The following is a 72,089-nucleotide window of genomic DNA, read 5'->3' on the forward strand; positions in this document are numbered from 1 at the left end:
GAGGGGCAGAGAGAGAAGGAGACCCAGAATTCGAAGTAGTGAAAGAACATACTCTTAAGCACAGATGTACTATGAAAATATAACTGGAATTAGCTGTTTATGAATTAAGAGTTCAAAAAACATCACCTTGTCCATTCACAATTCTGGGACCTGAAAGTCACTCAGCTATACCTCATTTACGCTTCTTTTCTCTTTCTGATCAGTGAGATAAAGAGCTCCCCCTAATAAGAGACCTTCTGGGGGGCCTTGGTGGCTCAGTTGGTTTAGCACCCGACTTCAGCTCAGGTTATGATCTCACCGGTTTGTGAGTTTGAGCCCCACATCAGGCTCTTTGCCGCTCGCTTGGAGCCTGGAGCCTGCTTCCGATTCTGTGTGTCTCTCTCTCTGTGCCCCTCCCCGACTCACACTTTGTCTCTCTCTCAAAAATAAATAAACATTAAAATTAAAAAAAAAAATAACAGACCCTCTAATATCAAATATATGATGATTATTTATTTATTTATGAAATATACAATGTTTGAAAAAACTTCCTACATTTCATTAAGACATGACTGCTGATATTGTATTGAAATAATGATTGATTTACACCAATACCTTTATAGTCTCTTGCTGTAATGCTATTTGGTTCAATAGTGAACATTTTCTAGGTCTTATTGTCAGTCATGGTCTAAAGTTCACATTCACAGAGTGTTAAGACATCAGATATTCTTAAAAATACATTACTGAGAATGTCTAGAAAATTCCAAATACACGTTAACTACCTAAAAATACCCCACTCCTGGTTGTGTTACTGTTTTTGTTTTTTGTTTATTTTTCTGCACAGGGAAGAAAACCAATTCCCAACTATTCTGTCCCCTCAGAATGTTAATTTCAAAAGATGGCATTAACTAAGGCTATTTTAAAAGTCTGTGTAGTCACTTAAATGTAGCTCCCTCTCCCCCCACCCCCACTCCAATACTGTGCATTCATGTGCAGTAATAAGCACTTCTCCTTTTAAGGCTTCCTCTCGAGTGCATAGCAGCACGTTTATGTAGTTATGTGGCTAGATAGTGATTCCTGGTCTGCAGGGACCACTGGGAGGGTTTGGGACCAAAATTTAGGCTCTGACCAATACTGAACTTCTGCTTTGGAGATTACCCTCAACTAGGTACCAATAAATGAATATTTGATTTTGCATTTGCCATTGTCTTTTTCATGTTTAGCTCATAGAGAAACTCAGCAGAGGTATAGCCACATAAGGGATTCAATATTTCTAGTTTTATTGGCTAAAATAATATTTTACAATATCAAGAAATCACCCTAAATCCTAATAGACAGTGTGTCTCTGTAAGGACAAAAATTACCAATTTTGTGTTAGTATTAAAACAGAAGGTCTTTAAGCCCCTTTCTATTCTTGAATTACTTTCAAAATCCTACTCCAAACAAATAGTTTTAAATGTGCTCTGAAATGTCTAATGGTCATATTTTTAAAACTATTTTCAAATATAAAAGAAATAAATATTTACAGATATAAATATTGAAGAAGAAGAAAACATGAAGGAGGTGATGAAAATTATTCAGATTAAAATTATCCAAAGCAAACAACAGTTAAGAGTTTGAATATTTTATTTTATTTTAATTTTATTTTAGAGAAAGCAGGGGAGAGGAGCAGAGGGTCAGAGAGAGAAAATCTCAAGCAGGCTCTGTGCTCAATGTGGAGCCCATGAACTTGGGATTGTGACCTGAGCTGAAACCAAGAGTCAGATGTTCAACCAACTGAGCCACCCAGGCACCCCACATTTTTTTTAATTTAATGGTTTTTATGCTATTAGAAAAATAAAATATATGTCATTTATACATATAATGAAATATATACATATAAAATATATGTATAATGAATATATATATGTATATAATGAAAAGTTTCTTATGCCATGAAAAAGTCTTCATAAATATCATTACGGGTTCTGTAATATTGTAACAAATAGGTAGCAATAATTCACTTAATAATTCTATTATGGACATTTAGCTGTTTTCCCTAAAGTTTCCATTAGAAATTATTTTCATCTGAATTTGTATCTATTTTCTCCACGATTACCCAAAATTAATCTACCAGAATCAAATACTGAAGGCTCTTTAAATATTGGCCAATAGCTAAATAAGCTGTCAGTAGTTATGTATGAAAGCATTCAATTTATCAAAAATTCATTTGGCATAAATTCTTATTGTAAAAATAGTAACTTAAGTCAGATGTTAAAAATTATTTGCATTGTTAACATTTTCTTAGTCCTATTGTTAGTTGCAAATTTATTGTCTTTATTTTAGATACTATTTTGATAAAACATTTATAAATATTTGTAAGTTAACATTGCTGTTATCAACACAAATCTTTCATTGCCATGTATATACTGGATAGTTATGGAATAATCCAAACACATAATAAGTATACAAATCAATTTGAGTGGTGTAGCTAATGTGAATTTTGACACCCACCATAGGTAGGTAGGAATAACATCACATTAATTTTACTTTTCTAAGTAAAATAGAGTCTGTTCTGAGATCTCATCCTAACCACTGGTAGAAATTCATTGGCAGTCGCTTTGGGGGTTCTTTTTCCCATCCAGAATTTTACATAAAGTACATGGATCATGCCTAGTTCAGAACTAAGATGCAAAAAGCATGATGGTTACTATTTACAGGGTTTGGCCTGACCCCTCGATTAGCAGAAAGTATTATAGAATTTTTCTCCCAGCTTCCTGAGTTCTTGCTGTTGCGGCATAAATAGAAACATGTCTGACCGAGCTTAACCCCTTAAGAATAAGCCTTCTCCATTTCTTAAACATAATGTGTCTCCTTTGACATTACTGCCAACTACATTTACCCCTTTATTAAAAGTAGCCTCTCTTGATAGATGTGGGTTACCACAAAGTGTCTATTTTTCCCTAAAGTAAGGAGAAAAAGGGGTATATAAACTTCCCTAAACTTCAAACTGCTGACTCCGAGATGTTCACATTGCTATGGGTCAGAGCTCCTCATCAAAATCAGTTTCATTGCATCAAACCTTTGAGTCTTAGCCATTTGTTAAGGTACCAAGATCTATTCAAGTAAGCAGTTGGCTTCTGAGGGGTTATAAATGCCTTCAGTCTCTAGCCTCTGTGACTAGTCTTCTATGAACTGTTTTCTGGTGACTCTGAAGTTGCCATGACTTCCCTTACTCAGAAAAAGTTGCTTTTTTTTGTTTTCAATTTTTATTTCCCCCCTTTGCCATCTTCAACAACTGGAAAAAAGCAGAAGATAGTCTTCTAATAAGGTGGACCTTGAAGAGGATTTCTGTGCTCAATATTACCCTAAGACACATGTTCTGTGTAGAATTAATATTCCTGCATCTAAAACTCCCAGGTCCAGTGTCCTTTGTAGTCTTTATATATTAAACATAATCACATTTTCTTCAGCTCTGATAAAATCTTAGGAAATTGAGATTTGCTGTGCTTTAAACAATTTGTTTTAAAGTTATTATTCAGTCACTTTTGCTGAATTCTTCTATGTTTTGAATACTTGTAGCCAGATTACAAATTTGAAGGCAATCGTTTTCTTTTTTTTTTTTTAACTTTTTCTAATGTTTATTCATTTTTGAGACAGAATGTGAGTGAAGGAGGGATAGAGAGAGAGGGAGATACAGAATCTGAAGCAGGCTCCAGGCTCCAAACTGTCAGCACAGATCCTGACCTGGGGCTCGAATTCAAGGCCCTTGAGGTCATGACCTGAGCCAAACTAGGACACTTAACCAACTGAGCCACCCAGGTGCCCAATATTTTTCTTTTTAAGTGTTAATTTATTTTTGATAGGGAGAACATGCAAGAAGTAGAGAGAGAGAGAGAGAAAGAGAGAGAGAGGGGGAGAGAGAGAGAGAGAGAGAGAGAGAGAGAGAGAATCCCAAGCAGGCTCCACACTGTCAGCATAGAGCCTGACGTGGAGCTCCATCCCAGGACTGTGAGATCATGACCTGAGCCGAAATCAAGAGTCGGACGCTTAACCAACTGAGCCACACAGACACCCCAAAATTTGAAGGTAGTCTTCTAAAGACATACCATTAGAGTGTCATCCCTTCCTCTTACACAAGGTCCACTTTGACAGAATAAGGAAACACTACTTTTTGGATATTTTCCTTAAAAAATTTTAAACTCCACTAAGCTGATTAAACATTCAATGTCCATCCTTAAGGGTACCTTCTCCCCAAGTATCGGCAGTCCCATGCTGTCAAGTGCATATCTTGGAAGCCCTTGTGTCACTGGTCTTTACCAGATGCCTCTGGTGTACCCATTTTCTAAATGTTCAGGTCTCCTTAATGTCAGGTGGCTCCTCTTCTTTGGGGTCAAACTTAAATATTTAGATCAAAAAGAAACTTTGTCAAATATCGATGCTCTAGATGCCTTAATTATACACAACCAGATTCTCTCTACATCCTTGGGGCACTGCAAGAAAGTGAATGATAGATCTGTTCTCAGATGGACATTCCCAGCCTTGGGAAAATCTCTAAAAACTGACCTCAACTAAACCCACTTCTGGACCTCTGACTTAAAGTTCTCATCTCCCTTTACCTCACTCTTCTGAAAGTATCCTATGTTTTCCTCACACATGCTAAAAGCTCATTAAAATTCAAGGAAGTTCTGTATTTTTGTACCAACATTGATTTTTTTCCCCTTTGCTTTATTTGATTATATTCTGTGCATATATCATAGTTCTATGATGAATTTTAACTATTTCTGAGATCAGTCAGATCTTGAATTGAAATTTGATTCCAATATTTATTTTCAAATAACTTCTCAGAATTTCACTTTGATTTCAGCTGTAAAATTAAAATGATTATAACATGATTATGGGGGCGCCTGGGTGGCGCAGTCGGTTAAGCATCCGACTTCCGCTCAGGTCACGATCTTGCGGTCTGTGAGTTCGAGCCCCGCGTGGGGCTCTGGGCTGATGGCTCAGAGCCTGGAGCCTGTTTCCGATTCTGTGTCTCCCTCTCTCTCTGCCCCTCCCCCGTTCATGCTCTGTCTCTCTCTGTCCCAAAAATAAATAAAAAACGTTGAAAAAAAAATTTAAAAAAAATAACATGATTATGAACATTGTATAGATGATGGGCATAAATTATATAGTTCAGGGCATGACACACAGTAAAAACAATACATACTAACGACACCTAAAATAATTTTGTCCTTTGGATTTTAATATGAAATAAAAGAGATTTATATTACATGTGAAAACTCTCTCCTAATTTTTCTCTTAAACCTAGATTTTTATTCTTTGATTTACTTGGTAATTTATTTGCCTGGTGTTCTATTCACTCCTTTAAACCAGGTTGAACATCCCAAATCAAGTTGAGAACTTAGTAACCTTTTATTGAATATCTGTATTTCACGAATAGTTATATGCTTTCAATAAGAGAAATCTGGACGGGGGTTGAAGATTGGAGGAAATTGTCTTCAATTTCTTCTTTCTGGTGTGAGCTACCACAGGACCTGGGGCAAGACAACACATGTGCATCTTTATCTTCTTGGGTTGTGTAAGGAAAAATACCTAGTGCCAGTAAACAGAACACAGCTTATTTTACTAAATTGTCCTGTCAAAACAATGAATATTTTCAAAAGCTGAAGAGCATGTCATCAAATAAATCAAAGCCCATGGGTTATTCATGGCAAAATTGACTTTGACATTATTTGGACTCCAGACATTTGGCATTCATGATTCTGGCTTCATCTACATCCAAATGTTGGAGAATGGATATGTAACTCTTGCCTCACTGTCATCCTCTGGCCACACTACTCTGTTTCCATGATCAAGCTGTGTCTATTCACAAACCCCTAAACGGTTTGAAAGTGAATATGTGTTTTAAATGGAAAAATAGTGCATTTGTTAACAATTAATGAAGTAAACCAGATTTTGATGTTTCGGCATCAACTGCTGGCATCACATAGCCATAATTCGGGACAGAGCTACAACTACAATGGAGGTGAGATTTGGTACCCAGATAGCACCTAGATATTCGGTTTTGACAATGAATACAGTAAGGTATGAAACCATTGGTGAGTGGTAAAAGGAACAGAAAAGACAACAGCAGCCTTGGGCTTGAAGCCCAAAGATGACAAAAAGTCTGTTCCTTCAGAATGTAAGAAATTATCTTTTTCTCGGTAAACTGGAAAGATGTGTGTGCACATACTGCATGGTATACTATACCATACTTTTGTTTTTCTGACTCATACTTCTTATAAAATTCCAATTATCACATATTTTAAGAAATTTACACTTTAAATGCTCCATAACTATGAGTGAGAGACCGTTTGGCAATCTTTTAATCTAAATAAAGTAAATTAAAAAATTATTTATTTTGAGACAGAGGGGGCAGGGACAGGCACAAGCGGGAGTGGGCAGAGGGAGAGAATATCTCAAGCAGGCTCTGCACTGCCAGCATGGAGCCTGATGCAGGGCTTGAACTCCTAACTGTGAGATCACGACCTGAGCCCAAATCAAGAGTTGGACACCTAACAGACTGAGCCACCTAGGTGCCCCCAAAGTAACTTTTCTTTGTGAGTCAAAAGACAGTCAAGTGATTCTAAGGATATTTTAAAAATAGATTTGGTAAATTTTTCTTAGAATGATATTTTTTAATACACAGATGCATGCAAATACTTTTGCAACAATCATAAAATTTGTTATAAAGACAGTATGGTATTTATAGTACCTGCATATATGAACAAAAATTTAAATGAAATTTAAAATGCTGAAAATTATAACTATCATTTATATAGACAATTAATTCATTTGCAAGTATTTTGTACAATGTGAAATTATAAAATTAGGACAGTATTTTTTCTATCCAGGAGAGTCACTGTCTTTTTAAAGCCATTATTATCATTCAACTAACCAAACACCTACACTTTCAGATAATGCAGGAATTCTGGTGACTTAAGATTATACTATTAGCATATATCGTTTCATGTATAATTTATGACTCTGAAAGTTTAACTTTTTTTTTCTTTCTTTTTGGACTGTAAGCATAGTGTTCAATTTAAACTAATCCTTTCATCTTCTTTCAATCTAGATTGTGAAGGTCGAGCTGAATATAATATTCCTTATAAAATCAGAACCAAGGTCAGCTTTTGAATTTTATGATCAAAATTTCCCACATGAGAGAAGACTAAGACCTGGGAATCAATCCAACCTCTGAAACTACCATGAGCTAATTACTGAATACTCTTCTCTGAAGGTCCTGGTTTAAAAAATAAAATAAATTCTGTGATAAAAATTTTATAGCTGCAAGTACAAGTTAAAAATAGTAACAACCAAATGGTTTCTTTAAGCTGTGATAATCTGATATAAGTAGTTTTGTGTAAAAATGACCACATTGTGTCGTCAGCAATTATTTGGTTCCTTTGCTCTGGACTCAATGCATTTGTCAGCCAATTCACACAGCATTTTCACATGTCCCGTCAAAATCCTCACTTATGCTTCTATGTCATTTTGTTTATACAAGTTCAGAATAGATTCTCTTCTTAATGGGTGTTTAAAAGAAAAATATTTTAATTTTATTCTTAAATGACCACATTTACTTATGTGTTCCAGTTTTATTGAGAAGCAATTGACATACATCATTGTATAAGTTTAAGGCATACAGTATGATGCTTTGATTTATTTACATTGGGAAATGCTTACTGCAGTAGGTTCAGCTAACATTCTCTTCTCATATAGATAAAAAAATAAAAAGAAAAGAGAAAACTTGGAAAAAAATCTCCTTATGATGAAAACTCTTCAGGATTTGCTGTACTAACTGCTTTCCTATATATCATACAGCAGCATTAGGTATAGTCATCATGTTGTTAATGGCATCCCTAGTACTTATTTGTCTTATAATTGAAAGTTTTTACTTTTTGACTAATTTCCTTCAATTCTCTCTTCCCTTACCCACTGACTCCAATAACCAATCTGATCTCCTTTGCTATTTGTGTTTGTTTGTATGGTTGTTTGGTTTTCGTTTTGTTTTTGGATCCCACATGTGAGATCATATAGGTTTGGTTTTTTTGTTTTGTTTTGTTTTTTTTGCTCTGTCTGACTTAGTTTAGTAAAATGCCTTCAGGGTCCATCAATGTTGCCACAAATGGTAGTTTTTCCTTGCTTTCTATTGCTGAATAATATTTCACTGCATATATATGAGAGCTCCTTTACCCATTCATCCCTCAGTGGACACTTAGGTTGTTACCATGTCTTAGCTGTTGTAAATAATGCTGCTATGAACATGGAGGTGCAGAAACCTTTTCAAGTTAGTGTTTTTATTCTTTTTTGGATATATTCCCAGAAGTAGAATTGCTGGATCATATGGTAGTTCTATTTCTAACTATGAGGATCCTTCATAGTGTTTTCCATAGTGGCTGTACCAATTTACAATCCCACCAATAGTGCAAAAAGAGTTCCCTTTTCTCCACATCAAGGCCAGCATTTGTCATCTCTTGTCTTTTGGTGATGGGCATTCTAACAGGCTTGAGGCAATATTTCAATGTGGTTTTAATTTACTTTTCTCCAATGACTACTGATGTTGAGCATCTCGTGTACCTGTTGGCCTTTTGTGTATCATCTTTAACAAAATGTCTATTCAGGACCTTTGCCCATTTTTAATTGGGATATTTGTTTATTGTTATTAATTTTTACTATTGAGTTGTTTGAGTTTTTATGTATTTTAGATATTAACCTCTTATCAGATACATGGTTTGCAATATTTTTTCCCATTCTGTAAGTTGCCTTTTCACTTTGTTGATGGTTTCTTTTGCTGTTCAGAAGCTTATTAGTTTGATGTAGTTCCACTTGTTTATTTTGATTTTGTTGCTTGTGCTTTAGTTTAGGTGTCATATCCAAAAAATTGTTGTTACCAAGACCCACGTCAAAAGAGCTTTATTCCCATGTTTACATCTAGGAGTTTTGTGGCTTCAGATCTTGTATTTAAGTCTTTAATTCTCAATAATTTTTGTGAGTGATGTAATTTATGGGTCTAGCTTCATTCTTTTACATGTGATATCCAATTTTACCAACACCATTTATTGAAGAAACTGCCATTTCTCCATTGAGTATTCTTGGCTCCCTTGTCAAATATTAATTGACTATAGATGCTTGGATTTATTTCTTGACTCTTGAATCTATTCCACTGGTCTTGTGAAAATAAATGAAGGAAACCTAATTTAAAATGGAGTTGGGAAGCCCTGAAGGGGGAGCTCTTACACCCTGCAACTTGCTATAAAAACCACACCTCCAGAAATTCCCCAACTGGAAGCTTACTTTACATGCCTCAGCAAGACAAAAGAATTTCTCCTTGCCCAGCAATAGCCAGCTAATGAGAACTCAGTGAAACAGCCTCACCCAGCTTTCTCCTTTTCCCTATAAAAGAAAGCCTTCTCCATTCTTCAAACATGCATGTATTTCACCATAGTTTGAACATCCCAAATTGTAATTTCTCTACTATTTCCAAATAAACTCATTTATTGGTAAAATAACTGGCCCTTTTGTTTTTTTAAGGTCTCCATTCGTCATTACATGGAGACCATAAAGGTACCCAAAGGAGATGAACCCTTGAGGAACTAACAACCACCAGAACCATGTGAGTTACCCATTTGTGGCCCCAGTGCTCTCTGCTTCTGTGAGTTCTCTTTTTCCTTTCCCTTTTCTTTCAGTCTCCTTTCAGATCCAAGTTCCCTTCTTTTGGTTGAGCTCTCCAACTTTATCAGGATCTGTTTTGTTTGTTTGATTTTAGGAAGGCCCTTCTTCAGGTTTCTAAACCTCTGGTTTTGAATAACGGGATCCCAATCTGCTAAATTCTCTCAAGAGGATCTTCTTTTTGGGACCCTATTGGGTTTTATGTTTAAAACTATGGTCCCTCCTCAAGTGCATTTTAATGTAATTGGACCAACTTAAGAAAAAAGAATCTAGAACTCCTATGGCCATTATAGGGAAATTTTTATCTCCCCAAATGTGCCCTTTTTTTTTTTACAAGCAAATTAGAAGACCATGGCTCTAAAATAAAATAAACTGAATAGGATACCTACTTCCATTGGTATCTTTAGGCTTCTGATTTTATTCAGGACTCTAAAATTGCCTCTTTTCAAAATACCATTTCTAAATTAACTGAGGCAAACAATTGAAAGAAGGTGAAAAAGCTTCTGAGGCCTCTTTCTTCTGTCCCCTTCCCCCCTGCTCTTGTCTCTATCCACACTTCTTATACCCTCTGCTTCCTGATTCAATTCTCTCACTTCTGAACTTCCCTTTTTCTCCAGACTTCTCCCTGCTCCCTCCTCCTCAGAACCCATTAGGACCTGCCTCTTTAATTAGACCCACTGAGGGGCGCCTGGGTGGCTCAGTCGGCTAAGCGTCTGACTTTTTCGGCTCAGGTCATGATCTCATGGTCCGTGAGTTCGAGCCCCATGTTGGGCTCTGTGCTGACTGCTCAGAGCCTGGAGCCTGTTTCAGATTCTGTGTCTCCCTCTCTCTCTGACCCTCCCCTGTTCATGCTCTGTTTCTCTCTGTCTCAAAAATAAATAAACGTTAAAAAATATTAAAAAAAATAATTAGACCCTCTGAGAACCCTAATGCAGAGCTCTCACACACTGCCACTACCTCACATTCTCCAACAGGAAGAAGTTTACTCCACATACCTTAGTAAGGGGAAAGAAGCAACAGCTCAGCCAGCCATTGAGAACTCAGCAAAACCCTGAACTTCCCAGTTTCCTCATTTCTCTTATAAAAGAAAGTCTTCTTTTCTATTCTTCAGTTGTGCCTATGGTTCACTGTAGTTTTCTTGTCATGAATTATAACATCTCTGTTATTCCCCAGTAACTCATTTTGCTAGTAAAAATAACTGTCTCTTTTGTTTTTTTAAGATCAATAGTCTGTCTGTTTTTTATACCATACTGTTTTGATGACTATAGCTTTATAGTATAGCTTGAAATAAGAAAGTGGAATGCCACTGGTTTTGTTCTTTCTTTGGATTTTTTTTTTTTTTTGCCTTTCAGGGACTTTGTGGTTCCATATACATTTTAGGAGTGGTTTTTTTTTCAATTTTTTCTTCATTATTATCACAAGAATAATACATAACTGTTTCTCTCTACCCCCCCACCCACTTGCCAGAAATAAGCACTATTAACAGCTTTTTGTAGTCTTTCCAAATGCTTAAAAACATATACACACATTATCCTATTAAAGCCTTACAAAAAGATGTTTCAAGAAGTATTTGATTTAAAAATGCATATTAAATTTACCTAAACAGGATAACAGATTCATAATCTGGATAATTTCTTCAATTTTTCTTAATTTACTCATAGAGCCACCACATTGTTTCTTAATCTGCAGATTATTTAAATATATAAAATATATGCGACACAATATATTTTTTTGCTTGCTTTCTTCTGTGATGAGTGTTTGAGTTATTCCAAATAGCTCTTTCTTACAAAATAGCAATAACATCATTGGACCTACATCTTATGCATATTCAAATGTAAACTAATTTTCTTTATTTTTTGAATCTCCAAGCAATGACCTTTTTTTAAAATCATAAAATATTCAAAGTAAACAAAAAGTGAAGAGAAAAATGTAACAGCAGCCATGTACTTAACATCTAGGTTTAACAACTGTTGGCATTAAGTCATATTTCTACAACTATTAAAATGTGTTAGACTTTCCCTTGAAATGCATTCCCTTCCCCCCCACCAAGGAAACCCTGACCATGAAGTCTAGGTTTACATGCTTTGCCAGTGTTTTATATTTCACTATAATATGTAGTAGATATCCCAAACTGTTATGATTTGGAATTTTTAACCTTTACATAAATTACAAAATACTCTATATATCACAAAAATTTTGTTCTTTTATTTTTTTCACACAGCAGCCATCCATGCATACATGCAGGGATCAAGTTCATAAGTGTTGTGTGATATTCAAATTTCAGAATATTCCTCATTGTATTTTTCCATTTCCCTACTGATAGTCATTTAGTTTATTGAAATTTTTATTATTAGAAAGAATTCTTCATTTATTTATCTTAGATATGTGTTTTATGTATATACTCAAGAATGATTTCAGTATATTTACTTGAAAGTAGCATTCAGTTTTATTATATAGTACTCTTAAGCTCTCCAAAGTGATAGAGCCAATTTATAATCCCTCTACAGAATGTGATAAATAATATTTCTCCATATTTTTATCAACAGTTTTTAACCCTTTATTAGAGTTTTATAAAATTTTAATTTAAGAAAATGTTATGGTTTTTAACTGGTGCTTAATAGTTTTAGTTGGTCTTTCTCAGATTACTAAAGAAGTTGGATAAATTCTGATATATTAGTAACCAATAAGATTTCTTATACTATATATATATATATATATATATATATGCATTTCTTTTGATGATTTGTAGAAGTTATTTATATAGAAATAAATACTTGATAGTAATTATTTATTCGTTTTATTTGTTGCAAATAACTTTTCATGGCTAGGATTATCTTTCAAGTTATTTTTGGTAATTTTTTCATTTTACAAAAGATAACTTAATGTAAACAAATGCCACTATTTATTTTTCTGGATTGTATTTAATGTTAGGAATTAAAATCACTAGCCTCCACACAACTTGATTATCAGGATTAAGAACCAAGATCATCTATGTCAACATGACAACTATTTGTTTCAGAAGATTCTTGCCCAGAAAGCTAAGGCTATAAAGGAATAAATGACTTTATTGTCAGAAAACCAATTTGTGTAACTGGAAAACTCTCTCCTATTAGAAGAATAGAAAGCTAAGCTAAGCAAACAATTCACTTACGAAATAATAATTTGCTAATCAAGATTTTCTTCACAATCCTCACTTCATTGTGCCCATCAATTTGACATGATTTTGTCACTGACTTGGCCTGATTATACTCAATTTCTCACCTTGAAACCTCTTAAACCACTTGAGAACAAACTCAGAGATGTGTTAATATCTTCCATGACCAACCAATTTCTTCTAAGAATTACTAAGACTGTCAAAATGGTGTCCTCTTTTTAAAAAAATAGAATAAACTTAATTTGCTTTAGTGATCACTTATGTTGTGTGGTTTTCTGAAGGAACCAAACAGCTAACAATCCTGGAATTCACACTGAGATCCAATCAAGACACTCTTACTCCTATACTTCAAAATCCCCAACTTGGAAACTATACTCCTCCAAGAGCCCGTTAGCTTCCTTTCAGAGGTGCATCCAAATGCTGATAGTGAATTAAGTGTTGCATTGTGTCTGACTCCAGTTCCTTTTGTCGAACTTGCAAATATTTTCCTAGGAAAGGCAGCACTTTTAGGAATCCTTGATTACCTGATAAGATATAAAAAACTCTTGTTCTGGGCAGAAACCAGCCTTATTAGTAATAATAGGACTGTCTATGCTTGCCATATTTCAGAGTGAGTCATTAAGAGGAATGTCACACAGAAGAGGATGTACCTAGGACCAATATGGCTATCTCTCAAGCTGGATATAAAATTTGATGAATTTAGATTTCAACAGAGCATTGTTCCTTACAAACAAATTTCCCCTTGCGATAAATCTCCCCAATCTCCTCTTGTTTGTCCCTAAGAGTCTGGACTGGAAGTGACCTCTTATCTAAAATTTTTGTCTGCCAGGAATTGAAAATTTGTCAGGTCTGCAGCAGAGGAAGCCAGCCATATTCAGTTAAGAGGCCTGAGAAATAAGGTACACCAACAACATAGACAATGAATAATTTCTAGACCCTCATAGGTGTGTCAGATTGCTGCCTTCTTTAAAATTTTTACTTATTTATTTATTTTAGCATTTCACTGAAAAGTTTTTGTTGGTCTTGGTCTTCTGGATGGAAATGGAAATTTATTTTTCAGGAAGGAGTATCCCATCATGCTTCATGCATCACCTGTAACCAAGTGCATGGCCTCCTTTTTGCTGATCCTGTTTTTGTATTTGGCCACAATGTAGCCTGCCCTGTGCTTCTTGTCTGCAATGCTGAAACTTGACTTAGAACCACATGGAAATCTAGGCTGTAGATACCAATGCTTGGATCATGTTTGATCCCCAGATTGATGTGTTCCTGAATCCCCAAACCAAGGATTCCAGTACTGGAGAAGTTAACTCATACTCCAGCACTTTTAGACCTTTCTCTAGGAATTCTTCTGCCTTGACCCCATGGAATGTGCAGTGGACAGCAATCTTTTCATTTCTCTTGATGCCAAAGGATCTGATGGTGTGTCTAGCTTTGGAGAACACAAAAGGTCTGGCCTGTCAACTGCCCCAGTATCTTAGCTGCCTGAGTCAGTCTGTCCATTCTCCTTCCACCCTACAGATACTGAGGCAGAGCTTGTAGATGGGAAGTGCCCACATGGAGTTCTCTTTTCTGCCTTGATCTGGTGCAATGATGGGGAACAGGAAGAGCCAGAGTACTGCTTGTTAAGTGTATTCAAACTATGGCTCTAATTCTCATACTTAATATTAAAAATGGCACAATATCACCCAGGATAACTGAGAATTAAATGGGCCCTTGGGAAACTTTCTAAAAAAATTTTTTTTTAACGTTTATTTATTTTTGAGACAGAGAGAGACAGAGCATGAATGGGGGGAGGGGCAGAGAGAGAGGGAGACACAGAATCGGAAGCAGGCTCCAGGCTCTGAGCTGTCAGCACAGAGCCTGACGCAGGGCTCAAACTCACAGACCGCGAGATCATGACCGGAGCCGAAGTTGGACGCTCAACCGACTGAGCCACCCAGGCGCCCCGGGAAACTTTCAATATGAGCAAAACATTCATTTGAGAAGTATCTATAAGAAAGGAGAAGGGGTATAAAATTCCATATATCCATGGTCTGACTGCATTTTTACATGAAAGTTCTTACATTCAGATTCCAGGTTGTTTTGATTAAATATTCCTTGGCCAGAAAAATTATAAGTATACAAAGTTTTATATCCCTCTGCATTACCCAGATCACCACTTGAACGTAATGACATTTATGTCAGTGGCTAACATTCCATAACCCTCCTTATAACCCATTTTCTTTCCATTTTCTCACACCAGAAATGTTCAGAGCCTAATTGCTTAAAATTAATCTTTTTGGGGGGCACCTGGATGGCTCAGTTGGTTAAGTGTCCAACTCTTCATTTTGGCTCAGGTCATGATCTCCTCTGTCAGCAAGGTGTCTGCTTGAGATTCTCCCTGTCTCTCTCTGTCCCTCCCCCACATTATATATAATAATATATATTATTATTATTAATATGTATTATACATATTATTATATGTAATATTATATTATTATATATATTATATATTACATATATAATACATATTATTATATGTAATATTAATATAATATTACATATAATATTATACATATATTATTATATATAATATATATATTATTATATATAATAACATATATATTTTCCCAGAGATTTACTTTATATAGAGTCATTTTCTAGAAACAGTTTTGATTATTTTGATCTCCTTCATGTAGTTATTTTGTTTTCCATGGTTACCCATATTTTCTTTTATACATACTTAACACTTTTTAGATTCATAAACATTTTACTCTGACTTAATGAATTAAATAAAGCATTAGGAATATGTTTAGAGAGAACTGTAAAAGCCATATAATAGTGTATTCAACTAAATAGGACTTTGTTTTTCCTTATTCTCAAAAAGACTGAAGATAGAGTAGGCACTATAACCAAGATGGCAACGTAGATTGTTTCCAACATCAGACTCACTCACAAACAGACCAACTAACAACTATTAATACACAAGATGCCATTTTGAAAGCCCCGGAACCCAGGTATAGGGCTGAAGCATCCCCCTAGACCATAATGCAGAGACGGGCTGCATTAGAAGGTTAAGAGGAGTAGAACAGCTACACTGGACCATATCACCCTTTCTCTACGCTGGCACAGCACTGCACTGAGAACCAACCACTCCCCGCCCCCCACCCCCAGCCTATGGTTTCTCCAGTGGGAGAAGAGAGTCCAAGGTGTATATCTAAGGTGCCCAGCAAATGGGACACTTCCCGGGAGGCCTATTTGGGTCTTGCCTCAATGAGGAATTCTGGGACTAGCCCACTGGATTGAGGTAGAGATGGAGAAGGTGGTGGGACTTACAGCAACCAGTGCCTAGACCTTGGAGGACCTAGCTCCTGCTTGTGGCTATGTCAAAGCAGAGACCCTAGCCAGAGGTTCCAGAAGTGGGATTGCTGGATCACATGATGGGTCTGTTTCTAATTTTTTGTGCAGTCTCCATACTGTTTTCCACAGCTGTTGTATCATTTTATATTTCTGCCAACAGTGTATAGGGTTCCAATTTCTCCACAACTTTGCCAACTCTTATTATCTTAAAAAATTATTATTAGGCCTATGCCATGAAATTTATTCCCCTTTGCCTTACCTAGACCAGTGGAAGGAAATACATATCTTCTTATGTATTTATTTATTTATTTATTTATTTCTGAAGGAGGGAAAGCCTTCCACTTAGAGGAATTGCCAGGTATGATTCCCCTTCCTAGAATTTGTATCTGAGAAGATTTCTTTTTGTGTCAAGACTTAGAAGAAGGAGGCCTTGGGCTTTCTGCCCTAACCTCTACCTATTATTTCAGTATTATATTACAGATTCCTGTCTCTTTCTTGGGGATGAGAGAGTCACCCTTAAGAACCAAAAAAAACGAATGGCTAGGCGCTCTCCTTTCTGTTTTAACTAATAAAATGCTAACCTGAAATGCTCGCATGTCTGGGAAGAATGGAATATTCAGTCAAAACAAGAAGAAAATACTGCCATGGCAGAGAAATACAAGTACTGTATGATTTCACTTACGTATGCAACATAAAAAAGCCGAACTTACACAAACAGAGAGTAAACTAGGCAATTGCCAGTGGTACAGGATAAAGTGGGAATAAATGGGTGAATGTGGTCAAAGGATATAAACTTTAGTTATAAAATAAATAAATTCTGAGATTGTAATGTACTGTATGGCCACTATAGTTAACAATACTGTATTGTATATTTAAAATTGCTAAGAAAATAGATCTTAAAAGTTCTTAACACACACACACACACACACACACACACACAAAGTAACTATATAGATGATGGATGTATTAACTAACTTAAGAATGGTAATCATTTCACAATACATACATGTACCAAATCATCATGTTATGTTCATATACACCGTATACATATACACAATTATATGTCAATTATATATACCAACAAGGGAAAACATTTAAATAATTGAAAAAAAAGACCAGAGAAGGTAATTTCAGTTGAATCCACAGTACTTCTTATTTATCTCCAATGTGCATGAATTCTATTCTCCAAATCATCCCATCATCCAAAATAGATGCTAATATGAGCTGTTTCATCAGTGATACAGGCAACAGAAAGGAAGGTAACAGAAGAAATTAAAGACACTTCCAAGGTTTGCAGAAAAATTTAAATCTCAGTGATGAAAGTCATATAACTTTGCTTAGTTATGGCCAACAAATAAAGGTTTTCAGATATAATATGTAGTCTTCATGTTTCTAAAGTGTTCAGTTGCTTGTGGTCAATCAACCATCACACTCATTTTAACTAAAGCATTTGGACAATGCAGCTCTTCAATTGATTATTTTTGTGTTTCAACTAAAAAAGATATCTGTGCTTTCACACATTTCTAATTTATGCTGAAGATCATATATCTAGCTAAATTTGGAAATTATATTACTGTGGAAGAGGCGAGAGACAGAATTGAATTGTCAGTCCTTTTTTTATATAATATCTGCATTTCAAGTTCATGTTCTGTGCTGAATTGTGTTGCCCACCATTATTTATATGTTGAAGTCCTAACTCCCCATACCTCAGAATGTAAATGTATTTGGAGATAAAATCTTTAAAGAGGTAATAAAGTCAAAAATCAAGTTGTTTTTTTTTTTTTAAGGTGAGCCTCTATCCTATCTGACTGATCCTTATAAGAAGCAAAAAAAAAAAAAAAAAGTTAAAAATCTAACATTTGTTGAATAATGATAAGAAAATGGTTTTGAATATTTCAGGCAAAGGGAAGACAAGGAGTAAAGGACTTGAGGAAGAAATGTGTTGGTAATGTGTGGGGAAGAGCAAGGAGACAAATGTCAAGCATTGAGCTTTTTATTTAAAATTTCAAAAGTAGGGGCACCTGGGTGGCTCAGTCGGTTGAGTGTCCGACTCATCTCAGGTCATGATCTCACAATTCGTGAGTTCGAGCCCCATGATGGGCTCTGTGCTGACAGCTCTGAGCCTGGAGCCTGCTTAGGATTTTGTGTCTCCCTCTCTTTATGCTCCTTCCCCCCTCACCCTGTCTCTCTCAAAAAAAAATGAACATAAAAAAATTTAAAAATAAAAAATTTTCAAAAGTATATATATATATATATACATATGTATTTCTTTTTTTACTGCTTTATTGAAACATAATTAACATAGAACATTGTGTAAGTTTGAGGTGGACAACATAGTGATTTTATATATGCATATATATGCAAAATGACTACCACAAAAAGATTAGTTAACACATCCATAATAGTAATATATATAGAATATTATATATGTACATATATATTATACATAATATGTATGTAATATATATGTATGTATTATATTATTATACTATACATATATGTGCATATTATATATATTATATGCATATGCATATATAATATATTATATTATATATGTACTTATATATGTATAATATATATTATATATGTACATATACATGCATATGTGTATTATACATTATATATATTATATATATGTAATAGTTGGTAATTGGTAATATATTACATATATATATATGTTATTGGTCAAAAGATATAAACTTTCAGTTATAATATCAAAAAAAAAAGTCTGGCAATGTAGTGTACAACATGATGACTATAGTTAACAGTACTGTATTGTATAGTTGAAAGTTTCTAAAGGAAGTAAATTAATTTTAAAAGTTCTTACCACACACACACAACTATATATATTTTAATTGAATTTCTGAGTAGAAGTCTTTGCTTTCCTTTAGACAATGTAAAATAAAAATAATATAGCCCCTTTCTTCATTAAGGAAAATATTTTTTAAAATGTGAATATTATTTTGAAATGAATATGCTTCTATTACAAAGAAGCTATAAAGCAAATCACTTTGGGCTAAAAATATTCAGGCACTATGTTAAAATCCATTCACTTTGATCATAAGGCAAGCTAAGAATACATAAGTTTGTGATACAGAAAATTAACTAAAGAACTTGCCCCTATTGAAATTGGGAGAGAAATTTATATATAAATTCATTTCAATCATGATTGAAAATTTTCTTATTTTGTTTTCACATGCAATTTAGTGTAAAAGTGTAAGGGCTCTCTTCTTACAGATTTATAAGACAACTACATCTTGAATTCAATTTTAAATCCACTGGCTTAAAGTATTTTCCTGGAGACAAGAAATATGTGTTTGTAAGAAACAAAAAATCCATAAAAATACATACCTATTGTCCATAAATAACAACATCATATTTTTTTCTTGTTTCTTTTTAAATCTTAAAATACATATAAGAAGTTACAGGAAGTTTTGGTTGTTGTAGATATCAATTATGATATCTTATACATCATTTGTTAAGTAGGTATTAAGACGAAATTATCAAAAGTGATTTTTTGAGTTTCTAAACATGGAATATGTTTTATACTTTTACATTAACTTCCATTATGACAATATTTTAAGGTTGCATACCATAATCATGAAAAATATTTTTCCATATTACCATTCAAAAAATGTATAGTCAGAACTCTTGTGCACTAGGTATCTCAAAAAAGAGAATAAAGCACACTGCTTACTCTCAAGAAGCTCACAGTCTAGCAGGGACGCCATTCTAATAAACAGAATACTGCATTCAGTATGAGAGGTGAAATGATCGTTGGATGCCTAGGGTGATATGATAGACAATAGACAATATGGGTGGGGCAATAAATTAATTCAACAGTCATTCAGCAAATATTTCTTAACCTTTCACTATGTGCCAGACATTATTTTAATTGCTGGGGACATGGTGGTGGACAAAACTACATTAAATGGTTTACATTTCATCATGGGAGACAGATAATAGGCAAAAAAACACAAGTGAGCATTACGTCATACAGTGGTAAGGGCTTCATGCCTCACGGGACTTCTGAATTTGAACTTGCCAATCATCCGAGTATAGGGAAGACTTGCTTAAGGTAACTTGACTGGGATCAGAAATCATGTCAGGTGTTATTCTCACTATCACAATGTGGAGAGAACAGAAGGTAAAAAGTCAATGAAAATAATTGTTCTAGCAGTGTTCTGTTTCCGGGTTTGTACACACATATGGAAAGCATGATCAAGAATGACTACAAAAGAATTCAAAGTGTGTTTGAATAAATGATATATGGTATGTGGTAAACACAGGCAAAGATTTGGCTATTGGGTAGCTCAAGTGAGTAGAAATAAGGTTTGGCATCAAAGGGTGAAATGAAGGGGAAAAATTTTAACCATTTTTAATTTTCCCCTCTCATCTTATATATATGGGGCATACTTTTTAACCTGTCCAGATACTGTGGGATGAGGTGGAATTAATGGATATGGAGGGAAACTTTTATATTTCTGTATGTGACACAAAGGAAAATGCAGCAACAACTTTGTGTGTGTGTGTGTGTATGCCGGGGGTGGAAATGGAAATTAAGAAAAAAGATAAAGGACAAATGTCCATTTAGAGAAAAATATTTAAGGTCTTACTTGGAGATAAGTATTATAACCCCAACTCTTGTTTCCTTGTGATATCTACATCTGCGTCATGATACCTACATCTACCTTACTGCATAAGACTTTTGTTAATGGGTCTATTGCTTTGTTGAAAAGGCTAAACCACAATTATTCAAGAAAAGTCAATATATGAAGTTTGGTATATAGTCAGTTTGACCCACAGGTACATATGAAATGTACATATGAAATATTTCTAAAATGGTTCTGTTACTGAATTTGGGCAGTATAGTAAAGCAGTCAGGACAAGTGTGCTGGCTATGGAGCCAAACAATTTGTGTTCACATCCTGCCTTCAGCCTTTACTGTGTGGCCTTGAGCATGATAATTGACCTCAGCGTGCCTCATTTTCTTCATCTGTAAAATAGAGAATATAAGTGTATTACATTATGATTGTTGTGAGGATTAAATAAAGTAACATGTAGTTTATCAGTACAAAGTCTTAATAAAGTTTAGTAATTTCTATCTTTAGTTATCTCAATAGAAAATACTTATAACTTCTTAAATCACTCTCTTATCTTGCCTCATTTGCAACATGAAAGAAAAAGGTAAATTATGTATAATATTACAACTATTATAAAACTATCAGAGAGTTAAAATAAAAAAATAATAGAAGATTAAGTAATTCAAATAATATAACTAGATTTTTATTTTTGGTAGAATAAAAAAGTTATGTGTCTAAATTGCAAGAGGAAGACTAGGACAACTGAGTCTATTTCAGTTTAGGACACTGAGTATCTGAAATTATGTGAGGATTTCAAAGGCAGTGTCAACCATTAAGTGTATATTGTTGTTTTTTAAAACTTTGTTTTTACAGTAAACCTTCATGGTAAAATAATGTTTTTTTGAACCTAATAATTAAAAAAATGTATTTGTAAGGTTATGTGTGCATTATTAGCTCCTGTTGTTAAATTTAAGCATCTTAATTAGTTAGAGATTGCATTTTTACTGCAAGTAAAAGGGAATATAACTAAAAAATGGCTTAAACAAAGTTTGCATTTTCTTTACATAAGAGAATTCCAGAAGCAAATACCCCAGGACAAATATAGCAGCTCTTTTTTGTTATAAAATGCCCACACCTTTCCTCATGCCCAGTCATCTTTATCATATGGTTTGTCACCTGATAGTTATGAACAGTTCTATATCCAGTATCAGGAGAGTGTTCCAAAAGAAGGATAGAACAAAGAAAGGGCAAAGAACAACTGCATGTTTCAATTATTGTTTAAAAGTGTTTTTTGAAAATCAGTATCAGTAATTCTCACTTATATCTATTTGGCCAGAACAATAAATAAAGTTCAAGTGCTAAGCTTTCTAAGAGAGAAGGGGAAAACTGATGTTTTGTGAGTAGTGTCTACCTGTCTAAATAAAAACAAATCCGGAGTCAAAGAATAGTGATTTTTATTTTATTATTTTTTATTTAAACATTAAATTTAAATGTTTATTTATTTGTTTATTTTTTATTTGTTTATTTATGTATTTATTTATTTAGAGCCAGAGAGAGCAAGAGCAGGAGAGAGGCAGAGAGAAAAGGAAAGAGACAACCCCAAGCAGGCTCCATTCCGTCAGTGCAGACCCAACGCTGGGCTCAGTCTCGCCAATCCTGAGATAATGAGCCGAAATCAAGAGTCAGATGCTTAACCAACTGAGCTACCCAAATGTCCTGCCATTTTTTATTTTAAGTAATTCTTTTTAAATTGCTGCTCTTTACACCAATTGCTTATTCTGAAAAAAACCAATAAATCAATGAGGTTTAACAATTTGAATATATAGAATAATTATATTTTAATAATAATAAGCAAATGTTTTCTTTAAATTTAATAGACTAAGAAAAACTCTTAAATGGTGATCTCATATATATATATATATATATACACCATGGGCTGTACAGAGTAGTTAAAATAAATATCTATAGGGATATTTGGAAATCCTTCAAAACATGTTATAGAGCTATTTCTTGATAGCCTTTGGGAATAAATAAATTTCAATTCCAGATAATTTTTAAATCTACCTTTCTATCTGGTTTCTCATGAACAGAATCAAGCAAAAATACGAAACACTTTAAGATCATCACAAAGGATGTGAAGCGTCATAAACCTGCCCAATGACCTTGAGATATTAAATACTTCATGCTGAATGCATGAATATATTTATTCAACACATATTTACTTTGAACCAATTAAGTATTACCCTATGCACAGTGCAATGGTAGTATTGAGATTCTATGATTCAACTTAACGTTTTGAAATGTTTTATATAATTAACTGTTTTGTGGATGATCAAAGGAAAAATAAGTTAAGTCCTTTTTTGAAAATATTTTTTCTTGTTTTATTAAAAAGCTGTCTTTGAACTGTCAACACTAAGCTTAGTATAATTATCTTGATGATGCGAGGAAGCCCAAGCTGGTTGTAAGTCACAAGAAATGGCACAAAGCTAAAAGGAAGATGAAATCAAGTGAGTGGATAAAATATTCTTCTTTCATAGGTGGGATCTAAGAAGGGATGTACTTCACAAATATTCCTTTCAGTTTGAGAGCAATTCAAAAAAGGAAAGAGTCAAGAGCACCATTGCTTCAAAAGCTGACCTAGAATAGCTTTTCAATGTAACAGAAAGTATTCTCACTGGGGAAAGCAAAGGCTGCAATAACTACATGATTTTAACCTAGATCTGGTTCATACAAGTGCCACCTCCTGGAATGGAGCTAGTTCAAGTGGTTACATCAAGTGAAAACGTGAAGATTGTATGCATCTTTCAGAATTCTGAGTTCAAACTTCATTTGGTTGAAATAAATTGTGCTTCATCTTAATTCTTGTTTCAAGCCAGGATGCACATGCTGATTGATTTATTGCCATCAAGTGATAAATTTTCTGAACAATAATATATTCCCCCCCCCACTTTAAAATAGCTTACAGGAAAAATGAACCAAGGAAAATTAATCCTATACAGAAGAATGCCATGATGAAAGTAATACAGAGAAATAAATTGTATTTCCAGATATTACACTTCTCACTCAAGATATAAGAATCCCCAAGAAGTTGGGAAAGAAGAAAATAATAGGCTCTTACTGGGTAATTAATATATTTTTTCTTTTTAAATTGTTATTATCAGTGTTATCAATGCTGCAATCACTCCCATGTTCAGTGAGTTTCTCTAGGGAGAACAAATAACTGATTTGATGTTATTTATCTGACCAGCTTGTATTGGTCTAACAAATGTAATGATTTAAAATTTCTTGATCAGCCACTAGGAAACTTTACCAAGCTATCTTTAAATATACATATAAATTTATTATTATATAAACATATTTTTCTTACAAATAATTTTAACTCTTCAGTCAATGTCAAATTCCACCCCCTACCTCTGGGAAAAAAAAAATCATGAAGAAACATATTTTTTGTTTGTGTGAATGATATGTTTGGTAAACTTATCAAACTATCATCATTCAAAACATAATCATGGGAGAGGGAAGATGGCGGCATAGGAGGACGCTGGGCTCACCGCGCGTCCTGCTGATCACTTAGATTCCACCTACACCTGCTTAAATAACCCAAAAAACTGCCAGAGGATTAGCAGAACAGAGTCTCCAGAGCCAAGGGCAGACGAAAGGCCCACGGAAGAGGGTAGGAAGGGCGGCGAGGCGGTGCACGCTCCACGGACTGGCGGGAGGGAGCTGGGGCGGAGGGGCGGCTCGCCGGCCAAGCAGAGCCCCCGAGTCGGGCTGGCAAAAGCGGAGGGGCCGGACAGACTGTGTTCCGACAGCAAGCGCGACTTAGCGTCTGGGAGGTCATAAGTTAACAGCTCTGCTCGGAAAGCGGGAAGGCTGGAGGACAAAGGGAGGGAGAGCTGCTGAGCCCCCGGACGGCAGAGCTCAGCTTGGCGGGGAACAAAGGCGCCAGCGCCATCTCCCCCGCCCAACCCCTAGCCAAAATCCCAAAGGGAACCAGTTCCTGCCAGGGAACTTGCTCCCGCAGCGCAAACACCCAACTCTGTGCTTCTGCGGAGCCAAACCTCCGGCGGCTGATCTGACTCCCTCCCGCTGCAACAGGGCCCCTCCTGAAGTGGATCACCTAAGGAGAAGCGAGCTAAGCCTGCCCCTCCAGCCCCCGTGCACCTTGCCTACCCACCCCAGCTAATACGCCAGATCCCCAGCACCACAAGCCTGGCAGTGTGCAAGTAGCCCAGACGGGCCACTCCACCCCACAGTGAATCCTGCCCCTAGGAGAGGGGAAGACAAGGCACACACCAGTCTGACTGTGGCCCCAGTGGTGGGCTGGGGGCAGACATCAGGTCGGACTGCGGCCCCGCCCACCAACTCCAGTTATACACCACAGCACAGGGGAAGTGCCCTGCAGGTCCTCACCACTCCAGGGACTATCCCAAATGACCAAACGGAAGAATTCCCCTCAGAAGAATCTCCAGGAAATAACAGCTAATGAACTGATCAAAAAGGATTTAAATAATATAACAGAAAGTGAATTTAGAATAATAGTCATAAAATTAATCGCTGGGCTTGAAAACAGTATAGAGGACAGCAGAGAATCTCTTGCTACAGAGATCAAGGGACTAAGGAACAGTCACGAGGAGCTGAAAAGCGCTTTAAACGAAATGCAAAACAAAATGGAAACGACGACCGCTCGGCTTGAAGAGGCAGAGGAGAGAATAGGTGAACTAGAAGATAAAGTTATGGAAAAAGAGGAAGCTGAGAGAAAGAGAGATAAAAAAATCCAGGAGTTCGAGGGGAAAATTAGAGAACTAAGTGATACACTAAAAAGAAATAATATACACATAATTGGTATCCCAGAGGAGGAGGAGAGAGGGAAAGGTGCTGAAGGGGTACTTGAAGAAATTATAGCTGAGAACTTCCCTGAACTGGGGAAGGAAAAAGGCATTGAAATCCAAGAGGCACAGAGAACTCCCTTCAGACGTAACTTGAATCGATCTTCTGCACGACATATCATAGTGAAACTGGCAAAATACAAGGATAAAGAGAAAATTCTGAAAGCAGCAAGGGATAAACGTGCCCTCACATATAAAGGGAGACCTATAAGACTCGTGACTGATCTCTCTTTTGAAACTTGGCAGGCCAGAAAGGATTGGCACGAGATCTTCAGTGTGATAAACAGAAAAAATATGCAGCCGAGAATCCTTTATCCAGCAAGTCTGTCATCTAGCATAGAAGGAGAGATAAAGGTCTTCCCAAACAAACAAAAACTGAAGGAATTTGTCACCACGAAACCAGCCCTACAAGAGATCCTAAGGGGGATCCTGTGAGACAAAGTACCAGACACATCACTACAAGCATAAAACATACAGACATCACAATGACTCTAAACCTGTATCTTTCTATAATAACACTGAATGTAAATGGATTAAATGCGCCAACCAAAAGACATAGGCTATCAGAATGGATAAAAAAACAAGACCCATCTATTTGCTGTCTACAAGAGACTCATTTTAGATCTGAGGACACCTTTAGATTGAGAGTGAGGGGATGGAGAACTATTTATCATGCTACTGGAAGCCAAAAGAAAGCTGGAGTAGCCATACTTATATCAGACAAACTAGACTTTAAATTAAAGGCTGTAACAAGAGATGAAGAAGGGCATTATGTAATAATTACAGGGTCTATCCATCAGGAAGAGCTAACAATTATAAATGTCTATGTGCTGAATACCGGAGCCCCCAAATATATAAAACAATTACTCATAAACATAAGCAACCTTATGGATAAGAATGTGGTCATTGCAGGGGACTTTAACACCCCACTTACAGAAATGGATAGATCATCTAGACACACAGTCAATAAAGAAACAAGGGCCCTGAATGATACATTGGATCAGATGGACTTGACAGATATATTTAGAACTCTGCATCCCAAAGCAACAGAATATACTTTCTTCTCGAGTGCACATGGAACATTCTCCAAGATAGATCATATACTGGGTCACAAAACAGCCCTTCATAAGTGTACAAGAATTGAGATCATACCATGCATACTTTCAGACCACAATGCTATGAAGCTTGAAATCAACCACAGGAAAAAGTCTGGAAAACTTCCAAAAGCATGGAGGTTAAAGAACACCCTACTAATGAATGAGTGGGTCAACCAGGCAATTAGAGAAGAAATTTAAAAATATATGGAAACAAATGAAAATGAAAATACAACAATCCGAACGCTTTGGGACGCAGCGAAGGCGGTCCTGAGAGGAAAATACATTGCAATCCAGGCCTATCTCAAGAAACAAGAAAAATCCCAAATACAAAATCTAACAGCACACCTAAAGGAAATAGAAGCAGAACAGCAAAGGCAGCCTAAACCCAGCAGAAGAAGAGAAATAATAAAGATCAGAGCAGAAATAAACAATATAGAATCTAAAAAAAGCTGTAGAGCAGATCAACGAAACCAAGAGTTGTTTTTTTGAAAAAATAAACACAATTGACAAACCTCTAGCCAGGCTTCTCAAAAAGAAAAGGGAGATGACCCAAATAGATAAAATCATGAATGAAAATGGAATTATTACAACCAATCCCTCAGAGATACAAATAATTATCAGGGAATACTATGAAAAATTATATGCCAACAAATTGGACAACCTGGAAGAAATGGACAAATTCCTAAACACCCACACTCTTCCAAAACTCAATCAGGAGGAAATAGAAAGCTTAAACAGACCCATAACAAGCGAAGAAATTGAATCGGTTATCAAAAATCTCCCAACAAATAAGAGTCCAGGACCAGATGGCTTCCCAGGGGAGTTCTACCAGACGTTTAAAGCAGAGATAATACCTATCCTTCTCAAGCTATTCCAAGAAATAGAAAGGGAAGGAAAACTTCCAGACTCATTCTATGAAGCCAGTATTACTTTGATTCCTAAACCAGACAGAGACCCAGTAAAAAAAGAGAACTACAGGCCAATATCCCTGATGAACATGGATGCAAAAATTCTCAATAAGATACTAGCAAATCGAATTCAACGGCATATAAAAAGAATTATTCACCATGATCAAGTGGGATTCATTCCTGGGATGCAGGGCTGGTTCAACATTTGCAAATCAATCAACGTGATACATCACATTAATAAAAAAAAAAGAGAAGAACCATATGATCCTGTCAATCGATGCAGAAAAGGCCTTTGACAAAATCCAGCACCCTTTCTTAATAAAAACCCTTGAGAAGGTCGGGATAGAAGGAACATACTTAAAGATCATAAAAGCCATTTATGAAAATCCCACAGCTAACATCATCCTCAATGGAGAAAAACTGAGAGCTTTTTCCCTGAGATCAGGAACACGGCAGGGATGCCCACTCTCATTGCTGTTGTTTAACATAGTGCTGGAAGTTCTAGCATCAGCAATCAGACAACAAAAGGAAATCAAAGGCATCAGAATTGGCAAAGATGAAGTCAAGCTTTCGCTTTTTGCAGATGACATGATATTATACATGGAAAATCCAATAGACTCCACCAAAAGTCTGCTAGAACTTATACATGAATTCAGCAAAGTTGCAAGATACAAAATCAATGTACAGAAATCAGTTGCATTCTTATACACTAACAATGAAGCAACAGAAAGACAAATAAAGAAACTGATCCCATTCACAATTGCACCAAGAAGCATAAAATACCTAGGAATAAATCTAACCAAAGATGTAAAAGATCTGTATGCTGAAAACTATAGAAAGCTTATGCAGGTAATTGAAAAAGATATAAAGAAATGGAAAGACATTCCCTGCTCATGGATTGGAAGAATAAATATTGTCAAAATGTCAATACTACCCAAAGCTATCTACACATTTAATGCAATCCCAATCAAAATTGCACCAGCATTCTTCTCGAAACTAGAACAAGCAATCCTAAAATTCATATGGAACCACAAAAGGCCCCGAATAGCCAAAGTAATATTGAAGAAGAAGACCAAAGCAGGAGGCATCACAATCCCAGACTTTAGCCTCTACTACAAAGCTGTCATCATCAAGACAGCATGGTATTGGCACAAAAACAGACACATAGACCAATGGAATAGAATAGAAACCCCAGAACTAGACCCACAAACGTATGGCCAACTCATCTTTGACAAAGCAGGAAAGAACATCCAATGGAAAAAAGACAGTCTCTTTAACAAATGGTGCTGGGAGAACTGGACAGCAACATGCAGAAGGTTGAAACTAGACCACTTTCTCACACCATTCACAAAAATAAACTCAAAATGGATAAAGGACCTGAATGTGAGACAGGAAACCATCAAAACCTTAGAGGAGAAAGCAGGAAAAGACCTCTCTGACCTCAGCCGTAGCAATCTCTTACTCGACACACCCCCAAAGGCAAGGGAATTAAAAGCAAAAGTGAATTACTGGGACCTTATGAAGATAAAAAGCTTCTGCACAGCAAAGGAAACAACCAACAAAACTAAAAGGCAACCAACGGAATGGGAAAAGATATTTGCAAATGACACATCGGACAAAGGGCTAGTATCCAAAATCTATAAAGAGCTCACCAAACTCCACACCCGAAAAACAAATAACCCAGTGAAGAAATGGGCAGAAAACATGAATAGACACTTCTCTAAAGAAGACATCCGGATGGCCAACAGGCACATGAAAAGATGTTCAACGTCGCTCCTTATCAGGGAAATACAAATCAAAACCACACTCAGATACCACCTCACGCCAGTCAGAGTGGCCAAAATGAACAAATCAGGAGACTATAGATGCTGGAGAGGATGTGGAGAAACGGGAACCCTCTTGCACTGTTGGTGGGAATGCAAATTGGTGCAGCCGCTCTGGAAAGCAGTGTGGAGGTTCCTCAGAAAATTAAAAATAGACCTACCCTATGACCCAGCAATAGCACTGCTAGGAATTTATGCAAGGGATATAGGAGTACTGATGCATAGGGGTACTTGTACCTCAATGTTTATAGCAGCACTCTCAACAATAGCCAAATTATGGAAAGAGCCTAAATGTCCATCAACTGATGAATGGATAAGGAAATTGTGGTTTATATACACAATGGAATACTACGTGGCAATGAGAAAGAATGGAATATGGCCTTTTGTAGCAACGTGGATGGAACTGGAAAGTGTGATGCTAAGTGAAATAAGCCATACAGAGAAAGATACCATATGGTTTCACTCTTATGTGGATCCTGAGAAACTTAACAGAAACCCATGGGGGAGGGGAAGGAAAAAAAAAAAAAAAGAGGTTAGACTGGGAGAGAGCCAAAGCATAGGAGACTGTTAAAAACTGAGAACAAACTGAGGGTTGATGGGTGGTGGGAGGGAGGGTAGGGTGGGTGATGGGTATTGAGGAGGGCACCTTTTGGGATGAGCACTGGGTTTTGTATGGAAACCAATTTGACAATAAATTTCATATATTAAAAAATAAAAAACATAATCATGTTTTAATTATGCTTTAGTTGGAAACATGGATTAGTGATTAAAAATAAGAAGTTTATAATATCAAAGATCGATATTAGTGAATTATTTATTCTAATCATTAACATTAAACTTGAAATCATTATATATGCAAAACACAATATTATGCCACAAATCCACAACAGTAGGCTTTTCAATAAAGATAACATTGCTGTCACAATTATAATAAATAAATCAGTAATATGTATTATTTATTATAAAAAGCACTGAATGTACTTAGATATTTATTTTAAAGTTATTTTTATCATTGTGGACTACCTTGACTGTAAGTCTTGCTGTTTTTATATGAGAATGACCAAGAAATAACACATGGACTATTATTTGCAGCAAAATTTAAATAGCTCCCATTTGTATTCTCGTATTTCATAAAGGTATGTTGTAATATTATGGCAATAAAGCAGAGGAGAGGAAATAACTAGAGAAACAAATGATAGATTAATGAAACCACATCAGCTACTGATAAAAAATATAGGCAGAGAAACTAAGGATAGTTTTGGTTGCTTGCTTTATCTTTCTTTAGTAAGTGATTTATACCTTTATATGATATAACAAACCATCTTTATATAGAACAGGATGCAAAATTTATATAAATTTTAAATAAAATATGAGTTTTCAGAGAAATTCTTTCTTTAAAAATATATTATTGGTTATACTTCACTAGACTCTTGAGGGACATGTTTATTTCAAATTGTCGTTAGTTTTGAGAGAGATAAATAATCAAGTGAAAAATACAAGTTATTTTAAAATGTAGTGTAATTGATATGCAAGTGTGGTATATTGGTAACAAGTAGTAAAGGTAAATATTTCATAGGTTTAAGGAGGGAATGGGGAGATGGCTGTGAGTGAAGAAGATTTAAAATTTATAAAGAAAATAGATGTATGGTGTTCAAAAGTCTGTTTTCAGTGTTTTATAGCCATAGCTTGTAGACACACTCAAACTCCCCAAAAGCTTTCCATCTGCCATTCTGGATGCATAGATCTATGCATTCAAATAAAAGACAAGAACTGAGATAGTTAATTTTTGTTTACTTGTTACAAACCTTAGAGAAAAAATAAAACTTACATGATATGGGTGGCAGGAAGCCATGAGAATATGAGTGTGAAAGATTAGTCTTTGCCATTAATCTTATGAATAGAAGTAGAGAACAATATGGAAGAAATTCTATGCAAGGTAAAAGTCTTAGAAAAGTGAGGGTGTAAGGAGGGTACTGAATAGACCAGTAGAACAAAAGATCACTTATAATGTGGTATCAGGAGAAAAGAAGGGATTAATAAAAATAATAGGCTGTGGAAGGTGTAAAAGCTGAGTATGAACTTTAATACAGGCAATACAAAATAACTCGATGATACAAGGTTTTATTAGGAATTTTCTGGCAAATGCGAGATTGCTTCATGGAGAAAAGGACACCATTTAGAAAGCAATTTCAATATTATGAAAGTGAGGCAATGTGGGAGGATGTAAGAGGACATATTGGTTATGCAAAGATACTGGATTTTATCCAGAAAGCAATGAACTGTAATTTGCATTTTAGAAATTTCACTATGCAGCGTGGATAATATCCAGAAAGAAGACACAATTGGAGGTAGTGGGATAAATTGGGAGAATTCTGCTTGATTCAGAGAAGAAATAATTATGTTGGAGAGAAGACAATAAATTCAATAACTATTTCTGAGTTTAAATTGTCAGTACTTAACAACAAATTGAAAATGAGGCTGTTGATGGAGACGATGCAGTTAAAGGAGATTCATTGCTTTCTGGCTTGAGCAAGTGGAAACAGAGGGCCATTCTGAGATGTATCAGATAATTGGCTGGAGAAGTTTCATGGTATTGAGGGTGGCAATTAGTGACAGTTTCAGTTTACAACAAATTGGTTCCATTATCTGTGGATATCTGGATGGAGGCTGGATGACTGTCTCTTATGTTGGATATTTTGGGTCTGAGGTTAAAGAAATATTTAATATTTTCAGGGTCGGGGGATAATGTTAAAAAGAATGAGGATTTGAAGACAGAGAAAAAAGAGTAAAACAAGGGAAAGAAAGAAAGAAAGAAAGAGATGTATAAATAACATATAAAACTAAACACCCGAAAAACAAATAATCCAATTAAAAATGGGAAGGAGACATGAATAGACATTTTTCTAAAGAAAACACAGACAGCTAACAGAGACATGAAAGGATATTCATCATCACCCATCATCAGGGAAATATAAATCAAAACTAGAATGAGATGTCACCTCGCTCCTGTCAAAATGGCTGAAATAAGTAATACAAGAAACAATAGGTGTTGATGAGGAGGTGGAGAAAGGGGAATGTCCTTATGTTGTTGATGGGAATGCAAACTGTTGCAGCCACTCTGGAAAACAGTTTGGAGGTTCTTCAAAAAGTTAAAAATAGAATTACACTATGATGTAGCAATTGCAGTGATAGGTATTTACCCAAAGAATACAAAAATACTAATTCAAAGGGATACATGCACCCTAACTTTTCTTGCAGCACTATCTACAATAGCCAAATTACAGAAAGAACCCAAATGTCCATCGACTGATGAATGCTATTAGTCGGCCATCAAAATGAATGAAATCTTGTCATTTGCAATGACATGGATGGAGCTAGAAAGTCGTATGCTAAATGAAATAAGTCCATGAGAGAAAGACAAATGCCATATGATTTCACTCATATGTGGAATTTAAGAAACAAAACAAATGAACATAGGGGAAAAAAAAAACAGAGAGGAAAACCAAGAAACAGATTCTTAGCTATAGAGAAGAACTGATACTTACTAGAGGGGAATTGGGAGGAAGGATGGGTTAAATAGGTGATGGATATTAAGGAGAGCATTTGTGTTGAGCACCGGGTATTGTATGTAAGTGTTGAATCACTAAATTCTACACCAGAAACTAATACTACACTATATGTTAGCTAACTGAAATTTAAATAAACAACAAATTGAAAAAATAAAAATGCAAAGACAGGCCACAGAGTAGGATAAAATATTTGCAAAGGATATATATCTTAAAAGGACTATGATCCAAAATATACAGAAAACTTTTAACACTCAATGAAAAAACAACAGAGAAGTGTTTAAATATGGCCCAAAGACCTGAACAGATACCTCATCAAAAAAGATATACAGATAGCAAGAGAGCATATGAAAAGATGCTCCAAATTGTTTGCTATAGGGAAGTGCAAATTAAAACAATAGTGAGAAATCTCTACACATCTATTAGAATGGCAAAATCCAGAACACTGACAACAATAAACACTGAGAATATGGAACATTAGGAATTTTCATTCACTTTTGGTGAGAATGCATAATGGTACAGCCACTTTGGAAAGACAGTTAGGTGGTTTCTTACAAAACTAAACATACTATTGATCCAGCAATCATGCTCTTTGGAATTCACTCAATAGAGAAGATTTATGGTCTACATTAAAATGCCCACAGATATTTATAGTAGTTTTATTCATGATTGCTAATACTTGAAAACAATTAAGATGCCCTTCAGTAGATAAATGAATAAACAGTGGTGCATACAGACAATGGAATATTTTTAGCGCTAAAAAGACGCTAAAGAAACTTACTTGCATATTATTAACTGAAAGAAGACACTCTGAAAAGGGTACATGCTATATGATTCCAATTATGACCTTCTGAAAAAGACAAAGTTATGCAGACAATGAAAAGTTCAAGGATTACTAGGAGTTAGGAAAGGGGAAAGAAGAACGAACAGGTAGAGAACAACGATTCTATGGCAGTGAAGCTATTCTGTATAGTAGTACAATGGTGGATATATATCGTTATACTTTTGTCAAAATCTATCGAATGTACCATACCAGAGTGAATTCCGATGTAAACTATAGGCTTTGAGTGATAATGTGTTAATTGAATGTAATAAATATACCATTGTGGTGCTCAATGTCAATAGTAGAGGAAGTCGTTGGCAAAGTGGGGGAAGGGAGGGATACAGGAGTATATGCGAACTCTCTGTAATTTCTGCTCAAATTTTGTTGTGAACCTAAACTACTCTATGAAAATAAGTTTACTAATTTAAACTCATACCATACACACATACGACTTCATGTGATATTGGTTAGTTTTATGCTCCATGTATATTTGTTTATGATAAGATTGCTTCACAAAGAAAGTTCAATAACTTGTAAGGATTCAAGAATCTGTATCTATACTTACATCTCATAAGATAGGAAAAAAGCAGAAAGAAAAGGTAGGGTAAGGACAGAGATGAGTCAATAATTAATTGAAGATATCCATGACATTTACCTTCACGCTTTAATGGACCATGAATTTGGCTTGAAGCTTGTTAGAAATGCCCATAAAAGAGGGTATTGTGATCATTTACACATTTTACCGTGATCATAAGATTAAATATGTTCTTGGAGGAAGAACAGTTGTTCTTTAAATTCTGTGCTAACATTGCTTTGGCATAGCTGCAATGGGGCTTTGCTTCCTGGGCAAATCTTACAGCATTTTCTTCCATTTGGACTGATAAGGAATTTCATGAAAGCAATTCTTCAGGAGGGCGGGGTGGAGCAAGAAAATGCAACCTAGTTACTCTTTGTTGATTTTATGTAACATAGCAGCAGACACAAGGAAATGTATCCTATTTGAAGGACTCAGTATACAGATCTGACAATGAAACAAATATGTGCTCAACCAAAGTTTCCAGTGTAATTCTGTTGAACACAAAATGTCTCTGCATATAGTCATCCAGGCATTCAGAGATGATGAATGACTTTAGCTTGTCTTAAGCTTCTACACCCTAGGTTGCATATGCATGCTGTCCATCAGAGAGGAATTCATGCAGTGAGACATGGAAAGAGAAGAGTAGACTAGGGCAAAGGAGATCAGTGTGCTTCAAGCTGAAATGTTTTTACAATTCCTTTATTTTTTTTGTGACCTAGTTTACCTATATGGCTTTTTGGAAAAGTGCTCTTTGTTTATATCAAATTGTAAAAGTATTGTAAGTTATAAAACACTCAAACAATTTTACATGTAAAAATATATGTCAGGTATAGATTTGAGTCCATAAGCCAATTCACTTACTTTGAATAGGATTATAATAAACTGTGGCAAGTAAATAAGATAGAGAAAGCAAAATATGCTGTGATGCACATGTAAGTGTTCTGTGAAGAAATATTTCAGTGCTTAATTGTAACCTCAAATTTCATTTCATATAAGAAAACAGAATTTCTCGCTAACATACATTTTCAATTCATTTTCTTATTTTACTATCTTTCTGAGTAGCTTTACCACAAATAGGAATAAATAAATAACTTCTGCCTTAAGAAACACACACAGATAGTTACAATATTTTAAGAATTAGAAATCTTAGAACATCATAAACTTGATAATGTAAAGATCAGTCTTGTTAACGACATGTCACTACTGCATGATATTATTTTGGCCAGTACAGATTTTAAGTTCAAATGCCAATATGGTCCAAGCAGATATCCCAACTGGTAAATTTGGACAGCTGAGATCTGTGGTGACAAATAAAGCAATGCCATCAGTCATTGGTGTCCTGAAATAAACATGAACCTGAGTTATGCATATCTCCTGAATTCTGGAGAAGTATAAAGCAAACTGATTCCATCCATGTTCTGGATACACACACACACACACACACACACACACATATACATATATATATACATACACATATACATACATACGTATATATACACACACAGGATATTTTATACATTTGAAAAATAAACTATTTTTTTCATTCCTACCAACAGTGAACAAGGGGTTCTTTTTCTCCAGATCTTTGACAGATGAATGGATAAAGGTGAATGGATCAAGATCTGGAATATTATTCAATTATAAAAAGGATGAAATCTTGTCATTTGCAACAACATGGGTGGATCTAGAAAGTATCATGCTAACTGAAATAAGTCAGTCAGAAAAAGATGCCACATGATTTCAGTAATATGTGGAATTTAAAAAATAAAACAAGTGAATAAAGGGAAAAAAAGCCAAACCAAAAAACAGACCTTAACTATAAAGAATAAACATATAGTACCACAGGGGAGGTGGGTGGGGTGATGGGTGAAATAGGTGAAGGGAATTAACAGTATAGTTATCTTGAGCACTGAGTAATGTATGGAATTGTTGAATCACTATACTGTACACATGAAACTAATCTAAAATTTTATATTAATTACAGTGGAATTAAAATTTTTAAAAAGGTAAATTATTTTTATTAATAAGCAAAATTTTAACTTTGGCATAATTATATGTTGAATAAATTGCTATTTAAAATATAGAAAAATGATATTGTCAATACATAACTAAAATAGTTTTTCTTTCACTGTTAAGAATATTCACATTTTTAAATTTTATATAATATTATTTCATTGTTGAAAATACTGACAAATACATATGTAAATTAAAAACATGCAGATCCACCAAAAAGAAAACCAGTATTAGAATTTTGGTGAATTCCCTTCCTGATATTTTATTTGAATTCCATGTAACTAATAGAAAAATTAGGATAACATATCATTTGTAGTTCTATGATCTGCCTTGTGACTATTATAATGTAACAATTTTTATACCATTAAAGTCTTTAAATATTTACTTTTAAATGGCTACGTGATATGCATCATATAATTGCACCATAGCTAATCAAGCAAAACTCCTAGTGTTAGGTATGTGTAATGCTCCTAACTTTTTCACTATTATGAAAAATTCTATCTATATTAAAAAAACACAAATATATAGGGACATCCGGGTGGCTGAGTCAGTTAAGCATCTGACTTTAGCTCAGGTCATGACTCACAGTTTGTGAGTTCGAGCCCCACGTTGGGCTCTGTCTGTGCTGACAGCTCAGAGCCTGGCGCCTGCTTTATATTCTGTCTGTCTCTCTCTCTCTCTCTCTCTCTCTCAAAAAAAAAAAAAAACCAAAAAAACCCCGAAAACATATATATATATATATATATATATATATATATGTATGTATTCTTCTTATTGCCAGAAGACTTACTACCAGTATGTAAAAATTTCTATCTCTGCACAAACCTATCAACTATTAATAGAAGACAAAATTTTGTCAATTTGATTGATAAAAATAACATGAAATCTCTATTCTTGATTGTTTTCTGGTAGGTATAAGCATATTTTGCTGTTTGCTGACAATTTTTTTTCTCCCACCAATATATTTTTTTAGATTTATTCAACTTTTTAATGGGAAGAAAGTGACTGGTTATAAAAATTCAAGGACTCATGTATTAAGGATAATAATCCTTCTCTAGCATAACTGCTGCAATTATTTTCCTATATCTTCATTCTTTAATATTGTTTATTAAAGGAATGTATAAGAGATTGTAAATGTCCAATATTTATAAATCTATGTAATTTTGCAACATTTAGTAATATTGAAAAAAGGAAAAAGCTAAGATATTTATTTGTATATGCCTTAGATATATAATCATCTTTCTATGGTTTTACTCTCACTTTTTAATAAATTCTATTTCTTGTGTCAAATTAAGAATGGGAAGTCTTTAAATTCTTCTGTCTAGACAGAGTAGATAACAGGATTGGCTTAATAGCAAACTAAGTAAAGTTAGGCAAATTAACATTTTTCAGATTTGACTATAGAACTGAGGAGAAACTGCCAAATGTAATTATGAAGATTTCTTTAAGTAATCCTTTTCTCACTTCCCTAAATATGATTGAATGTGTGCTGTTGTATTCTGTAAATTCTTTGTAACAAAAATATATCTTCATTCTAGCCCCAATAGATACTCCTGTTGTATACTTCAATATTAAATTGGATCATAATAAAAATAGCTCCATCAATATTTATAAAGAAGAATTTTAAGTGATCTTTAGTCCAAGTAGGAGAGTAGAAAATGACTTTAGCAGTCAAAAATCACCTTTAACTGGTCCCAGAGGAATGAGCATACACTTGTGTTTGTAGAAGAATCCAATTATGTTGCAGACATGCATTTTTTTGATTGTGGATTTGCAGTTGGGAACTTTGGAAGTTGGAAGATTAATTGATACAATGTCATGTTAGCTATAACCACAGTATAAACCAGAGTTTTAAATGGGTGCCTCCTATGTATTTTATTCAAATATGTGCATCAAGATCATCCAAAATACAAGATTGCATCACTGAAATGGGTTTTCTTGAATAATATGTGAGATATTTCCATGGTATCCAATTTAAAAATAAATCACTTTACACATCTTAACCTTTGTCTGCTGAGGACTGCATTTTTGATACTGAGCAAGAGACCTGGATAAATAAGCAATTAAGGTGGGGTATAAGCAACACAAGAATGTGGGATTCCTGGGAAGAGAAAGGCTAGGTGATGAGTTATTACTATTCTATTTCCATTCATATCATAAAAGTGTATTGTTTAAATAACTAATCCAAATTGTTTTTGTATCAATCTGAAGAATAATGTATGCTTAGTCTCATTTTGAGATCTAGAACACTTGATACATGTTAGTACTTCATTTAACTTTGAATAATATTACCTTTAATTTAAACAGTAGGTCTTATATAAACACATAATATTCATTAAGAAAAGAATTATAAATTTTGAACCAAACTGAGAAGCTTCCTGACCTTTTTATGTTTTATATATCTAACCATGGAATATCAGTGGATAAATTATCATTACAGGAAGCAAGAAAGGATCACTGACAAATCATTTCCATGAAAAAAGTTACGAGTGATTAATTATTAATGATTAAAACCAATATAATCATGAAATATATCACAATGGATGATTTAATTTAACACTGAGTGATAGAAAGATGATGAAATAGAGTCAGGTAAATTAGAATCAAGTAGATATAAATTAGGATCTAAGAAATAAAGGTCGAAGATATTAGAAAAAATTGCCAACTTTATTTACATGAAACATTCCTGGGACTATCTCATTCAGGCTAGCTGAAGGAAGAAATAAACCTATAGAAGCAGAATTGATCCTAACTGGTAGGAGTTAAAAGTAGAGAAATGTTTCTTAGGGAAGAATGAGAGCAATAGATGGCACCTGACACATATTAGGAGTTTAATAAATGGTAAATAAAATTTAAGACTGAAAATAGGTGGAGAAATGAGGATCAAACGTCATCTGCTTCTGATAGGTGTTTATTGAATGTCAAATTTAAAATAGCTACTCAAAAACTAAGATATTTTAATCAATTAATCGACACCTAATTTGATATTTATATCTTGCTAAGTACAAATTAAGCACCTGTACATACTCCTGAAGGTTAATACATTCATATGAATGCAGTTACAATTTTAGTATTTATGAAATTCTAAGTTAATTAAATGGTACAAAGAGTAATTCACTGCATATATTTAAATGGGTCTTTCTATGTATTGCTATGACTCTTTTCTTTACCCATTATTTTTTATTTATTTAAAGTTTTAATGTTTATTTTTGAGACAGAGACAGAGCATGAGCAGGGGAAGGGCAGAGAGAGAGGGAGACACAGAATCTGAAGTAGGCTCTGGGCTCTGAGCCATCAGCACGGAGCCTGAACATGGGGCACAAACCCACCAACCGTGAGATCATGACCTGAGCCGAAGTCGGACACTTAACTGACTGAGCCACCCAAGCGCCCCTTACCCGTAATTAAAAAAAAAAACATTTCCTCTGGGTACATTTGCACAAAAAATAATCACACTCACTGGAAAAATCATAAAATTGAAATTAGAAGTTGCTTGATATTCAGTGTAAAAAAAATTGGACTGGAAAAATCTTCATTTAAATATTGAGAAAGTTAAAATTTGAAATACAATATTGTACTTCACTTAAAACATCCATACTAAAGGGTAATGAGTCTGAATGTGCATAAATTTATAATTTTATTTATCAGTTACTCTTAAACAGACAATTACCAATATTTTAGGAGTACCAGATGTCATTTAACTTTGGCATGAGTAAGTTTTATGTAAAAATATTATTAAAGCCACGAGGTGGCAGAGAAGCAAAAATAAATGACCTGAATCAATTTAAAATTATATATGAGTAAATTATGGAAATAGCCCACATGTCCATTGACTGATTTTATATATATATATATACATATATACATATACACATATACATATATATGTACACACATATATATACATATAAATATTAGTCAATTGTATTACTCATTTGTAATATTACTCAATTGTAAATTGAATATCACTCAATTGTAAAATAGAAGGAAATCTTGCCATTTGCAATGACATGGATGGAACTAGGGAGTATTTTGCTAAGTGACATAATTCAGTCAGAGAAAGACAAACACCATGTGATTTCACTCATATGTGGAATTTAAGAAACAAAGCAAATGAGGAAAAGGACAAAACAAAAAGAGAGAGAGAGAGACACACACACACACACACACACACACACAGAGGCAAACCAAGAAACAGACTCTTTTTTTTTTAATTTTTTTTTAATGTTTATTTATTTTTGAGACAGAGAGAGACAGAGCATGAATGGGGGAGGGGCAGAGAGAGAGGGAGACACAGGATCGGAAGCAGGCTCCAGGCTCTGAGCCATCAGCCCAGAGCCCGACGTGGGGCTCGAACTCACGGACTGCGAGATCCTGACCTGAGCTGAAGTTGGACGCTCAACCGACTGAGCCACCCAGGCGCCCAAGAAACAGACTCTTAATGAGAGAGAACAAACTAATGGTTGGTTACCAGAAGGGAGGTGGTTGGGTGGGATGGGTGAAATGGGTGATGGAAAGATTAAGGAGTGTACTTGTGATGAGCACTGGGTGTTGCATGGACATGTTGAATCACTATATTGTAAACCTGAAATTAATATTACGCTGTAAGTTAACTAACTGGAATTTAAATAATGTTTTAAAAAGAAACAAATAAGGAGATGAACATTTATTGAGTACCTAGTATATTCCAGAAAATGTGCTGTGTGTTTTCACACTATTTAATTTTCCAAAATATCCTGGTATTTTTATCCTTGCTTGTTCAGTAAATGAATACCTTTTGATGAGTTAAAGGAATGAATTGTGATTCTCTCTTTTACAGTGAAGAAACTGAAATTCAGGATGATTAACATATTTTCTAAGAGTATGCAGCTAGGAAGTGACAAAAGTGTTTAATCTTAGTTACACAACTTATATTTTTACCATCACCTCATCCTATATTTTAGTATGATAGAAGTCAAATTATTCCTGAATTGAAAGAAATCTTTCCTAACTTTCAGAGGCTATATATTACTAATTACATCCATCAAATAAATTTAAACTTCCCAGAGTCAGTTCATTCACCCTGGGGATTCTGAGATACAACTATTTAGACAAAAATTTCTGCTGCAGCTCCATCAAGGTTTTGTCTGTTTCAGGACAGATAAAGAAATCATTCACAAACAGCAACATTTTAATTACAATAGACCTAAATCTAAGCGAATCTGAAGATTAGGTCAGGGGTATCCCAAAAACTCAAAAGCTATCACTATATAAAACAAATTTCCAGAGAAAGTTCACAGTTCTCATATTATGAGTATTTCTTTATTCCATGACTTTTTACTCTTAGTGGTTAGTGGAAGTTAAAATAACTAGATATAAAGTAATCAGAGAAAAGTTTAGGAAGATTATCCTGGAATGAAACAGAAAGAAAATTGAGAAGATTTAAGTCTAAAATATTTAGGCTTATTGTCAAATATATCTCTATAGAGGTTGGACCAAAATGGTCCTAACTGAAATGTCTGGAAATGTTTGGTGAGCATAGTGTGACATATAAAGTTGTTAAATCACTATTTTGTACACCTGAAACTAATGAAACATTGTGTGCCAAGTCTACTAAATTTTCTTATTTATGTACTTATTTTTATTTTTTATGAGAATGCTTGTTTCCTTAAAGCTTTGCCAACTGGATATTAAATCACATGATTTTTGGTTTTGTTTGTGGTTTTGTTGTCCCCCCCTCCAGTCTGATAGATATGAAAGGTATGTCAGTTTAGTTTTGAATTACTTGTATTACAAGTTAGGTCTAGCCTCTTTTCTTATGTTTACAGGCCAAATATATAGCTTTCTTTGTAAATCATCTGTTCACGAACTGGCAATATTTAATAATTCTATATATACATTTATCCTTTAACCAATTAATCCTCTTCTATAAATGTATTGTTTACAATACAGTACTATTTAACCTTGTATGTAAAGTTCCAGCTATTTCAATAAGACAAGGAAAAGAAATGCATGTATATGTATGTATACATATGTTTGTGTGTGTGACTAGAAAAGAAGAAATAAAACTTCCTTAAAAAATATCCATTGGATATTCTTTTTTTTTAATTTTTAATGTTTTATTATTTATTTTTGAGAGAGAAAGAGCATGAGTGGAGGAGGACAGAGACAGAGGGAGACACAGAATCTGAAGCAGGCTCTAGGGTCTGATCTGTCAGCACAGAGCCCAACACGGGGCTCAAACCCACAAGCCGTGAGACCATGATCTGAGCCAAACTCAGACACTTAACTGACTGAACCACCCAGGTGCCTCCCATTGGATATTCTGAAACAATCACTCTTCTTCCCAAAAGTCAGAAGAATATTCCTGGAACTAATAAGCAGGTATAGCAGGGTTTTAAGATACAAAGTTAATATACAAATTATTTTCCTGTATACCATCAATGAATTATTGTAATTGAAAATTAAAAGAAAATACCATTTATTGTGGCCTCAAAAAGTAAGCACAAATCTAACCAAATACATAGAGAATCTATATATGAAAAACTATACAGTGCTTATGAAATAAACCAAAGAAGTTTGAAGTAAATGGAGAGACATTCTATGTTTATGAATTGGAAGACTCAATAATTTTTAAGATGTGAATTTCTTCCCATCTTAATCAGTACATTCAATGAATTTTCCATAAAAATTTCAACAAGGTATTTTGCAGATATCAACAAATTGATTCTAAGATTTGTATGGAGAGACAAAGACGTAGAATAGACAAAATAACAGTGAAGAAGAACAAAGTTGAAGACTTACACTACCTGATTTCAAGACATAACATATGACTACAGTAATCAAGACTGTGATATTTATTGATGAAGAAATAAACACATAGATCAATTCAACAGAATAGAAAACATAGAAACATATTCTCACAAATACAATAAACTAGTATTTGAAAAAAGAGAAAAGGCACATCAGTGGGGAAATTACATTCTTTTCAACAAATAGTCCTAGGAAAATTGGACATGCATATGAAAATAAATGAAACTGTATACAGAACTTACAACCTTCACACACACATAAAAATAAAAAATAGACCTAAATATAAAATGCAAAACTATAAATCTTCTATAATAAAAGAGGGGAAAATTTATGAGACCTTGGGTTTGGTCATGAGTTACTATATGTAAGAACAAAAGCATGATACGTAAAAATAATTGAAGTTATTAATTTAATAAATATAAAATAAAAGAGTCTTATCTGCAAAAGACACTGGAAATAGGATGAAAATGTAGGCCGCAGACTGGGACAAAATATTTGTAAAGCACATATCTGATAAAGGACTCGGTTCCAAACTATATAAAACATTTTTTTAACTGAACAGTAAGAAAACAGATAACCTAATTAAAAATGGGCAAAAAACCAGACAGTCCACCACATAGAATATACAGATAGAAAATTGCATGTGAGAAGATAAATTTAAATATAAATGAGACACCACCAACACTTGTAAGTATGTCTAAAATCCAAATGTAACATATTAATATGAGATGTTAATAAGGAGCAAAACTTGGGTGTGTGGTATATAGGAACTCTCTATACTATCTTTGCAATCTTTTTATAAATCTAGATCTACTGCTGTAAAATAAAACATTTATTTAAAAAATGGAAAAAAGGTAAATATTCATGCTTGAGGGGTTAGCCAAATAAAGTAGGGTACCTCAACACAATAGAGTATTATACAATTATAAAATAGAATACAGAAGATATCTTTAAATTAATATTGAGTTATTTTTAAGATATATTAGTAGATGGTGTAAAGATAGAAACTTGCCAGTAGAAAGTATTCTAGAATATTGTTCTTTCAAAAACATTTTAGCACTAATAATTTTTTGGGGAAATAGCAATTCCAAAATGACTAACATATCCAAAAAGAAAATTGAAGGTACAGTGCAGATCAAAAGACTATGGAGGTGCAAATGGAAGGTTTGTTTATATTTTTATATTTACTTTTTAAAAATTTTAACTGTTTATATATTTATTTTAGGAGAGAGAGAGCACAAACAGTGGGGAGGGGTAGAAAGAGAAAGGGAGAGTGAATTCCAAGCAAGCTGTGTGCTGTCATCTCAGAGCCTGACGCGGGGCTCAATCTCAGGACTGTGAGATCATGACCTGAGCCGAAATCGGGAGTCAGATGCTTAACGAACTGAGACACCAAGGTGCCCCAGAATGTTTATTTTTAAAGACAATCCCTTAAACATTCCCATTCTTCAAATTATTCACTGTTGGTTATACATTTGCATATCTCAATTGCATAAGATTTGTGGAAAACAAATGTGATATAATAGAAAACATTAAGAAAATAGTAGGCATCAGCATATTCACATGGATTTATTTATGTAGAAACCAATGTTGTATGATCATAGGCTGTATTGTACGATTTTTCTTTATTCTTTCCCTCACCATTTCTCACCAGATATGCTTGGAGTACTCGTTGAGTGGCAGACTGTTCTAAAGAGAAGGCTTGCAAAGCATAAGAGACTCTTAAAAACTGAGAACAAACTGAGGGTTGATGGGTGGTGGGAGGGGGGGAGGGTGGGTGATGGGTATTGAGGAGGGCACCTTTTGGGATGAGCACTGGGTGTTGTATGGAAACCAATTTGACAATAAATTTCATATATTGAAAAAAAAAGAGAGAGAAGGCTTGCAACATTGAATAACACTTTTGAGACTTGTATTCTCAAAGTATTTATACCCTAAAGTGGGATGAAGCTTGAAAGAGACAATAAACAAAGAGAAAAATCCAAGGCTGTGAGAAGTGCTAAGAAGAAAATAAAATACTAAGGGAAACCATCACATGATCAGAGAAACCCTCTCTGAGGAGTTTATATGTCACCTAAAATGGGAATGACAGAAAGGAGTCTATTCTACAAAAATTGGAGGCATGATATTTCTAGATAGAAGAAATAGCATTGAGATCAGGGCAGGAATCAGCTTGGTCAGTTTACACAAGAGAAAGTATGTGAGGGTGGCTGTAGTACAGTAAGTGTAGGGGAGATGGACACAAACCACTGTCTGTAAAGGAAGTCAGGAGATGGAATACAGCTTGATTATGACTGCACAATGGTCTTGTATGGTTTGAGATTTTTGTTTTCTATAGCAAAATAAATGATAAGCTTCTTGTGGCTATATATCAATTATTCTCAACTGTAGAGGCTGAAAGTTTGTACCTATTGAGACAATCAATTTTGGTGTGGGGTGATAGGTGGGGGATTTCCCTGCACCAAGAACATAAAAAACATTTTGCTGTGATGTGTGGTCATAAAAGGTATTTTTATTACCTACACTGCTTTGGTTGGCTTTTAGTCATAGTGCATAATATGTCGTGAAATGCCACAGTATTCATGCGTGGTATGCAATTCAATTTTAAGGCTTATCAAAAAGGCACATGGATTTAAAAAAGGTGAGACACCACATCATAGTCTACTATAGACCATAGAAAAAACAATGCTCTTTATAAAAGGTGTCTAAATTTGTTTGCTGTTAGTGATATTAGCATCGTAAACCTATGTCTCATGGGCAACAGTAGTGAGATATATATAGACAGAGATAAAGGGAGAGAAAGATCTCTTGATGCGATTGGGGGAAATCTATGTTAGACATTATAACAGAGATCTCTGGATCCATTTGGAGAAATCTGAAAACATTTATTCTACTTTAAAGATTTAGCTGCTGGTGCTTAGGAAGCAGGATTTGAAAAACACCAAAAGGACAAATTGATCAATCTGTTAACTGAATACTAAGCAACTCCTTATTTTCAATCTTATTTACACTAAAACAAAACAGCACTAAATTAAACTAAATATATTTAAATATTTTAATAGTCAATAAGATTTCCAAACTGTTTTTGACTTTCCTTAACTGTATGGAATAACTGCCATTACAACAATTCATTTGAAGTTATATGAACTAAGGCAACAAAAAAAATCGCTCCCGAGCTATGTGCAAGTGTCACAGAATGCTGCATCTACTGCAAATATTCTTTCAGTAAAGATTTGGTCTCTGTTTTGCCTCAAAACCTAAACACAGAGCTTTTATTTTTTAAAATTGAGTTATGATAGAAAGACCACATCAAAATATCGAATGCGGCTCTGACACAAGGATATGTGACTTTGCACAGCTCTTACTGGTTCAATGAAAGTGTTGAATTTCTGTGTATCCATGTGCAACATTAGGTTAAAATTGGCTACCTCATCAGATTGCTGTGAGAAGCATATAAGAAAAACACAGTTGTCCACAAGTTAACTCTCCTTGTATTCCTTCTTTGGTCTGTAGTAGGGAGACATGGACCCGTTCTGTAGTACGGTTGTCCCTACATTTGCAGGGCCATAGCCAATGTGGTCTGGTTGGTCCTATTAACCTGAGGGGATGTAGACATTTCCAAAGCAGCAGGCTGCTGAAGGCCCAGGGCCTGAATCGGGGCTCACTTGCCCAGGTCTAAGGAGGTTCTATATCCAGTGCTGGGGAGAACTTTGACCCTGCCCCTACTCCTTATTCCCCATCATGGCCAAAGGATGTGAAATGATTTATTCAATGATGAGTTTAATGAGAACAATTAGGTCTGTGTTCTGTCCCAGGATCTAACAAGAAGACCTTTAGAAGAGGTCTATAGGTGCCAGATGTGCTTCCTTTGACCTCAAGGTAAATTTTAATTCAAGAAAAGAAAACTGTACTTATTGAACATAAAGCCATCTTTTGTAATCTAGTTTCACTTTGATGTCTCACTCTTGTACATGTGTGTCCATTTTTCAATTGACTTTGAATTTAAAGAGTACGTATTGTTAGTGTGTGCAGAAGCCCTAATACTTACAAACAAATAGGACCTGCAAACTGTAACATGGCACTCAAATACAATTTATGACTACAATCATGTATTCATATATAATACCATTGTTTGTAAGGTACAAGTGTACAATTGTATATATAAAGATTAGACAAGCTACATAAATGTCTGGGTCAAGCTAAGTATAAAAGCATAGACAGTGTGGTGCCAAGAAAAGATTGGTGAGTGCATGACCTGTGCAGAACATTCACATTCAGTAATTTGAAATTCTGCAGCTAAAGAAAATAGTTGGAAAATTGGTTTAGCCTAGGGCTGCTGGTGTTAGAATGCATTTTCTTTGAGGTGAGAGATTGATTGTTGTTATTCCTTTTAATACCCCCACTACCCGTCACTGGACCTGGTATTCTTTAAGTACCCCATGAATAATTCTTCATTTATTGAACGAATGGGTGAAGAGCACAATTCTTTCAAATCTATTATTTATTGTCTTTAGCTCAAATTGCCCCTGTCAAATGTCCATCTGCATTTAACGTTAATAAGGCTCATTTCGGTGTGCCAGGTTGCTAATTGAAAGTAATTTAGACACTTATATATGCACATACACACATGTATGCACATACACACACTCAAATTATTTAACGCAAAATCAAGAAATGTGAAGATTTGGTATGGTTGGGTATCTCACGTGTATAAGGTGTTGACATATTTTTTCTTGAATAAATTTAGTTTTAGATTATAGGTAAACTGAAATCAATAACTTTTCTAAAAATGCATGTTACAAATACATGGGAATATATTATTGAATGAAGAAGACTCTGAAAGTCTATTATTTAAATGTTTTCAATATTGAAATACACAAACCCCCATCATGGTAGGTCGAATGCTTTCTTCATCAGTTTCTGTCAATACTTTCTAATAGCTCTATCATTTCCAAGAATATTTGATTTTATGTTGGCAAATCTGAACTATAGGGACAGTTCATCATTTTCAACTTTATAATGATTGCTTGCCATAAGTGATAATACTCCCTACCATAAAGTGCTCAGAATCTATTGATTTCTCAGTTCTTTATCTACACACATGCATACTACCTAAAATCCAGATGCAAACAGAAATATGTCACACTTTTATAGATAGCATAAAAACATGTGATAAAAACTATAAAAATTATTGATATGTAAGTGAGCCAAAGGAAACATTTTGGATTTAGTTTGAAATATAGCCCAAACTGAGTTATTATAAACACAGTAGAAATAATCTCCCTTGGACTGGTTTCGAAAACATATTGAAGGTTGAGGATTTCAAATTACCAAACAAAGTTTTCATTCTCTGATTCACATTTCATGGACCAGGCTTCCATATGTTCTAATATTGCTAGGAAAATAAGCTATCATATTTTAGTGCTCAGGAATTTTTTATTCTATCAGACTGTGTGTTCACAAAAATTAATAAAATGTACCACCAAAATTATGTTTCCCCTTTTCTGCCCCCAAATATACATGTGTGCAAACACTACCACCCACACATGCTGAAGCATGTATTTTTAGTTTAAGGGCATTCCTTCTTACTTCATTATGAATTTGAAGCAATTAAATGGGAACTTCCATCATCTCTCAATGCCATATCTCCCTGCCATTCATTGTCAGAACTGCATATTCTTTCTTTCTGACTATTACCAAGGATGAATTCTACATGATCCTATATCATTGTAATTTCTCTATGGCACTAAATCTACCCTGCCTCACTTACCTAAGAATATTGCCTCTGGCAATTTTTCCTCCTTCTCTCTGCTACAACAAAATGTATATTTTACTGGATCAATCACTTCTTACATTGAAAAAAAAAAGAAAAAAAAACACCTTTCTTTTGATCACACATATCTTAAATTTCTTTTTTAGTTTTTTAATTTTTTTGTTTTAGAGAAAGAGAGAGAGGAGAGTGGGGGGAAAGGGGCTGAGGGAGATGAAAAAAAAAGAATCTTAAGCAGGCTCCACACTCAGCGTTGATCCCGACACAGGGCTCAATTCCACAACCTTAGTTAGGATCATGACCTGAGCCAAAATCATGATTTGGATGGTCAGTTAACTGAACCACCATGTTCCCCATCGATCACACATATCTTTATAAGCTACCATTTGATTTTGCTCCTCAAAAGAGTTGTCCACATATGTTATCTTCAATTCATCTTTGTCCATACTGTCTTTAATCCATTCTCCAGCTTTCACTCCTGGTACTCCAACCAGTTGCTTTTATTACAAAAATCAATGTTCCTCACATTGTTGAATCCAATGATCAGTTTTTGGACCTTATTTTCTTTGAGCTACCAGCAACATTTGGTGCAGTTGTTCATTCCCTCTTCCTTAACGTCTTTCTTCACTTGTTTTCCAGGATAACACACTTATTTTGTTTTCTACCTATATTATTTATCACTCTTTCCAGCACCCTTTTACTGAGTATATATCCACTACAATCACCTTGGTCGCAGCCGTGATCGTCTCTTTCCTAAACTAGTACAATGAATCCCTAGTTGCAATGTCTGTTTCTATCTTTGCTTCTCCCTACCACCCATTCTTTAGTCAACACAACTGTCAGAATGGTCCTTTAAAAATCTTAATCCAATCATATGCCTCTTCTAATCAAAATCCTGCAATGTCACCCATACATTTAAGAGTAAACGGTTAAGTCCATAAATAGCCTACAAGGCCCTACATGACCCAGTCCTCCATCATTTTGCAGAGTTTATTTCCAGTATTCTTCCCCAAATCACTTTGCTGCACTGAATGTCTTGCTGTTCCTTGAACACATAAGTCTCCCCTGCTGTAGGGTCTTGTGGTGCTGTAAGTGCCACAAAATTTTGTCATTTTTATGGCTAAATCTATCATCTTTAACATTTGCTCAAACAGTGCTTTAAAAAAAAATCCAACGATTATCTCAACCCCGGAATACCCAGTTTCCCTTACCATTAGCTGTATTTTTCCCCCATAAAAATCACCTTGTGGCATACTACATATGCTGTTGGTTCTCTATTGTCCCTTATTGAACTATTAAACTATAAGTCTACAAATTCAGGGCTTTTTATTTTATTAGTTCACTGAGAAATCTCAAATGTTTGAAACACAGTGGTTTCTCCAACAATACTTAGCGAATAAATTAACAAAAGTTCCCATAGCATGACTTCATTTATGTCATGTTCTTATGACTCTAATTCCACCAAGTAGCACTTCTGGAATTACTGTGTGTGTGTGTGTGTGTATTTTATAATCTGCCTTATGCCAATTGTTTGCGTGTTGTAACAGTGATGTTTTTCCTATATTGTGTGAAGCTATGCTCAATAGGAAACTCCAGAGCCGACTGTTTTTTACCAGCTAGCTGCATTATATACTAAATGACACCTTCTGTGATGTATTTATGCTTCATTTTGAAGGCGACCTATATAATTTCTCGTGGAATTTTGGCCACCACATTTATGTGCTTTGACTCATGCCTTATTGAATTGCCTTGAAAATGGCTCTTCTATATCTGTGCTCATCCTGTATCCTAATTTTCTACAAATTTTTCGTGTTTTTCTATGGTCCTACACATAGTGGTCAAGTGTAAACTCTAGAATTAGATCACTAACTTACATACCAGCTCTCCTTTACTAGCTGTATGTCCTTGGACAAGCTACTCAATATCTTTATGCCTCAGATTCAATATCCAGAAATTAAAGATAATAACTGTATATCTCACAGGATTTTGTGAGGATTCAATAAATTAGTATGTCTAAAACACTTAAGAGGAGTGCCTAGGTGGCTCAGTCAGTTAGGCGTCCGACTTTGGCTCAGGTCAAGATGTCATGGTTCACAAATTTGAGCTCCATGCCAGCTCTGTGCTGACAGTGCTGAGCCTGGAGCTTGCTTCCGATTCTGTGTCTCCCTCTCTCTCTTCCCCTCTCATTCTCTCTATCTCAAAAACAAATAAGCATACAAAAAAAGACACACTTTAAAACACTTAGAAGTGTCTGGCGTATAGTAAGTGCTAATTTACTGTGTCACATTTCTGCTGGAGTGTCTAATTCTTGCTTCTTTTTAAGTTTTTCTCATTAAATTTCATTCCCCACACCCCACCCCACCCCCCCGACCTGAGAGCACTAGCTCAAAGCAAACCTATAACAAGTAAATCTTCGGACTTATAATGGTAGAATTTACTTTCTGTTTGATAATTTAAAGATATGTGACTTACACTTTTGTTATGCTATTGGTCTCTCTCTCTCTCTCTCTCTCTCTCTCTCTCAAACCTATGCACTCTGTATTTACCAAGGGTGGTTTTCTTTCATGTCTACATATTTTTCATCAGAATAATAATTTGTTCAGACACTGTAGTTACAGACAGAGAATTTGAAAGCTGGCTGTTCAGTGGAGCCTTCTTTAGGCGTTTCAAAACAGACACAAATCTCTCAATGCTGAGAGATGTAGGCACCTTAACACCCGCTGTGGAGAATCACCAAGCTTCCTAGGTAGTTGTGACTGAAGGCATAATTGTTGAATTATATCACACCTAATATCATCAGGTTACATCCATTAGGAATAAAGCCACATTGCTATAATGGTTGGGGGGTTTCTGCAGTCCTTTCTTATACATCAGATGATTGTCCTATGAACAGGCTTTTCCAATGGTATCATTCCTCAGAAAATTGACAATTTCCTCATTAATCCCACAGCTATGTTCTCCATAAGTAACCAAAATATCTGCGAACCTTTCAGAAATTAGAGCTAGTATTTGAAGCTGTATTTTACTAAATTTTATGGATATCATAAAGGACATCTTTGCAATTCTAAGCAACGCTATGCTGGAGCCAGCTCACATGCTTCCAAATCTCTTATCTGTAAAGCCTAAATATATTCCTCTGAAGAAAATCTCTTCTCCACTTTACTGAATGTGTTCTTTCTCTGTCACAGTTCTTGACTGCAAACAGAGACTGGTTCAAACAGATTTAAGTGCAAAAGCAGTTCATATACTCACAGTGATGCAGGAAAAACTGGAGAACCAGGCTTGGAAAACAGAGGGAAACAAAAGAGGCCTTAAAATCACAGCTGAAGTAAAAATTAAGCTTCAAAACCATTGGGTGAGCACATCACTTCCACTGCTACTGAGCACCTGTGTTGGGATCCACCGTAGACAGAACCAGCATTGGACAATGGAAACTGCAGCTTCTACTACAACTGCTAGTTCTAGAAATGAGACGTCGCTTCTGCTGCTGACTCAGAGTTGATTCACCATCCTCCATGTTGCTTTTTATTAAAGTATTTCAATTCAAAGCCTGGAAATCTGGGTGTGACTTGCTAAGCAAGAGAGGCCTAAAAAATAAGCATGTGGTCTTTATTGCTTCCGTAGTTGAAGGCAAACTCTTTCGAGCACTACATTTTGTGAAGTGGTTAACTTCCTAAACATATGAAGGAGTTCAGAATTGGTTACCAAAAATAACCAAGTTTGGTTCCATTTCTATTTTGCCAATAAAATTAATACTTTAAAATTAAATTAAGAGATCTATGCATCCTCATGTTCACTTCAGCATCATTCACAATAGCCAGGATGAGGAAACAACTTAGGTGACTGTTGATGAATAAATGGTTAAAGAAAATGTGGCGTGTATGTACAGTGGAATACTATTGAGCTGTAAAAACGAGGGAACATCGTGACAACTTGGATGAACTTTGAGGACATTATGCTAAGTGAAATAAGAGAAAAAAAGACTGCATGATCTCACTTATGTATGAAATCTAAAGAAGTTAATCTCATAGAAACAGAGTAGATTAATGGTTTGCCAAGGTCTGTGAAAGAAATGGGGAGATGTTGGTTAAAAGGTACAAACTTCCAGATTAACACGTTCTGGAGATTTAATGTACAACATGGTGACTATAATTAGCAATAGTGTAGTATACACTTGAAAGTTGTTAAGAGAGTGGATCTTAAATGACCTCATCATACGCACACACACACACACACGGTAATGATATAAGATGATGAATGTGTTGACTGATAGTATTATGACAATGATTTTGCAATATATGTAAGCATAAAATCATCACATTGTACATGTAATATGTAATCTTTATTACTAACCTAGCATCAGTTTCTAGTTGCACAGTGCCCTTTTAGGGGAATGAATCTACCCTTTTCCCCTGCAGTCATGTTCCATAAGAGATTGATACCACACTCAGCTCCAATTTTGGGTGATATAACAGTGACCCCATCTCTATTTCCTGGGACTAGTACAAGAGGGACATATACAATACATATATAATTCTTTAATCTGGATACGATTCTAAGAATGTTTCTCATTTGTTTTAAGATAGTGAGCGATTGTAAACCACTGATAGACATGAGAAAATGGATGTAGCACTGATATCACAAGTAGCAGCCATCCTAAAATGAAAATTTTAGAAAGTTCTAGAATGAAACTGAAAGAGTAAAGGGGAAAATAAAATCACTGGAAAAATCTGGGCTTATTAAAATATTATTAAACTACTGGATCAAACCAAGGCAGAAACTTTTGGACTACATTGTATATGATCCAATACATTACCTTGTGGCATAATTTACTTTTAGTTGGATCCTCCATTGTTTGCAGCTCAAAAAACCTTAACAATTGGAGCAAATTAAAATATACATATACACAAGAGAAGATCATACTATACATATGTTTTCAATATTAAAACATTTTAAGTTACTTTCCCAAATTTCAAAACAAATAACACATTAATTAATGCATTGATTTCAAAATGTATAGTTCCAGAGGCGCCTGGGTGGTTGGTGTTGGTTGGTTGGTTAAGTGTCTGATTTCAGCTCAGGTCATGATCTCATGGCTCCTGACTTTGAGCCCTGCGTAGGGCTCTGTGCTGACAGCTTGGAGCCTGGAGCCTGTTTCAGATTCTGTTTCCCTCTCTCTCCATCCATCCCCTACTAGTGCTCTTTTCTCTCTCTGTCTCTCTCTCTCTCTCTCTGTCTCTCAAAATAAGACAAACATTAATTTTTTTAAATGCATAGTTCCAGTTTTCATGAATTTTTAGCCATGAATTCTATGGATATATGTCATTTGATTTTATTTCAGAATGTCCTTATGAATGGATGCCTAAAATATTTAGGGTTTTGCTTTATTTTGTTTTGCTACTATAATAGATGTTGTAGAGGTAAAAATGGCATGCCCTTGTGCAATTATTTTATTAACTCTGTAGGATCGTTGCTAGAAGTTTGGCATGTAAGTCAACCAATATACATATCTGAAATGTTCTAATTTATAGCAACACTGCCCTCCAGAAGTTTATAATGACTTATATCCATCTGTGCATGAAAATACTTATTTCTCCACATGCTCATTCAGGCTTGGTATTGAAAATTTTGTTAAGCATTCCAATGTAAGAGGAGAAAAACACTCTATTATTTTTTTCAATTTTTATTTCTCTCATTGTCTATATAAGCCAATGCCAATTTTTATATTTGTTTACCATCAATACTTCTTTTACAAAATGTTCGTTTATGGCTCTTATCCACTTACTCCTTGAGGTGTTCATCTTTTTCTTGTTCTGTAAGTGCTCAATGCATGTTGGTTATATTAACACTGTATTTCATGACTTGAAAAAATTCTCCCTTTTGTGTGTAAATGTGTTTATTGCTGCTTTATATACATATAATCTTTATATATTAATCTTTCTTTTATGGATTTTAGTTAGTGTCATTCTTAGTTTATTGAATTTTGGTGTATCACTTCCCTCCTCTAAACTGTGATTCTCAACTGTTTTCAGTCCATTGGGCATTTAAATAAGTGTGAAAATTCTCTATCACCCCAATGAAAATCAAGTGGATACCAAAAAAGAAAATGTTAATTACCGTAATTAAACTTGATATAAACTTCCCCATGCCATGTGTTTTCTACGGTTCTAAAAGAGTTAAGAATGGACTGGTGTGTCGTGTTTATAAACTCATGATTAATTCTGCCATAATTGAGAAAATAGTATTCATCTTGGTTTTTGATTTGTAATCTTTTAGTATCTTCATGTTTTAAACATATTTTAAAATACATGAATTTTATTGTTAGGAAAATATGGAATAAGTTTATGATTGTGGAAAGACAAGACTATTGATATGTACCACATGCAAAACATGCTTAAAGTAAATAACTTGCAAACTATAATTCAAAGTAACATATTTTCATTCTTCTTTGAAGAACTTATATTCATATTGTTATATTTCTATATCGTCTTAACAATTCTTACTAGTATGCATATTTCTGCATCTTTAAAAACAAACATTTGTCATAAGTTTATATAATTAATATCACAATTTTGATAGGTATAATGACATATTAATATAGGAAACTAATCTGTGAGTTTTCAAGCATCACTTGTAGTTACATAATATTTTATTGCAATAAAAGAAAACATCAAAGAGGAGATTATTCAAGATTATTTAAATTTATTTTAAATGAATAAAATAGAAAATAGAAAACTTAGATGGAAATAATATGACATTAATCTAATAAATTTATTATAAGAAATAAGAATGATTTTTAATGATTAATTATGTGGGATCACTGGGGTTATTGTCTCACTATGAATGAGGTTTCTTAAAAATAAGCTGGATGTTGATGCCAAACTAAATTTTCTACTGCTGCATCCAAATTTTCCAAAGGTGAAGCAACTATCTATGTATTCCCCATACCATTACTATTTTTTTTATGCGACAAGTACTGTCTTTATTTTCATGAGATCAAAATATAGCATTCAGTTATGACATTTAAACAGCCTAGAAGTCTTATCAGCACAAAATAAGAGCTAAGCAAACTGAAAAGTCAAATATTTTTCTTAGATTCTTCAGAAAACTGAGGTTTCAAAGCAAACTACCATCTTGAAATCTGGAAAGATGGGCAATGTAAGAGAAACACAGCTAATCTGGTGCAGAAGCTACCAGAACCATAAACTGGTTGGAACACTTAAATGATATTTTGATGAATGGTTGGAGGCCAAGTTTGGGCTATTTTGAGAGTAAGAAACTCTTGGTGTGATTCAGTCTTAGTTGGGGCTAACACATTTTTTGCAGGGGAGCGTGCGGTTTAGCTTCAGGAACCTATAAGTTTCTCATATTGAAGAACTTAGAAAAGTTACCTTCTGTCTTTGAAAAGCAACCATTGTGAAATATATATAGTATGCACTCCGTGAAAAAACCTAACTGCCAGTGAAAAACTTTATCAGAGCCTTATCTCACATAGGCAGAAGTGCAATTACCTAACACAAGCACTCACTAGCCTTCCAATATTACATTAAATGGTAGGAAAAAATAAAACAAAACAAAGGAAAAGGAAGGAAAGGAAAAGGAAGGAAAAGAAAGGAAAGGAAAGGAAAGGAGAGAGGAGGATAGGAGAGGAAAGGAGAGGAAAGGAGAGGAAAGGAAAGGATAAGAAACACTTGTGAAGATCACAACCAAGAAGCACAGGCTCACTAAAAGACTAAGAATTGATAAAAAAATTATTATAGGATACTTATCTTCCCCAATTCCAATATAATAACTCCAGAATTATAACTGGAAATAATGCAAAGCACAGACAATATTTAGGAAGAAGTTTTTAGGGAAAAACAAAGACAATGAAGGAGATAAAAATAAAGACACTGGAGAATTTTGAAGCCCCTGACACCTACCATAACAGCAAACATTAAACACAGCCCAACTCCTGGCCAGTTTAATATAAACCTCACACTAAAAGCATATTTGTCCCCAGTTCCTATTACCTGATATATCATATCCAGCTTTCAACAAAAGTAATGATAAAAGTCAGGAAATAGCACACATTGAAGACACAAAGAAAGCCTCAGAAACAGATACAGACATAGCACAAATTTTGGAATGATCAGAATTAAACAAACAAAACTATGACTGATGTATTTATGACTTTAATATAAAAGGTAGGCAACAATTTGGAAGAGCACGTGTGTAATATAAATAGAAAGATGGACACTCTAAGAGGGAATCAAAATGAAATGATAAAAATCAAAAATGCTGTGACAGAATGAAGAATGCCCTGATTAGCTTGTCAGTAAATTAACACAGCTGTGGGAAAAAAAATATCAGTGAGCATATTCCAACAGAAACTTAAGCAAACTTAATGCAGAGAAAAATAATTAAAAAAACTAAATACTATGGGAAAAATATAAAATATTTAAGTTGTATGTGCTTGAATTATCAAAAATAGAAGAGAGAATAGAGAAGATAAATATGTTAAGTAACAATGGCTAAGAATTTTCCAAACTTAGTGACTTATACCAAACTATAGATACAGGAAGTACAGTTAGCACCACACAGGTGTAAGTACCAAAAATCTACATCGAGGCATATCATATTCAAATTCCAGAAAACCAAACAAAAACATAAAATCTTCAAAGAAAACAGAAAAACAAAACACCTTGTCTATAGAGGTGCAAAGATAAGAATTAAGTAGAAAGTCTCTAGAAACCATGCATTTAAGAAAAGAGTTCAGAGAAATATTTAAAGTGTGAAAAAAAAACCCATCAACCTACAATTTTATATCCAGCAAAATTACCTTTAAAATACAAAGGAAAGACAAAGACTTTCTTAGACAAACAAACACTGAGAAAAATTTAACCTCAGTAGATTTGTCCTATGCAAAATGGTAAAGGAAGTTCTTCAGGAAGGAGGAAATTCTATAGGTCAGAAAATCAAATCAGTGTTTTATAAAGGAAAAGCAATTTAAATGGGAATAAATGAAGGTAAACTATTGTATTGTATTTGTTCTTTTTTACTGAAGTATAATTAGCATGAAATATTATATCTGTTTCACGTGTACACAATTCTATATATTATTCAGTGCTCACCATGAGAATTATAGTCACCATCAGTCACCAAACAATATTATTATGATATTATTAACTGTATTCCCTGTGCTGTACTTTTTCATCTTCATGACTTTTTAATTTAATTTTAAACTGAAATTTTGTACCTCTTAATCCAATTGATCCAATACATAAGCATTCAAATAAAGAATATTAACAAGGAATTGTGTGATTTAGCGTATGGATAATGGTGAAATGAATGTCAACAATTTTATAAAGGAAAGGAGGGAGGAATTGTGAATACTTGCTTATAATATATGTGCACTAACCATGAAATGGTATAGTACTATTTGGAAGTAGATTTAGAGTAGTTGTATATGTATACTGCAAGCTCTAGAGCATCCAATGAAACTATTAAAGACAAAGAAGCATGGTGGTGCCTGGGTCACTCATTTGGTTAAGCATCCAACTCTTGGTTTCATCTCAGGTCATGATCTCCCAGTTCATGGGAAGGAGCCCCACAGTGCAAGGATTCTCTCTCTCCCTCTCTCTGACCTTCCTCTGCTTGCATGCTCTCTCTCTCTCTCTCTCAAAAATAAATAAATAAACTTAAAAAAGAAGCATAACTGATATGTTGAGAAGAGAAAAATAGAAGGGCACTTGGGTGACTCAGTTGGTTATATGTTGAACTTTGGCTCAGGTCATAATCTCATGGTTCATGAGCTTGAACCCTGCGTTGGGCTCTGTGCTGACAGCTCAGAGCCTGGAGGCTGCTTCAGATCCTGTGTCTCCCTCTTTCTCTTCCCCTCCCCTGCTCGCACTCTGTCTCTTTCTCTCAAAAATAAATGAATATTAAAAAATTTTTTAAATAAAAAAATTAAAAAAAAAAGAAGAGAAAAATAGAATCATATAAAATGTTTAACAACATAGAAGATGGAAAAAGAGAGGGAAAAAAGAATTAAAAGAACAAGTGTGATGAATAGAAAATAGTTACAAACATGGTAGATGAAAAGATATGAATGAAACTTAGGGACACATTCTTAAATCAAAAAAGCCAGCCTGGAAAGTATATTTACTGTATTATTTCAATATAACTTTCTGAAAAAGGCAAAAATAAGAACAGTAAAATGTTAGTACTTGACCAGGGTTCAGGATGGATGATTGAAAAGGAGAAGCATGGGGAATTGTTATAGCAGTGAAACTATTTTGTATGATACTCTAATGGTGCATACATGACACTATGTGTTTTTCAAAACTTATAGAAATTTATAGTACAAGGGATGAACTTCAATATGTGCAAATTTAAAAAATTCTTTAGGTTTGGAGGTTCTAGGGAGGAATGGCAGCTATGACAAGAGAATATAACTGTATCACAAATGTCTGAAGCAATTTCAGTGAAGGAGATGGGAGATAAATGTGCTGATCTGAGTAACTTTGGAAATAAGTGGAGTGTATAAGACTTAAGGCAATAGAAATTGCACATAAACACTGTATTTCACTGAAAAAAATTTTTCCTAAGGGGATAGAGATTGAGATTCTGATACTGCCATAACGTGTACACTGGAACCAACCAATTTAGTGAATGTATGGTTTAAGTTGGCAGTCATAAAGATGTATTTCTTATTTCATTAAAAAAAAACCTGTCTAATACCTCCCCTCTCATGCGAACAGTTCCAATGTAAAAGTCTTCAAATTGTATGCATTTTCCGTTTTCCAAATTTTATGCTCATTCTTTGCTTCCTCATCATAAGATTCATCTTAGGAAAACATGGTTTTTGGGCCAAATCCAATCTATGCTGGAGAAACCCAATATGGGTTGTCTTGGGCTGATTTAGCATGCTGCAAAATGGCTTCTCTGGGATGCCTGTTACTAGTTTTGTCCAAAGCAATGTTCTTCACAAGTTATGGTGACAGAGTGCTCCCATGGATCAGGGGATCCCCTGGATCAGGGGATCCAGTCTGTCCTTCTCCAGCTGTTTCCTTACATTCTGTTGGTGGGGCTCAGGGAACATCAGCATGGTATGAAGGGATGATGTAGTCCTGGATTAGAGTCTCAGCTTGCTCAGCCTTCTGCTGGGTTTTAACCAAACATAATTTTTCTCCCCTTTGACTCTTGTTGGGATTATAATAGACTTTAGCCAATACATTTCCAGTTCATACCATGATCTGGTTCAGCTTTCGGTGCCACAGGCAGCAGACAACACTTGCATTTGTGATGTCTATTTCGTACACTCTTTGGAAAGTCCTGCACTCAAAGAAAACAAGTTTTCCGCTTCTATATGTAAGTGATGAATTACTAAATTCTACTCCTGCAACTAATATTACATTATATGTTAGCAAACTGGAATTTAAATAAAAACTTGAAGCTACAAAAAAATAAGTTTGCAGTGAAGAAATCCGATAAAAACTCACTTAGCCAGATGATCAAGGTCAACATCAACAGTGATAAGTCATGTTGATATTAGAGTCCTTGATTGAATGAAAAAAAATGGTGATCTTCCTTTCCAAACCCATAACCCCAGTGTAATCATGAGAAAAACAATCAAATTTCATCAAAGGTGCAGCCTACTTAAAATACTTTTTTAAGTTCATTAAAAAAAAAGGAAGGTCTGAGAAACTGTCATCATTAAAAAAAAAATTTAAATATTTTTTAAATTTATTTTTGGCAGAGAGAGAGCACGAGCAGGGGAGGGAAAGAGAGAGACAGAAACACAGAATCTGAAGCAGGCTCCAGGCTCTGAGCTGTCAGCACAAAGCCTGACACCAGGCTCGAACTTGTGAACCACGAGATCATGACCTGGGCTGAAGTCCGATGCTCAACCTACTGAGCCACCCAGGCACCCCGAGAAACTGTCATCTTTAACAGAAAGCTAGGGCACATGAAAATTAAATGTAGTAAGGTATCCTAGATGGGATCCTGGAACAGAAAAAGACACCGAGTAAAAACTATGGAATCTGAATAAGCTATGGCTTTAGTTAATACTGATACTAATAATACTCATTCTACTACTAATAATAATTAGTTAATAATATCAATATAAGTTCATTAATTGTAAAAACTGTACCATGATATTTTAAGATGTTAATAACAAAGAAATCTCAGTGAGGATATACATGAGAATGTTGTACTATTTTCTCAATTTTTCTGTAAGTCTAAAAATGTTCCAAAAAATAAATTTATTTTTTTAAAATGTAAAGGTCAACTGTCTCTTATTAAGGAGCTCAAATTCAATGAAGTTATTTTTATTTGCCCTCATAGTCATGTCTGATACAGGATCAATTCCCTATTTCAGTAATTTGCTTCCTACACTCTCTTTGTCTAGTGTATTTTGTATTAAAAACTAAAAATAATAAAATCTGACCTTTAAAAAATATTATCACTATTTTTGATAAGGGAGCTAATCCATTATACTACTTTAGTAATAATCTTCTGTACTTCCTTTTTTCTCAAATGTTATTTTTTTCTACTCAAAATTTATCTCTAAGTACTCTCCTACATTTTAGAAATGTTGTAAGCCTGAGGATTTGGAGAATATAGATCTATATTATTTCATTGTATTATATGGGGAAAGTTGTTCCTATTTTCTTTTTAAGGAGAAAGCTATTTCCCTTTTCAAAAGCTTAGTATCATGGAAGAAATACATAAAAATGTTTTCAGAAGGAAGTGGCCACTGGTTCCAGTTACCTACTACAAATGGAGCTATAAGAAAAAAGTATAAGCCATGAGGACAGTGAGCTCATATCTTCAGTCTACTTGTAGATCTATAAGTAGCAAGTGATCCTCTCTCTCTCATGTATTCATCCACGTATCTTCTATCATCTAAGACAAAGAAAGAATGAATTAAAGCTTCTTTTATCTCAGCTATTGTCATGAGATGTCTTGCTGTACATTTTATTATATATATATTTTATATGTATATATATAATATAATATATATTATATTATATATGTATATATATTATATATTATATATTTTATATATTATATAATATATATATAATATATTATATATATACACACACACACATATATATATATGTGCTTTTTTCACTCTTTGTAGCAGAAAATATTTTCTATGGAATTGTCATTGCCCATAATTACTATGCAACTGAGATAATACCACTATTTTTTCTCTCTCTTTATTGAAACTATATAACATCTGCTATATACAAATAGTTCTAACATAAAATAACTCAAATGTAATATGACCCTTATTGTAGTTTCCTATAAATATATAAATATTAAAAGAATCACTCAAATGAATCACAAAAAAATATTCTTTTTTAAATGTCCTTTTTTTAAGTTAATTTATTTTGAGAGAGAAAGAGAGAGAGAAGCAAGCATGAGCAGGGAATGGGCAGAGATAGAGGGAGAGAGAGAGAATCACAAGCAGTCTGCACGGTCAGTGTGGAGCTGGAATTGGGGCTCAAACCCACAAACCACGAGATCATGACCTGAGTCGAAAACAAGAGTCAGATACTTAACCTACTGAACCACTCAGGAGCTCCTAAAAATTAAATATTCTTATTGGCCATTGTAATAGTTAATTAGTGCAATGTGGCTTATATGAGTTTAATAAGAGATTTAACCCAAGTTCATATACTTCAGTTAGCCTATTAAGTAAGATTTTTTGGTATGAAAATACTTTCACATTCTTCAAAGTGTATCTCAAGTTTTTGTAATAAGTATGATCTTCCATTATGTTAACATGCTGGTACTCATGCGCACAATTTTACCTGCTAAGATATGTGGCATTGCCCTGACAAACTATACACTCTACCATTAAATAAAGATATGTATGTTTGTTTACTTAAAAATAATTTTTTTATGTTTATTTATTTTTGAGGGAGAGGGAGAGACAGAGCGTGAGCAAGGGAGGGGCAGAGAGAGAGGGAGACACAGAATCCAAAGCAGGTTCCAGATTCTGAGCTGTCAGCACAGAGCCGGATGCAGGGCTTGGACTCAGGAACACGAGATTAGGACCTGAGCCGAAGTCAGACGCTCAGCTGACTGAGCCACCCAGGCACCCCTGTCTGTTTATTTAATAAAGCAGGAAATAATTTTATAAAATTAGTTTTCTCAGATTTTGTGGCTTACAAATTTGAGGAAAAAAGGCAAATAAAAAGTAAAAACGTTCAGAAAGTAAACTACAATTTAAAGATTGCTCCTTTAATATATGAGTTATGAAAATCAAGAGTACATGTAGGGTACACATTAAAAGTAAAATATATTTTTTCTTTACTTTGAATGTGTATTGCCTTTTTGTCTTCCAAATAAACCCATCTATATTAATATATAGTGTTCAACAATCAAGAGGTTCCATGGTAGAATGTCCTAGGCATTTAATAATTCAAACTTAGATATTTTTAATCAAGTAATTTATTCATTATTTTGCTCCTTTACTAATAAATTATCCCCTTATTTATAAAAATACATATTTGAGACATGACGATAACTGGGCCCTGCATACAACAAGAATGAGACACGATCCTTATCCTTATGCTTAGAGTCTCAGAAGATTCTTTGTGTAATTGAAGTTGTATTTGAAAACAACAGAAACCAACTCCAGTTAACTCTGCAGCAGTGAATTTTATTTAAAACATACATTTTAAAGAAAACATATGTTTCACGGTTGGAAAATGTACAGGAACAAAAAGTGGCTAGGCAGCCTGATCTACAAGTAATTCATACTAACGTGTCAGGCTGGGATGTCATCATCAATGCTGCTGAAGACTGAGAACGATGTTCTGCATTATCCCACTGGATCTGGAGGCTGCCCCCACTATCGCTGGTCCTGCTGGCACAGCTGTACCAGGCATTGGGTACTCCTCATGATGCAATGAACATTAAAGAACCTTGGATTTTTCTTTGCATTGGTCTTTCCAAGTTAAATTCAGAGAGATAGGATTATCCTTGATTTAACTGTCTCTTTCTCTCATTCCACAACCAATCTTCAGGAAATCCTGTTGTCTTTCATTTCTGAATATATGCAGAATCCAGCTACATTTCACCATTTTTGCTCTATCCCAATCTCAGTATGCTGTGATCTCTTGCTTGGATTACAGCAAATCTCTTAAATGGCCTTCGTAATTTTACATTTGATACACTGCTGTCTATCCCCAATAGTACATTTGGAGGGAAACTTTTAAATCCTAAATCAAATCATGCCACTCTTCTGCTCAAACCTCTTCAATGTCTTGCTAGTTCATTCAGAGGAAACCCAAAATTCTTGGCAAAGCTCAGTGACTGAGTACATGGGGTTAAGTAATTTGACTTCTTGCTAAGTCTCCACCCTTCTTTGGTCCCTCTGGCCTCCTTGCTGTTCCTGCATAAAGGCAGGTAGAGCATCTCACTTACTAGTCTCGGCAAAAAGGCTCTTCCTCACATACATGTATTGCTAACTCCCTCTTCTTCTTCAAGTCTCTCCAGACCACCCCATTTGGAAATGCAAATATGCTTTTTCTCCATGTCATTCTCAATCCACTCACCCCACTCTATTTTATCCTAAGGGATACATCGAATAACAATTTATTCTTTTATATGTATTTTTCAATTATTTGCCTCTCCTCCTTTCTACCAACAAACCAACCAACAAACAAATGAATAAAATAACCTACACCAGGAGAGATGTTGCAGAAGGAAGGAAGGATGAATAGGCAGGTCACAGAGGATTTTTAGAGCATTGAGACTATTCTGTATGATACTCTAATAGTGGATATGTGCACATTATACTTTTGTCAAAATCCAGAGGAAGTGCAGCACCAAGAATGAACCCTAATATAAACTATGGGCTTGGGTGGTACAAATGTACTACCATGCTGTGGGATTGCTAGTGACAGAGGCTATGCGTGGAGCAAAGGGTATATGGGAGCGCTGTGTATTTTTCTGTTCAATTTTGTTGTGAATCTAACGCTGCTTTAAAAGAAAAAAGTGTATTAATAAAATCTCTAAATTAGAGGAAATAATTAGCACAAATATAACTGAAAATAGATTAAGCTCTAGAATATACCCAGAATTTCTAAATGTAAATCTGAAAAGATAAACTTAACAAGGGGCACCTGGGTGGCTCAGTTGGTTAAGCATTTGACTCTTGATTTCTGCTCAGGTCATGATCTCAGAGTTTTGTGGGTTGGAGCCCCGCCCTGGGCTCTATGAATGACTGTGCTGAGCCTGCTTGGGATTCTCCCTCTCTCCCTCTCTCTCTGCCCCTCCCCCACTCATGGTCTCTCTGTCTCTCTCAAAATAAATAAATAAACTTAAAAAAAGAGAGATAAACTTAATCAAGAATAGGACAAGACGTGAAAAGAAATTCCAAGAAATATTAATGAATGTAAAAATATCCTGTATCTCTGGGGCGCCTGGGTGGTTCAGTCTGTTAAGTGTCCGACTTCGGCTCAGGTCGGGGTCGGGGTCGGGCTCTGTGCTGACAGCTCAGAGCCTGGAGCCTGTTTTGGATTCTGTGTCTCCCTCTTTCTCTGACCCTCCCCTGTTCATGCTCTCTCTCTCTCTGTCTCAAAAATAAATAAACGTTAAAAGAATTAAAAAAAATCCTATATCTCAAAAAGAAAATGTGAATCAATACCACATTTTCTAAAATGAGTTTCCATGTCATTCACACACATTGATAATATTCATAATAATCATAATAATTAATTGAAAAGTATGTTGAGCAATAGTACCTAGTTTATATTTCTGTTGATGTCTAAAATGATATCACTGCTTGACATAATAATGTCACACTATCTACAGTACTGTGTTTAAAATTCCTTAAAAAGTCTTGGTATTTCTCTTTCCCTAGACTTAGTTACTTTGTAGAATGTCCCTTGGTCACACGGAGTAAAGGCTAAGAGGAATAACCAAAGTTCATACATCAGAAATTACTAAAGGAGTGTCTCATGGGGATATCTATTATGTAAATTGCTAAAATAAAACACTGGAAACATTTTGGTATAATGCCTATTTTCAAAGCTTTCTTTAACTGACAATCTCTAGAAAATGTTAAGCTGTTACCTAATTTGATGTTTCTCGACCTTGGCTAAGTTTCAAAATCAGCAGGAGGATTCAAAGAATCCTGATGCCCAGACCATTTCCCAAACTAATCTTTGTTGGTATTCCTGGCAAGGGACACTGGTGTCAAGATTTTCTAAAGCTCCCCAGTGATTTCAATGCACAAACTGGTTGTAAAATGCTGCTTTAGACAGAGACTAAAGATGAGTGGTAGTTGAGGAACAAAGTAGGCTAAACGATGGCCCTTCAAAAAATGTGGCCAGGTTCTGATCCCCGGAACCTGACACTATTGCTTTATAAGGTGAAAAAAGTGAATATTGCCTTCCATGGAAAAAAAAAAAGTGATTAAAAATCTTTAGAGAAGTAGCATTTCTTGGATTATCCAGGTGGCGCCTAACTGTAATCATATATATCCTTATAAGAGAGGAAGAGGAAGCATAGGGACAGAAACATGAAGGAGAGGACATTCTCAGAGAATAAGGTGATGTGAAGGTGGTGGGAGAGATAGGAGACATGCAGCTAAAAGCCAAGGGAAGCAAGGATTTCTTGCTGACTGCCACCAGAAGCTACAAAGAAGCAGAGAGTGGATTATTCCTCAGAACCCTTGAGGGAGTGTGGTCCTATCAACACCTTGATTTCAGATTTCTGGCCTCTAGAACCAAGAGCAGATAAATTTGTGTTGTTTTAAGCCACCAAATTCATGTTATGTGTTAAGGAAACCACATGAAACTGATACAAGGAGGAATGAGATATAATTTTATTTTTCAGGGAAATCCCCAAATCTTTAAGGCAGGGCTGCTATAGTCTTAATCAGGTAATGGCTAATAGGACACATACATAGCATATATGTTGTCCTTGGTGCTGTCTTGTGGACTTGCCGGGCAGTGGAGCAGGGACACGTGCACCAATAGCAACGGGCAAGATATCCATATATATCCAGCAGAATGAGCATCTCTCCATCCTTTCTCCAATTGTACAGTGTCGTATTTTTGCCCGTGAACAGCTGGCTAACCCATGGGAAGAGCTTCAAGAGATAGATTCTAAGCATGGCAAAGGGGGTAAAAACAGGCAGCCAACTATGTAATAACAGAAACCTCTGGCACAGGAAATAATCTTCAGTGACCTGAGGAGATCAGCCAGGGAGTTTACATATCAATGACAGTGCTGTTCATTAAACTCCCTGTTGAACTAGCCTTTTTCTAAATGATCAAACGGCGGATGTGTGGTGTCTGTGTGGAGGTGAGCCTCCCAGGTCATCAGCTTATCTCTTTTCAGCACCTTGTATATTTTAAACTGACTCAATTCACTCAACAACCCTATTTCATAGTTATTATTATCCTCATTTACAGATGGGGAAATGTGGTTCTGAATCATTAACTTGTTCAGTGCCATGAAAATGTCAATGGCAGAGCTGAGATTTGTGCTTTTAACCACAAGGCTACACTGCAGCAATGGGGTTTGGAAGTTTCAACGTATCAGATGTGGTGAGCCAGAGCCACTTTCCGGGGCACTGACCTATGTAGTTGCACAGAACCCCACACTTAGAAGGGTGCCATAATTGGTTTAATTCAATTAATATCTTAATTTTTGAACAGAGGGCCCCATATTTTCACCTTGCACTGGGGCCTACTAATTATGTAGCCAGTTCGGCTCTGAGTCTTTGGGAATCTCATAAATACTTTATTTCTATTCTCAGTTTTCCATTCCTTACTAGGAAAAGTGCCTAAGAGCACATGACATCTAGTAACAGATTTTGAAAAACTATATTTCAGAGATTCTCGATGCATCCTTTAATATCATTTTTAACGTCATAGATTTTCAGATGTACCTTTAAAAACCTAGTGTTGCATTCACTGTTGGCCAGTGGCAGTCCTGATTTTGTAGCTATCACCTACACTTGTGCAAAGATAATCATTGCTTTTGATAGCATCATCAGATCAAGTTATCTACACTGTTGGAATAGCACATTGTGTTTAACTGCCACTCAAAATGTCTTCAAAAAGATTAAGCTAAGATTAAAAGAAAAAAAAAAAACCTATGAATTATTACCAGGCAACCTGTTAAACAGCAAATTTGAGTTTATTTGACCTAACTGTGCCACCTTGGCAAAGTCAGATATATATAAGCAATAATATACATATATATTATTTCTTACTTATTATATGTGATATAATACATATTTATATCTATATATTTGTATATTAATATATTTATAAATATATGTTATATATTTCATTCTAAGAAACTGTCTCATGCCAATGACTAAAAGTCCTAAGATCTACATTTAACAAGATGAAATCCCAGGCAAGCCCATGATATAGTTCCAGTTGGAGTCCAAGTCTAAAGGCAGGAGAAAGCAGATGTCTCAGCTTTAAGACATTCAGGGAGAAAGAATGAAGTCTCCCTTACTTAGTCTTTTGCTTTATTCATTCCTTCAACAGACTGAATTGAGGAGAGTGGGGCTCCTAGGTGGCTCAGTCGGTTAAGCATCTGACTCTTCTTTTCTGCTCAGGTCATGAACTTAAGGTCCTTGAGTTTGAGCCCCACATCAAGCTCTGTGCTGATAGTGCTGAGCTTACTTGGGATTCTCTCTCTGCCCTCCTGCTTGTGCTCTCCTCCCTTCTCTTGAAATAAATAAACTTAATACTGAATATATCAATCTGATTTGCTCAGGCTACCAATTCAGATGTTAATCTCATCCCCAAATACCCTCACACACACACACAGAAGAATGCCTAACCAAATACCTAGGCACCCTATGGCCCACTCAAGTTGACACATAAAATTAAACATCGCACTCATGACAGATATGCACTGTATTAAGGTACCACAGAAATAAAACATCACAAAGTAAAAGAAGCTGTTAACTTTTGGCACCAAATTAGTACAACTGGGTAGCCAATCAAAGTAAACATAACACAACTGGAGGCAGTAGACCGTAGAAATTGCCAACTCCTTCGTAGGAGAGGGATTAAATTTTAAGGAACCAAGAAGTTAGTAAGATAGATTCATGTGACAGGCCAGTCTATTGTTCAATTGTTGACACTCAATTTGTCAGAAAATTTGCATTTTGGACAGAACTGTTTAACTTCCATGTGATTCAACTGAACAAATGAATAAGAGTTTAATACATGTAGAACAAACTAGCATCAAAACTTGAATAAGAGTGTCAGAAGCTTGGAAGAATACCCTAGAGCTATAATGAAACACTTTAAAAAAAGAAATCCTGCTGCACCATCAACAGTATTAGGGACACAGAGAATATATTGCATGGAAAAACTAATGTATCAATGATTCCAAGTTGAAAGCAATTCAAAATTCAGACATTAAATTTAAAGACACTTTAGTAATGCCTTAACTAGTTTGTTTCACTACTCTTTCCATTGTAGATTATAAGAGTGATGAATACATGATAAAATTTTGTCTAAATAAACATATAGTTGTCTAATAACTATAAGACAATAAGTTATATTAAAATCTTATGTCTTAGCTTAGTTTTTCTTCTTAATTATAAAACTGCTTTTGTAGCTTCTCGTAGCAGAACTGAGTTTGCAATGTCAGGTCTATCTTAGGATCCTCAGGGAGGAGCCCCAAAGGCCAAGACACAGGGGAAGGGAGGAAGCCACTTCAGGTAAGGTGACCATCCCTAGGAAGCCAAAATGTCCCCAAGAACTCTTGCTGTGCCACCCTGAAGGGGGCCAGAGGCTTTGGCCAGGATGTTCCTGAGGCAGAAGATACTAGAAGATACCATAGAGGATGGGCTTAGGCTTTCATGTTCCACCACTTGAAGGAAAGGGTTTTTGACACAATGCATTGCCAACGTGCACTCCCTAGGCTGAACGTGGTAGGTGTAGAAGTTGCTTATGAAGGTGCAGTGGAGGCCATGTGTGTCCATCTGGGACTGCACCTTCTCCAAGCAATATCATCCACTGATAATGGGCCTACCAGGCTTAGGAATGCCCAGGTGCATCCCTAGTACTGGTTGCTAACCATGTTTGGGAAGAAGGCTTTGACCTTCAGTTTTCCCTTGAAGTTCCCCATGAGCTTGAAGAGCTATGAGATATTGATGATATCCTGCTGCATCAGAACCAGTGCCAGCTTCAGCATTCTTGGTTCCAGTCAGTGCAGCCCTCCATGTATGAATTATGTTCTCTCAGTTTCTTGTTTGACAGAATATCCTTTTTTCTGCCATGTGTATGTATTTAACCCCTTTGAACAGCAGAGCCTCCCTTTGGCTCAGCTGCTCCTGCAGCAGTTGGCCAGGAGCAGCTGAAAGCCTTTCCTGCTGGGTGTGGAAATGAATCTCGGAAACGTGGGCAGTTGGCCCATAAATAGCCAATTGGAGACGTGCTTTATAGGGGTGTGTACCTGGTGGGTTTGAGAAGGTCCTGTAGGGTCTGGTGCGGTTTCTCTCATGTCCGACGAAACTTCTATTCCCAATGAGAATTCTGACCAGTGAATCTTTCTTCCCCCTGACTATGACTTTGGAGCATGCTTCCAGGTTCTCAAAGGAGTTGAGGTCAGTAATTTGTTTCTTTTTTCATAGCAGTATATAAAGTAATACTATATTATTTTAATAGTACTAGTGTCTTCGATTTAATGAAATGGAGTAGTAATTGGGAAAATCATAGGATCAAACTTTTCATTTGCTTTCTTTACCCTGAAGCTACATAAGATATTCTTTAGCAGGGTTACAGATAGTTCCTGGGCTGATGAATAACATAAGGATTGAAGCATGGTATTTTCTTTCTCTGTGTTTTCGATGTTACTGGTGGCAGTCAATCCCCCAACCTGCAGTTATTAAATTTCTCATGTTCTTCTCCCTATTTGAGGTAGTAGCTACCCAAAACCCCACAGGCTTTAATAGGCACTTCTTTCTAGTAAATTATCTGTATTAATTTAATTAGTTCTTTCATTAGTGCATGGCTTGGACTGCCAGTTTCTAATACTGAAACTAAACATGTACTTCATTCAGTCTGAATTAAGCAAAATGCCCAATCTCAAATAGTCTCTACTTTCTGAGGCTCTCTTACCAGAAACTTGTACCTTATTAGTAATATTTATATAGGAGATCTTGGTTGAATATATCAGAAATCAACTAAAGGTAACTACGGAGAGCATGAACATCTTAGAAATTTATTACCTAGCTAATGTGGTTCCATGTGCATTGTTATCTGAATTCAAAGTCCCAGATGGTATACCAAATTGGCAAATATTAAGTCGAATATTGTGCAGCTGCATCCTAGCAGACTTTAAGCCTAGGGTGGGTGATGCTCTAGTGAGGCCAAAAAAAAAAAAAAGACCCAGAGACAGCAATTGAGGCATAGGATTATGGGAAGAACTTATGCACAGGGAGTCCAGGAGCAATCAACTGGACAAAGCATCCTCTGCTGGGATCTATGTGCAGCAAATTTTTACATCATAGCAACTTTACCTGGTAACTGTCAGTGGTCCTTCTCTTCTTCGCAAGGCCTGTGTTTCCAAGGGGATCAAGGTCTGCCACCCGGCAGACTCTTCATTGCAAGGGAGCTGATCTGAGTTGGCTTCCCCGGGTGCCGTTGACCTTGAATACTAAATAACACTTACTGCTGCACATTCTGCTTGATGGGAATATAGAGGGAAGACAGGATCTCCACAGTTTCAAGATAGTGATCAACAGGGGCATTCGGGGTATACTTGAACAAACTATATATGCAGAATGTACCATACACATACCGATCCGTACTCTACACATCAGTTCTTGAAGGGGGAAAATTGTCTAACATCTGAACCATTTGGCTTTGGTAGTAGAAAGCAGAATACTGCTTCCTCATAAGAACTATACCTTGCTATGTTCCTCAAATATGGGAAGCAGTTTCAGGTGCAAATCTGTAGGAAGGATTCACAGGGTATTCAAATTTACCTAAGAATTTTCTCAGGTATGTAGGGATACAGCAGAGTATAGAGTATTCTAGTCATTGGGAATGAGCTATCAGGCTGTACACATGTCAGAATTAGAGTT

The 72,089-nt window shown here is 35.1% G+C and overlaps 1 pseudogene; it reads right to left on the reverse strand.

Annotated features, from left to right (window-relative positions):
* Positions 1 to 13,907: 13,907 nt before the first annotated feature.
* Positions 13,908 to 52,526, reverse strand: LOC102958376 (annotated as a pseudogene).
* Positions 52,527 to 72,089: the final 19,563 nt, after the last annotated feature.

The sequence above is a fragment of the Panthera tigris genome, chromosome C2 (assembly GCF_018350195.1).
Source record: "Panthera tigris isolate Pti1 chromosome C2, P.tigris_Pti1_mat1.1, whole genome shotgun sequence".
In the NCBI taxonomy this organism is placed as follows: Eukaryota; Metazoa; Chordata; class Mammalia; order Carnivora; family Felidae; genus Panthera; species Panthera tigris.